This window comes from Drosophila persimilis, unplaced genomic scaffold, assembly GCF_003286085.1.
Source record: "Drosophila persimilis strain 14011-0111.01,24,50 unplaced genomic scaffold, DperRS2 tig00000868-arrow-arrow-pilon, whole genome shotgun sequence".
Lineage (NCBI taxonomy): Eukaryota > Metazoa > Arthropoda > Insecta > Diptera > Drosophilidae > Drosophila > Drosophila persimilis.
This window is the reverse complement of record NW_020825365.1, coordinates 584729-651555: the sequence shown is the minus strand read 5'-3', so window position 1 is coordinate 651555 and position 66827 is coordinate 584729. Positions and strand designations below refer to the sequence as shown.

At 45.6% G+C, this 66827-nt stretch overlaps 10 protein-coding genes across 15 annotated transcripts in view; 6 read left to right on the top strand and 4 right to left on the bottom strand.

Annotated features, from left to right (window-relative positions):
- The window catches only part of LOC6602992 (adenylate cyclase type 8), a 16701-nt gene extending 9039 nt beyond the window's left edge, over nucleotides 1–7662 (top strand). Inside the window, exons 6-23 of the mRNA XM_026993668.1 lie at nucleotides 132–313; nucleotides 448–649; nucleotides 932–1065; nucleotides 1151–1240; nucleotides 1357–1518; nucleotides 2283–2419; nucleotides 3428–3568; nucleotides 3675–4245; nucleotides 4317–4412; nucleotides 4476–4615; nucleotides 4787–4941; nucleotides 4995–5800; nucleotides 5870–5965; nucleotides 6031–6211; nucleotides 6316–6719; nucleotides 6788–7016; nucleotides 7083–7228; nucleotides 7296–7662. Of these exons, the coding sequence (XP_026849469.1) occupies nucleotides 132–313; nucleotides 448–649; nucleotides 932–1065; nucleotides 1151–1240; nucleotides 1357–1518; nucleotides 2283–2419; nucleotides 3428–3568; nucleotides 3675–4245; nucleotides 4317–4412; nucleotides 4476–4615; nucleotides 4787–4941; nucleotides 4995–5800; nucleotides 5870–5965; nucleotides 6031–6211; nucleotides 6316–6719; nucleotides 6788–7016; nucleotides 7083–7228; nucleotides 7296–7409 (3986 nt within the window). The 3' untranslated portion in view covers nucleotides 7410–7662. The remainder of the gene's footprint in view (nucleotides 1–131; nucleotides 314–447; nucleotides 650–931; nucleotides 1066–1150; nucleotides 1241–1356; nucleotides 1519–2282; nucleotides 2420–3427; nucleotides 3569–3674; nucleotides 4246–4316; nucleotides 4413–4475; nucleotides 4616–4786; nucleotides 4942–4994; nucleotides 5801–5869; nucleotides 5966–6030; nucleotides 6212–6315; nucleotides 6720–6787; nucleotides 7017–7082; nucleotides 7229–7295) is intronic.
- A 3782-nt stretch (nucleotides 7663–11444) lies between these two features.
- Nucleotides 11445–28309, top strand: LOC6602993 (GTPase-activating protein). 2 transcript variants are annotated; one of them, XM_026993702.1, is made up of 6 exons: nucleotides 11445–12219; nucleotides 22332–24268; nucleotides 24331–24593; nucleotides 25024–25029; nucleotides 25229–25430; nucleotides 26363–28309. In XM_026993702.1, the coding sequence occupies exons 1-6, from the start codon at nucleotides 12078–12080 to the stop codon at nucleotides 27368–27370; spliced, it is 3558 nt and encodes a 1185-aa protein (XP_026849503.1). In that variant the 5' UTR covers nucleotides 11445–12077; the 3' UTR covers nucleotides 27371–28309. The 2 variants fall into 2 exon arrangements, with proteins under 2 accessions (XP_026849503.1, XP_002028020.1); XM_002027984.2 differs by lacking the exon at nucleotides 25024–25029.
- Nucleotides 28310–30626: 2317 nt separating this feature from the next.
- LOC6602994 (myotubularin-related protein 9) lies at nucleotides 30627–35944 on the top strand. Of its 2 annotated transcripts, none has more exons than XM_026993639.1 (7): nucleotides 30627–31164; nucleotides 31278–31528; nucleotides 31618–31993; nucleotides 32047–32522; nucleotides 32576–32988; nucleotides 33056–33153; nucleotides 35548–35944. In XM_026993639.1, the coding sequence occupies exons 1-7, from the start codon at nucleotides 31003–31005 to the stop codon at nucleotides 35776–35778; spliced, it is 2007 nt and encodes a 668-aa protein (XP_026849440.1). In that variant the 5' UTR covers nucleotides 30627–31002; the 3' UTR covers nucleotides 35779–35944. The 2 variants fall into 2 exon arrangements, with proteins under 2 accessions (XP_026849440.1, XP_026849441.1); XM_026993640.1 differs by lacking the exon at nucleotides 35548–35944 and adding an exon at nucleotides 33887–34682 and having other exon boundaries at nucleotides 30628–31164.
- Nucleotides 35945–36013: 69 nt separating this feature from the next.
- On the bottom strand, nucleotides 36014–38660 carry LOC6602996 (ATP-binding cassette sub-family E member 1). Its single transcript, XM_026993641.1, has 5 exons — nucleotides 38591–38660; nucleotides 38093–38306; nucleotides 37427–38037; nucleotides 36655–37371; nucleotides 36014–36587 (listed from the first exon to the last, which is right to left on the bottom strand). Exons 2-5 carry the CDS (start codon nucleotides 38303–38305, stop codon nucleotides 36296–36298), a joined length of 1833 nt encoding a protein of 610 aa, XP_026849442.1. The 5' UTR covers nucleotide 38306; nucleotides 38591–38660; the 3' UTR covers nucleotides 36014–36295.
- A 286-nt stretch (nucleotides 38661–38946) lies between these two features.
- Nucleotides 38947–41251, top strand: LOC6602997 (signal recognition particle subunit SRP68). Its single transcript, XM_026993669.1, has 4 exons — nucleotides 38947–39071; nucleotides 39190–39539; nucleotides 39595–40257; nucleotides 40321–41251. Exons 1-4 carry the CDS (start codon nucleotides 38972–38974, stop codon nucleotides 41020–41022), a joined length of 1815 nt encoding a protein of 604 aa, XP_026849470.1. The 5' UTR covers nucleotides 38947–38971; the 3' UTR covers nucleotides 41023–41251.
- Nucleotides 41252–43453, bottom strand: LOC6602998. Of its 2 annotated transcripts, none has more exons than XM_002027989.2 (3): nucleotides 42862–43453; nucleotides 42194–42477; nucleotides 41252–42145 (listed from the first exon to the last, which is right to left on the bottom strand). In XM_002027989.2, the coding sequence occupies exons 1-3, from the start codon at nucleotides 43268–43270 to the stop codon at nucleotides 41336–41338; spliced, it is 1503 nt and encodes a 500-aa protein (XP_002028025.2). In that variant the 5' UTR covers nucleotides 43271–43453; the 3' UTR covers nucleotides 41252–41335. The 2 variants fall into 2 exon arrangements, with proteins under 2 accessions (XP_002028025.2, XP_026849471.1); XM_026993670.1 differs by having other exon boundaries at nucleotides 43215–43453.
- Nucleotides 43454–45198: 1745 nt separating this feature from the next.
- LOC6602999 lies at nucleotides 45199–46428 on the top strand. The gene is made up of 2 exons (XM_002027990.2): nucleotides 45199–45290; nucleotides 46013–46428. The coding sequence occupies exon 2, from the start codon at nucleotides 46018–46020 to the stop codon at nucleotides 46396–46398; it is 381 nt and encodes a 126-aa protein (XP_002028026.1). The 5' UTR covers nucleotides 45199–45290; nucleotides 46013–46017; the 3' UTR covers nucleotides 46399–46428.
- A 56-nt stretch (nucleotides 46429–46484) lies between these two features.
- LOC6603000 (N-acetylgalactosamine kinase) lies at nucleotides 46485–48902 on the bottom strand. Of its 2 annotated transcripts, none has more exons than XM_002027991.2 (6): nucleotides 48773–48902; nucleotides 48125–48305; nucleotides 47894–48070; nucleotides 47092–47828; nucleotides 46824–47028; nucleotides 46485–46754 (listed from the first exon to the last, which is right to left on the bottom strand). In XM_002027991.2, exons 2-6 carry the CDS (start codon nucleotides 48295–48297, stop codon nucleotides 46568–46570), a joined length of 1479 nt encoding a protein of 492 aa, XP_002028027.1. In that variant the 5' UTR covers nucleotides 48298–48305; nucleotides 48773–48902; the 3' UTR covers nucleotides 46485–46567. The 2 variants fall into 2 exon arrangements, with proteins under 2 accessions (XP_002028027.1, XP_026849497.1); XM_026993696.1 differs by lacking the exon at nucleotides 48773–48902 and adding an exon at nucleotides 48534–48615.
- Nucleotides 48903–50910: 2008 nt separating this feature from the next.
- Nucleotides 50911–52013, top strand: LOC6603002 (vesicle transport protein USE1). Of its 2 annotated transcripts, none has more exons than XM_002027993.2 (3): nucleotides 50911–51272; nucleotides 51344–51712; nucleotides 51786–52013. In XM_002027993.2, exons 1-3 carry the CDS (start codon nucleotides 50942–50944, stop codon nucleotides 51827–51829), a joined length of 744 nt encoding a protein of 247 aa, XP_002028029.1. In that variant the 5' UTR covers nucleotides 50911–50941; the 3' UTR covers nucleotides 51830–52013. The 2 variants fall into 2 exon arrangements, with proteins under 2 accessions (XP_002028029.1, XP_026849443.1); XM_026993642.1 differs by having other exon boundaries at nucleotides 51341–51712.
- Nucleotides 51995–53208, bottom strand: LOC6603003 (dihydropteridine reductase). Its single transcript, XM_002027994.2, has 2 exons — nucleotides 52831–53208; nucleotides 51995–52732 (listed from the first exon to the last, which is right to left on the bottom strand). Exons 1-2 carry the CDS (start codon nucleotides 52912–52914, stop codon nucleotides 52109–52111), a joined length of 708 nt encoding a protein of 235 aa, XP_002028030.1. The 5' UTR covers nucleotides 52915–53208; the 3' UTR covers nucleotides 51995–52108.
- Between the last annotated feature and the right edge of the window lie 13619 nt (nucleotides 53209–66827).

Genomic DNA, 66827 nt, shown 5'->3' with positions numbered 1-66827 from the left:
TCATGCGTCACCTGCACAGGCCGTCAAAATCCTAATCGCCTAATCCTTTTTCGGGCCTCAAACGGCGGGAGTCATAAATGTTATGTTTTACAACCATCTACCATCTACCTTTTCTGTCGCCGCTTTTCCAGGATTCGTTGGCCAGGGCGTGGGCTTTGCCGATCGCGAGTACCTGGTCTGGTACATTCTGTTCGTCATCTTTGTGCCGTATGCCATGCTGCCGTTGCCCCTGAAATGGTGCGTGGTGGGCGGCACCATCACGGCCAGCTGCCATCTGGCCGTAATCACCATCATCAAGCTGCAGCACGGCGAGGTAAATGCGAAAAATGTCAACCGAAAACGGTTTTGCGGGCCTCCTAGTCTCATGTCCTCTCTATTTTTGTATATTTTCGTGTGTGTGTGTGTGTGTGTGTGTGTGTGTGTGTGTGGGTGCGTGTGTTTCCGCAGGCCAGCATCAATGCGGACTGCGTTCTGTTTCAGATCTTTGCCAATTTCATTCTGTATACGGCCATCAATGTGGCCGGGATGTACACCAAGTATCTGACGGATCGCGGACAGCGTTTGGCCTTCATCGAGACTCACAAGGCAATGGAGCACAAGAAGGAGTCCGAGAAGGAGTTGCAGCGCACCCAGAAGCTCTTGGACTCAAGTGAGTATTGAATCTTAAATCATTCGGAGGCTCAAAACACAAAACACACGCTTAACATTCCATTTTGTCGGTCAGTTATATTTAGCGACCTCTTAAGAACCATACCTACATATACATACATATGTATAAAGCACAGCCCAGTATAGATATCAAAGCCTACGCTATTGGGTTGGGTAACAACTCTAGGGACTGTAGAGGGCTTTTTGAGTGTTTGGGCCGTTGAGTTTATGATACGTTTTGGCCCTGTTTTCAAAACCCATTAATCCCTATCCTCTTTTGAAGTCCTGCCGAACATCGTGAACAACCAAATACGCAGCGAAATGTACAAGGGCACGGATCCCACGGTGGAGACGCAGTTCAACAAATTGTATGTCTATCCCATGGATAATGTGAGCATACTCTTTGCCGACATCAAGGTAAGTAAACGCCATGCAAGGAGTCAACTCAAAAGTTTATTACCAAAATTTGCATTTGCATTTGTTTTGTGCGAAAAAAAAACAGGGTTTCACCGAATTGGCCAGCAAGACATCGGCCCAGCAGTTGGTGAAGATATTAAACGACCTTTTTGCCAGATTCGATCGTATAGCGGAGGTATGTTCTGGTCGCCGTTTGGTGTGGGGGGGGGGCTGTGTGCTGTGTGCTGTCTGCATGTCCTGCATGTCCTGCATTCAATGACTGCTTTATTGAACAATTTCCTAACTCCCCAGGACAATCACTGCCTGCGTGTGAAGCTTCTGGGCGATTGTTACTACTGCGTGTCGCAGTTCGAGAGCGACAACTGGAAGACGCGACCGGATCACGCTGTGTGCAGTGTGGAAACTGGTCTGCACATGATAAAGGCCATTAAGGATGTGCGCTTGCACACTCACGTAAGTGTGGCCCAGAAAGGACCGACCCAGAAAACCCAATGGAGTGTCCATGGGCGGTCTTTAAGCCATTTATTTACATTTTCTTGGGGAAGGAAACGAGGAACTGTTTGAAAATGTCAACAGATATCTTTTAAGCACGTTTTTTTGACAAATTGAATACACATTTTTCGTCAGTTTTTTCAGCAATTTTTTTTTGCTTTCGGAGGGTTGCAGCGTTGGTGTTTATTTGTATTTTTGTTGCACAATCCTGTGCCCTGTCTTCGACCCTGGCCAGCAGAGGAGCAGCACGAGTAACAGCAGAGCGAGCTCTGAACGTGTTGACAATTCATTTGTATGCAAATCTCAACAGAGCAAAAGGCAACGGAATGGCAAAACTGGCGGCCAAAATGCGACAACGAGAGTTAAAATTTCATACGACAAAGTGCCACACAGAGGAATTTAATTGATTTTTGTTGGCCTTGGTTGGCCACAGAAAACGTTGGGGAATCCCCCCGCATATGCCATACACCATACACATACATACATACATATGTATGTACTCTACATTCGTAGTACGCTTCTCGGGAATTTACTATGCAGCCTGCAGTCGCATAATTGGTCGGCCCGACTTAATTGCTGCGCCATTCCTCCGTTTGACTGACCAACTGACTAAATGATTGACAAACTGAACGACTGACTGACAGAAGAGAATAAAGTGCATGGCCCACTGTCTGGTGTGGTCTTGCATATTTTAAGAACACCCAACGTCTGATTTGCAATTGCAGGTGGACCTAAACATGCGCATCGGCATCCACAGCGGTTCGGTTATGTGCGGCGTCCTCGGCAACAAGAAATGGCATTTTGACGTCTGGTCTAATGATGTTATCATTGCAAATCACATGGAATCCGGCGGCATACCCGGGTAAGTACAACCAGTCACGTCCTGCCGTTCTGCCGTTCTGCCATTCTGCCATTCTGCCGTGGGTGGCAACAGCAACGTGAACGGAGGCGGCGACCGTAAGCCAAGCATCTGCGTGAGCTGCCATCGAAATTGGGAGTGGAGGGAATGGAAACACATATCATCTGTCTAATAGGCATGGATATGTACATATACATACATACATACACGTCCTTCATAAAGGGAATTCATTAGCATGGGACCCAGTGCAGTTTCTTTATCAAAATTATTGTTACCAAACTTCCCCAACTTGAACTTATTGATTCGGGGATTGCTGTTGGCTCCCTCAAGCTAAGCCAAACGATTTTCATCCAACAAAACTACACCCCAAGCTGAAAAACTTACTCTCTTGGCCAAATCTTAGGCTGGCTGCAGTTTTAATTGGCCAATTTGCGGGTCCTCTCTCACTGGGCTTCTCTCTGGGCTCCTCTGAACAATTGGTAGGCAATTTTGCAAGCATGGCGTGTTTAGACACAAGAAACCAAATAATAGAATGGAAACACACAGGAAAACCAGAGACCCAGAGCCAGAGCAGTAACCAGAGGGAAATTCGAGCAACCGCAAGCCAAAAACACAGAAAATGAAAAGCCTCCGAAAAGAAAAGCTCAATTTAATGCAAAATGCTTTGATGTAATTATAGGCTGGGCCGCAGTAACCAGTAACCAGTAACCAGAAGCAGAAGCAGAAGCTGAAGCAGGAGCAGAACTAAAGAACCAAAGCAAACCAAACCTAAACCAGTCCTAAGACCAGACCCAATTATGAGGGGCACACACACACAGTCCATTGGAGGAGGCACACGCCCACACAGAAAACACAAAGGAACAATTTTATAGAAAGAAAATTGGGGATGGAAGGGAGGGGGAAATCACCACGCACATTCATAGAAAGCGTATGCAAATATTTGAATTTAATTTTGGCCAAACTACATTTGGAAATCGCTCCTCTCCTCTCCTCCTCTGCTCTACTCTTCAGGCGCGTTCACATCTCGGAGGCGACGCTCAAGTGCCTCAATGACTCTTACGAGGTGGAGCCGGGCAATGGCGGCAGTCGGGACAATCATCTGAAAATGCTGAACGTCAAGACCTTTCTCATCAAGCGCACAGAACCTCTGCGGTAAGTTCGACCAGACCCCCCTCCCCTGCCCGACAATTGTTAACCCTTAACGCATTAACACTCTTCCTTCCTTCCTTCTTTCCGCTCCTTCCACTCCTTCACACAGTCCCAAGCGTCGCTTTGGCACGCGCAGCAGCGCCCACCTGGCGGGGAGTGTGGCTGCTGCCTCCACATCGGGAGCATGTGCCTGCTCCTCCACCCCGACGCCCACGCCCATTCCGACACCCGCCTTGCCCAAGTCCATATCAGCCAGCGGCAGTGGCAGCATTGGGGGGGGCACCGCAACGATGGGCGGTGATGGGGCGAGCATCGATGGACGCAGCCTGGAGTATGCGGCCACCATTGCGGTGCCCGCCCAGCAGCCCTCGCAGCTCCTGCAGCAGCAGCAGAAGAAGAACATATCCCTGAACTCGCTTCCCAACGTGGTTGAGGGCGTGGCCATGGACAGTCGCCGTCTAAGGAATGGCGGTGCAGGAGCCGGCACGGGAGCCAACACCGGGCCACCGTCTGGAATGTCCACGGTATCCTCCCCCACGGCGATGATGTCCGCACCGCTGGAGCTGCGGCCCAGGAATGGAGCCAGTATCCAGAATCTGGCGGAAGCAATCGAGGGCAAAGGGCTGATTATCGAGGACGAGTCCACCACGGATTGGATACCCGAGATTCCGTTCAAGAATGTGAGTAGCTTCTCATCTCCCGGCATCTCTATGGGAATTAAATCTTTTACCATATCCCTTCCTTTCCACAGTTAAACAGTCCCGAAGAGGGCCTCAACCGTGCCGATTCCATACTCGTGGATGCCAAGCAGGAGCATCGTGTATCCGTCACAGTACTGGATGAGGAGGTGCGTGATATCCCCACCAAAAGCCCTTATATCTTTGGTTACCCTCTCAATCCCTGCTTATAGATCGACGAGTTCATAGAGCAGAATATACAAATCAATTCGAATAAGGAAATCCGTAGGGAGTACTTGAATCCCTGGACATTGAAGTTCAAGGACAAATGCCAGGAGCAGAAGTTCTGCCAGCTGCGCGAGGATATGTTCCGGTGCGTATGGGTATACACGGATACGGGTGTTCCAGGCTAATGGAAAGCAAACAATAGGCCCCCCCCCCCCCCCCTTGCAGGGCTCACTTAATTAATGAACTGTTGCTAATTGATTTTTGCTTTTTGCCCTTGCTTTTGCTTTTGCTCCTGTAATTCTGTCCTCCTGTCTAGCTCCAACATGCTCTGTGTGTTTGTCATTTGGATATTTATGGTACTGTGCCAGGTCATCATCATTCCGCGATGCATCCGTCTTATTATTTGCCTGTCGGTGGGCACAGTGATCCTCACCTTCTGCTGCGTCCTAGTCATGGCCGAAGAGTTTCCAGGTGAGATATACCCCATTTTCCCTACTAAATCATCTATGACTCACCATTTGCAGGTCTCCCACGTTGCCTGAAGGCAAACTCTGCCAAACTGGTGCATCAGCGGCAGCGTCGCACGTTGTTCATCTGTGGGGTAATCATCTCCATGTGTATGCTCAGTGCCATTGGGCTAGTCCTGTGTCCCTCTTCCACATACATTGGCACTGCAGATGAGCACTCGCGACTGCTGCGGCGAGCTCTCTACTCCTCGAATGCCTCAGTGGCGGAGAAGGAGTACAAGCTGAATGTGTATCTATCGGCGACCATTCATCACAACATCACCATCAGTACACCAGCAGCCAGCAGTGGCGGAGCGGCCACCTCGGCAGCCTCCCTTGTGGATGCTCTAATGAATGAGAACATCACGAATGCCCCCACAGAAGAGCTGATGCGGAGCACCCTAGCCAATGCCCTGAACCTCACACCGCCGCTGGAACAATTCGAACAGTCGCATCGCCCCTACACACTGACCAGCAACGGACACAGTGTATCGCTCAACAACTTCAGCTACGTGGATCTCTATGGTATTCCCAGATCCAACGACATCGAGGGGGAGTGTGCACACCCCGAGTATCTGGTATTCACCTGGGTCCTCTGTCTCGTGTCGCTGGCGACTGCTCTGAAGCTCTATTATCTGGTGAAGGCGCTGATGGCACTGGGAATGGTTGGTTTCTACACCACCCTGATTGTGCTTAAGTTCAGCACGGGGGACGTCTTCAATCTGGGGGATCTGTCCAAGCTAGGCATGCCGCTGGGCGTACAGATGCTGATACTGCTCATCTCGTTCCTCATAATGGTCTGCTACCATGCTCGATTGGTGGAGGTAAGCATCAGCTGAGGATTCCCACTGTTTCCAATGCTTACACCTCTCATTCGCGGTCGCATTCCTAAGGTCACCTCACGTCTGGACTTTATATGGAAGGAACAAGCGGAGCGTGAACTGACCAACATGAAATCTAATCGTGCGCTTAATGACACATTAATTAAGGTAACATGCCTCCCCATTGCTATCTGTGCCGTCTGTGGCTCATTAATTTAACTGCCGGCTTTCAGAACATTTTGCCGGACCATGTGGCTGCCTATTACCTGTCCGACGAGCATACGGACGAGCTTTATTCGAAGATGCACAATCTATGTGGGGTTATGTTCGCCTCCATACCGAACTTCCAGGACTTTTACTCCGAGGACATTGACAATGGCAAGGCCTGCATACGCATCCTCAACGAGATTATCTGTGAGTTGATTGATTAAATGCGTTGCCCGCTTCCATCTGTCTAATGGAATCTGGGATCCCCCCACCAACACCCCCACCCCCACCCATTCTCCATTCTCTCGTAGGCGACTTTGATGAATTGCTGGAGGAGCCACGCTTCGCTTCTGTGGAGAAAATCAAGACAGTGGGTGCCACATACATGGCTGCCGCCGGTCTCAATCACGAGAGTCTGCGTGCGCGGGGAGAAACCTCCGAGGATAGCGTGTGTGACCTGGTGGAGTTCGCCTTTGCCATGAAACAGAAGCTGGAGGAGATCAATGGGGATGCCTTCAACAACTTCCAGCTGCGCGTGGGCATCTGCAGTGGTCCGCTGGTCAGCGGTGTGATTGGTGCCCGGAAGCCCGTCTACGATATCTGGGGGAATACAGTGAATGTGGCCTCGCGCATGGACTCCACGGGCGAGAATTGGCGTGTCCAGGTGTCAGCCAACACAGCGGAACTACTCTGCTCTAGGGGTTATACTTGTGTGGTACGTACGACACTCTTACTTATTTTTTGCTCATTTCTGAAAGGAGTATCTTTTCTCCTTCCCTTTAGAAACGCGGCGAAATCAATGTAAAGGGCAAGGGGATGATGACCACCTTTTATGTACATCCCAAAGGCATCACGGAGAGCCAACTGATTTCCCCAGTCCGCCTGCCAGCGGGCATACCCCTAGCCCCAACACCGAATCTTCAGCGCCAGACCTCGCATCATGGCTCCTTCAGTGCCGTGGTCTTTGGCATGCTTCAGGCCAGCAAGCGGAGCACAGCCATAGCCGGAACACGTATGTTTCATCGAAAGTACTTCACATACCCCATATATAATCCATTCCTAACTTTTAATCTTTCAGCGACGGGTACACCATCGCCACAGATTCGTCGCGGACATCGGGGCAGCACTTTCAGTTCGGTTCGTCTCTCCCAGAAGTCCACTCATGTGAACCCAGTGCGGCGCAATACCACGCGCGTTCGAGGAAGATCCTATCGCCAGAAGAAGGTAGCTGTAAAGGAACTATCAAGATCTCATCAGAGTTCTCACATATAGTACATTTAATATCTTTCAGAGCTCCTCGAACAATTCGATTGTGACCCAGGCCAGTTCCAGCTATATGCCATCATTTCGACGGATCGATCAGATTGAAACGACCATATCGAAGAGTCACAACGATGCGTTATAGCCAACGACGCGCACTAATTGGGTCTAAGTCGATCTCAAAAACGAAGAAACTGTCTGACGAATTTATTTTTGGAACGATTTTTATGCTGGAAAGTACAGTTGTGCTCGCAGATGTCTGGAATATGGGTTTGGGTGTGTGCGTGTGTGTGTGTGCGATCGTACATTAATGGAAATTGGCACTGGAAGCTACTTAGTAGAATTTGTAAAACACAATCCTTGAAGTCGTAGATCAAATAAATGTATTTCTTCCAATATATCTCAGCACTGTTCTAGTCGTTAAACTTAAGATGGTGTTTTTTTTTTGTGTGTGTGTCTAAGAAATGTAGATCCCCAACCGAAATGCCAACGATCCTACTAACCCTGTTCAATTCTATCAAAATATATAACATAATACCCCTTAGGCTAATTTTTGTAGCATTAGTAGACCATTTAAAAACCCATAAATCCCATAGAGAAATTAAATATTCAAATTGTTGTACAAATCTCTTCACAGTTTTTTTTTCTCTCTCTTTTAGCCGAGAAATTTATACGAGTATTTATGTATGTAAATAGAATAAGGGAAAACCCACGTGAACTATAATATTTTATGTGTATTTATGTGTAAACTTCGTTTTAAAGGGCCTTAGATAAGTGAGACCCAAAAATTGAATACATATTAAATTGTAGAGTTATGATCAGCCCACGGTAGTACGGAGTATAGTATAGCCAGACAAAATGTATGCACCCATATTGTAATTAAATAAAAGTTAATAATAATAAATGTGATAAATTAAAGCGATCAAATCTCGAGGGACTATGTTTTCCATTCAAAGTTTGGTCCGGTCCATAACGGAAGCCAGACAAATGGCCAACAGAAAGTCATGATGTAGAGGGGGACAGAAACAAGAGAGGCGGCGAGTGAAGCTACATATAGTGAAGTCCCCAGAAGATCAAGTTATTTCCATGGTGACTGTGAGATGTAGTCATCATACATATGTACATATGTATGTATATAGAACCATCTTTTTCTTAGAAAGACTTGCTTCGCGATTTATGATTCCAGTGGCAGCTATATGATATATGTAGAAGCTAGATACATTGTACATATGTACAATCCTTTTGAAGCACTATAGGGAGTCTATGGTAGGTAGCTCCGAAATATGTATATACAATTCCATGTGTTTCCACTTCCTTCCTTCTTTGTGTTACGAACATCTGCTCAAAATCATAATACCTTATCCAAAAGGTATAGAAAACCCGAAACCGAAACCGTAAATTCATTTAAATGAATGCGACCGCCTAAAAATACTATTTTTATCACAGATGCGTCTGTGTGCCCTATGACCAGGGGAGGGTGGAAGCCGAGCGGAACGGGGCAAGTGGACAGCTGGAGCCGAAAGCCAATTCCACTTGTCTGCGCGGCCTGGCCAGACGTCGCCGTCACCGCTGGCGCTGCTCATCCCCTCTTCCTTCCCACGCTGCAACGCGTTGGTTACGTTTCGTTGAGCGAAATGATGAGCATATTCAAATTGTCATTTGAATGCACGCACAGACACAGTGGTAGTAAGGAAGATAGACAGCATAGAGAAGAAAGGGGATGTGATGCACACAACATCAAGAAGGAGAGGTAGAAAGAGAACTATTACAAATGTTGACCCAAACCACTTCCACTTATTGGCGGCAGTTGTGATAAGATGTGCTCCCTTCCTCTCTCTTTCTCTTTCTCTCTCTCTCCCTCGCTATTGTGATGCGTGTGGTTTTCAAGAAGTAGAAGAAGCATACGCAGCAAACAAAACATTGAATACATGAATGAATGAATGCGAGTCAATTTTACATTTCACTGCCTTGTTGGTGCATTTTTAAAGTAGTTTTGCCGCTTCCTCTGTCTGCCAGCCAAAACGCCCACCTAACATGCGCTACAACAGAAACGTTAGGGCGTATGTGGGAGAATAGTTAGCAGCATAGATAATGTATATAATTTAAAGAAATAGTGAGTTATAATTTAATTTAATTTCATTAATATTCGTAAAAGGTCAATGCTTACAGTGTATATGTATTTAGCATCATTCCAATCCACGAAGAATCATTCAGATTGAACCGAAAGTAGCGCACATGCTGAACAACATATACCCGAAACTTTTTCCTGTCTGCACTTCTGCTTCCGCTGCCGGCGCCGGCACTTGGCGCAACATGTGTTTGTTTGCTGTCTGTCTGTCTGTATGTAGGTGCGTGCATTTATGTAAGTAAACGAGTATGCGTGCGTCTGTGTTCATTCATAAATTTGAAAGTCGAAAAATATGGTCAACGGTCATGAATAAGCAGGGGAAGAGCAGACGCATATGCCGTTTGCATTCAAATTCCGTTTCCATCTCGACGACGACACTTGTAAGAAGATCCGGCCAGCGTTTCAATGGAAAAAAGATTTAACAACAAGTAGCCGGACTACATGTAGTGTGTAACGAAAATGTATCCGCGCCTTTCCTAATTAATTATTTAAATCCTTTATGAACAAATTAATAATATCAAATCAAAGTGCCAACTATCGATATAAGAATCCTGGATAAAGAGGTGAACTATTATCGGAACTAAAGTTTTATAACACCCAGCTTTAATGCAAAAGTTCGGTACAAAAGTACCAAGCATTTTGGTTTAATTGCCAGTTATTGAGAAGGAGTTTGGAAAACAGAATAGGAATTTCCTTTTTAAAGGTTTATTAAAGCATAGGGCAAATAATTTATACGCGCTATTCTATCCAGTCGATGGTATCGATTGCTGCTTGTTAAGATTTGTTCTCTTCGAGGATTTTATGCTTGACCATTTTAGCTGAAACCTTATTTTAGACACAATCAAATTAAAAGGAGTCTCTCAGAATAGCATATCTTGTAGAAAATTGATCTATCGATTGGATAAAAATATGTCTTCAGGGCTGAGAGCTAGCTAGCAGTATTAACCATATTATAAAAAAGGAGGAGTATGATTTCCAATCGTAGAAAAGGCACATTAACCCCTTGTTGACCAATATGATTTAAAATACTCTTCACATAAAAGATGAATCTCGATAATATTTTCTATGGCAAATTTAGGGAATATTTTCAAAATAAGACAGTATAGTTCGGTATATTTCCGACGATCAGTGCCATCTCTGACGCCATATCTAGCTCACACACCTTGCAAAAATTCATAGTATTTTCTAGTATTTTCTTAGACGCGTTATGGACTCACCCTCTTATCCAATGCACCAATGTAGAAACCGTGTAGATATGTCACTTAGGGCCATGTCCCAGGCCGCATCGAATGCTAATTGGTGATCCGTATCGAATTCCGGATCATTTGGTATAAAAATATCAACGCTTCCATGGTTCTTATATGAAAAAAAGAGGACACAAAATTTGTGAAATGTCAGGTATCGCATTTGATAATTACATAAAAATGTAGTTAATATGTAACAAATGTCTAGTTAGAGTGTAGTTACCATGTAAGGATATGAATGATGTGGTAATTGTTAATTTACATGTTTTGTTTAAACCTTGTTTTAGACACAATCCAACAACCAGTATACCCTAAAATAAGTATATCTTGTAGAAAATTTAATTATCAATTGGGTAAAGTTATGTGTTGAGGTATAGAAGTCCTAGCTAGCCAGTAATATCAAATCGAATATCAAAATCGAGGAATATGATTTCCCATCAAGGGAAGAGAACGGTTAACCCATTGTAGAACGAGGGGGCATTTTAATATTCCTCCGAAGAAATTGAAAATATAATAATTTTAGCGCAGTTCAGGTGAAAGATATTGTGTTTTGTTAAGTTCAGAGAAAAGATGGCATGGATCTACAAGAAGAACTTACAATTAGTAACATTTTCCGCCATTTATATTAAGTCGTCGAACTGTTTAAATAGAGGGGGCTTGAGTGGGTTAAGTTGATAATGGTTAAATAAATGCACGCCAGGCTGTGTTGACAATTTTCAAAATATTTTTGAACCGAGCGGGTGCGTTGTGGTGCTGCGCGTCGTTGCCGAAAATAAAAAATAAAAAATTAAATGTAGAGTATACAGAGAGCAGCTCTTAACCTTTTTTTTTCATCCGGCCGTTCGCTTGGGCGTTTTTGGCCGCTATAAAAAAGAACAAAAATATATGCCATGTTCCGTGCGTTTGTGCCAGTGTGTGTGAAACAACAAGACAGTGCCGAATCTTTTTTTTAACTATGAAAAGTCCCCCTCGAATATAAAAAGAAAAATATAAATATCATGAAAGAGCGGAAACCGCCCGCATAGGCTTCATCGAAATTTTAAATAAATATCACAGGTGTCGTGTCGCGGAAAGTAAAATACAAGAAACAATAAGTGAAACTTAGCGTGCTCGTTAAAGATTAAGTCGAGCTTTGCAAGGCAAACATTTTATTTTCGTGTGATTTTCTATATCTGGCAAAGTGCATTTTGCCAGCGGCTGCCAGCTGCCACAAAACAACACAATTCGACTCAAAAATTCGTCTTTGCGCGAGTGGTACAAGTGCAACACTGCGGCCTGTGGAAATAGTCAAGGCAAAAGTTAATTAAACAATATTCTGCGTATTTCCAACGCGAAATTGGCGCGAGAAGCATAACTGCAAGCAATATTATTTGCACGCTGCGTGTTGCAAGTACACCTGGACACCCGGAAAAGAGCTGCCTGATATGAAAGCGAGCACAAAATGCTGTTGAAAAAGAAACGCTATATGTACGAAGAGCGGGACGGCGCTATTGACGCGCTCGTCGTCGAGCCAAGCAGCAACAACAACAAAATGGCCGATACACGCGAAGTGCGCATTGAAGAGCAATTAAAAGTGAAAATTGGTATGTAAATTAGTGCGAAATCAATGAAAAACCCATCGTAAGCATAAGGGAACGGACAGTGCGTTGGCGGGCAGTGAAGTTTGTCCACCAGCAAAGATTTCTCCGTGTGCAAAGTGTGAAGGAATGTGGAGAGCGTCGCCCCGCAGTGTGTAGGCAGCGCTGAAGTAGAAAATATTAACAAAACACCAGCAAAAGTCTTGAAAATATGAAAAGAGTGCAAAATAGAGTGGCAATATTAACTGACTTTCAATTAAATGCGATAAAAACAAAGCTGAAGTGCAGTAAACATACATTTTTGTACAGAAAATGCATTTTGTGTGCGAGAGCAGCAACGTGCTATCCCGCTTGCTCTTTCTTGTCATTCGACGGTCGATGTATGTGTGTGTTTTTCTCTTGTTTTTTTCTGTGTAGTGTGGTGTTTTTTCGTGCAGCAAGCAACAAACCAGCATTAAAATTACATTTTTTGTTGCTGGTTGCTACTGCTTCTGTTGTTGGTGGTGCTGGCAACACGATTGCTTCTACTTGCCACCCGACAGCGGCTTGGCTGAATGTTACGGCATTCAGCTCGCCCCCGCCTGCCCACCGTTTGCATGCGCCCCTTTTTTGTGAATGAATTTCATTCGGGTGTCTCTCTGTGTTTGTGTGTGTGTGTGTGCGTGTGTTCGTTGTGTATGTATGTTCTTGCGCGCAGCTACACCGACACGAGATCCAGCGCAACAGTGTGTGGGTTTTTTCATGAATGGAATTTTCGAATTCGGTGTACTTTTCTCTTGGGTCGCTCGCTCGCTGGCGACGACCGCCTACGAACACATTGGCGAAAATGTCGGGTTTTTATGAATGATTATCATTGAGAGTCAGAGCCAGACCAGCGCGACATTAATGGCTCTCTTTCTCGCGTGTATCGGTAAAAGGTCAAACTCATGAATGACAATCCCCGCACACACTCTTACTCATCATCATTTCTCTGACGCTCCTTCTCTATCACCACGCACGCTTATCTCGCGAGAGAGAGAAAAAGACCTAGCGAGTGAGTGAGCGAGCAAAGCACCGTTTGGGGCCTTTTGGTTGCGGTTGTTTTTTCGATGGTTTTACATTTCCTGTATTGCCTTTTTTTGTCGCTTTCTGTAAAAACAGAATTATGAAAAACCACAACGAAAAAAGGGTTGCTGCTGCTGCTGGTGGTGGTGCTGCCGTTGGTTGTTCTCCCTCCTCCTCCCCCCCCACTTCATCTCCTCCATCCACTCTGATTTCAATTTCACACCTGCATGATACACAGGGTCGCCACATCCCTCCACTCGAATGATACACATTTATTTTTACCTCTTTTTCAGCATATTAATGCCATGGCATGCCATGCGGCGTTCTCTCTCTTCCTCTCTCGCACTCGCTTACTTTGAATTTCATTTTCCACCTAAACAATTTCAATCTTCTCTCGATTCATAAGCAGCTTTTGCTACGCTTCGGCTTTTGCTTGTGCTTGTGTTTGTGCTTGTGCTTCTCCCCTTTACCCTGGCTCCGGCACATAAATTATATGCAAAGCTGCAACAACATTGTAGCTGCTTTTGATTTCCGTTTCCCATCGTCAGAGTTTCCTTTCTTTTGGTGTCCCCCCTCCCTTTCATTCTTTCGCGTGCTGCGGTTTGGTGTGTGTTACTTCTTGGGCCATAAAACTCTTGCTTTTGCTTCTGTCTTTGGCTCCTCTTGAAAGAAAAAAAAAGAGTCTTCTCAGCTGCTTTTGCTGCTGTTGTTGTTGCCACTTTTTGCACGCTTCAATGGTTTTCGCATGCGCATGTGTCTTCTTTTCTCTGCCTCCCTATCCCCCATCCCTTTGTCGGGGTTCCAGGCGGCTGTCCTCCAGGTCAGGTCCGTCATTTGTCCGTTTCCTTTGTAGACCGCATGGGTGTCTTCTGTCTTGGCAACATCTTCCAGCAGCTTTGGAGGCAGCAGCGCTTCTTTTGTGGTTGGCTGGCTTGGCTTGTACTTTAACCCTTAATTTTTGTTGTGTGCACCACAAATATTGCAAAATTGTACGTTGTTCGATGGAAACTTCACTGAAACTGGAGACGGAATTGAGCGGAAATACGGTTTACATATGTACATAGGTTTAAATTCTGGAAAAATCCTCGGAATGAGCAAAAATATCAAGTATCTGTAAGAAGTTGCAATGTTTATACGATAGATTTCTTTGAATTTTCTTTGACGAAAGTTTCTAGACGAGGAATTTGATCTTCAGGTGGGATTGTTCATTTCATTCTCTCTCTCTTTCTCTCTGTTATTCATAATCGCTTGAAGAATGAAAGTTTTATTCATTTCCTATAATCATCTTTGATTATCGCATCATTATGGCACATTAGCTGTGTCACCTCACCTTTTTACGATCTCCAACCGGCCGTCTTTCCTCTATAAATATACATACATATATGTACATGTCTTTTTTCTTCCTCCTAAAGAGGGGTGGGGGGTTGGGGGTACCCCCTTCTCTGTGCCGCATACTTCTCTGAAGTTTCATATTTCCACATCATTATACTTTGCATGCTTAATAATAATACTTCCCTCCCCATACACATTGTGCGCCCTCGGTTTCAATTACACAAACAACAAAGTTTCGCTTTTGTTGCTGTTGCTGCTGCTGCTGCTGCTACTGGAAGCTTTCCATTTTGTTGCTGCTGGCGATTGCGATTTCTATAGGAAAGCAACCTCCTCCTCCGGGGTGTTTTGGTGACCGAAATTGGCGTAATACTTTTCCACTTAATTAAAATGTTTGGCGCATAACCTGAATTGAATTGAATTTCGTTTTCTATGATGTGTAGCTGCTGCTGCCTGAAAGAGAGAGGGTGACTCATGATCGATTACTCATGGACTACTGACCGCAGCGCTGCTCTCTCACTCCCTCTCCCTCTCTTTCTGAATAGATGCTGGAATATCAATGACATTTACATGACAAATGGCCAGAGAACTGGCTGACAACTTCTGTTCGGTTCGGCTCGGCTCGGTTCGAGACGAGACGAGACCACACACGCAATTGGGATTTCGTTGAACTTGAAACCAGTACAACACAACACACGAGTGGCAATGGCAGTGCCTGTGCCTGTGCCTGTGCCTGTGCCTGTGGCGGTGGCGGTGGCAGAGCAGAGCTCTAGTTAGTTGCCTCGGCTGTTGTTGTGGCTGTAACATATAGAGAAGTAGAAGTAGAGGTAGAAGTATGTTCTCTTGAAGTCTCGCACAATGACAACAACAATAAATAGTTTAGCTAAAAAAGGTAATTAATTAAAATCCGGTTGTGTCTTGTTCTCGTTGCCTCGAACACAACGAAACAACCAGAAGACGAGAAAGAGAAGCTAAATGGAAGGAGGTCGAAGCTGTAAGATACCCTTGAAGATTGCTTATATGGAAGGTACATGTATGACATAGTGATTAAACTATACATTACCAGTATCTGGATATTGAAATATACATATATCTTCTTTAAAGACCCCAAAAGTGCTCTATTCTGTTTTTCTGAACGATTTAGTATCCCCCGTCTTTCGGCTGAGTACCCTAGAATAGATTCTCTTCGAATCGGATCGGATCGGATCTCTGTTGTTCGTTCTGTTTGGTTTTGTTGCTGTTTCTGTTTTCTGTTCTCTGCTGTTGACAATTAGTGGTGGGTCTTCCCCTTAGTCCTTTGTGGGGTTCAAATCATTTTTCTAATACATATCTTTATTCCAAATGGAATATTTTCACTTGAAATTTGTCCTAAGCGAGAGAGAATGTTAATTATACTTAAACGCTTGGCCAAGAGGCTAGCTATTTGTGGATTCTCTTGCCCCACTGTGCCACACCGCACAAAACTCTGTTTGCTGGTTTTGCCCATTGCTGCCTCTGCACTCAGCTGCCAAGCACTTCCAAAGAACGAACAATTTTATGTAATTAGCGCATTACTAAAATACTTTTTATTCAGGTCGCCTCCGAACAGAGCAGCCATCACAGTGGAGAGGAGAGGAGAGGGAGAGGGAGAGCCTGCCTCTCCACAGATGGAAACGAACCGAACCGAACCGAACAGTGGCCCCGAGACGTCGAGCATTACAATCACAATGACAACGATGGCGTTGATGAGGCTGCTGCTGCATGCCCCATCCATTCGATGATTAACATTTGTCTCCCTCTCTTCCTCTCGCTTTGCGCTTTCCACAGGCAGCATGTTATACATTTTTCCTGGCTCCGTTTTTGCCCCCTCTTTGACGTTTTTTTGTTTCTTTCTTTTTTTATGACTTAACGCTTGACCTCTTCGCATTTACTTTGATGTTGTTGACTTCGGCTGGGGTCAGAGGCACATCTAAAACCCCATATGGGTAGCCCTGCCCCCATCCAAGGCCCTGCTGGACTCACGCTGTGGCTGTGGCTGTGGCTGTGTCTCTTTGGGGGCTTAGCTCTTGTGCGGCTCATGTAATTTGTAATTAAAAGTAATTCCCATTTTATTTCACTCGTTTTTGAGGCTGTTATTAATTCTGAATCCATTCTGTGGTTGCGCTTCGCTGGCCAGCGCTGACCCTGTACCTGAGCCTGTGCCCCTTGTTCCTACCTCAAGTGTCGTTTCTTTTTAAAGAGCGGAAATGTCACGGGGGCACTCCAAAGAATATGTTTTAATGTTGGAGACACGTTTTTAATGGGTCGGTCTCTCTCTCTCTCTCTCTCTGTGTTTCTGTTATAAAACGAGGAATCATTCATTTGTGGTTGGGTGTTTAGATGCGTCTCAAGATGTGGTTAAGCAGCGACCTTCCCTTCTCAACCATTCGATATTGTTTCTGTTTACCCAAGAGAAATACGATGAAAATTTTAGTCACAACCTCAAGCGTTTCTTATCTCGTATTTGGGTCGCTAATCCGATGATAGATGATATATTTCTCATGTTAGCAGGAAACCGAAACCTCTCTCGGGACTCGGAAATCTATGGCTCTCTTCTTCGTCCGTCAAAGTCTCTTCACAGTGACGCCATGCGCCTGTTCCAGCGGCTGCGCGAATACCTCTACAAAAATTCTGTGGGCGTCTTTACAAAAGTTTATTTATTGTTATTTAATTTTTATTGTACAGAGTCAGGAAAGTTTTGCTGTTGTTTTATTTTTTGTGGCGTGACTGGTCTCTAATGAGCAGCGCTTGTCGTAGCTGTTGTAGCTATTGCCACAGTTCATAGGCGGTTCGCCTCGATTTGGTCATATCAAAATGGAAGTCGTGTGTTGTATGGTTGTGTTTATCGAGGTGTTCGAGTGGTGTGTGCCTAGAATTGGGAAATCGAAGGTTAGTAGTGCCAAAAAATACAGGCGAAAGCCATCGGTCCCTGTGCTACCTTCCCATAAGCGAACGGACATAAGAAACAGTGCCGTGCCTGTCCTCTCCAAAGAGCTATCACTGTCCATGAATATTGTATACAGATATATACACAATTAAGTCTTAAAGAAAGCATAGTTTAGCCTGGCAACAGTTTTTTCAAACAGCAGAATGACACAGCGCACCCAGCACTCGGCACTCGGCACTCGGCACTAAGCCGCAGAGAGGAGGAGGAAAAGGAAAAGAGTTATTACTCATCCTGGACATTGATACGGACAATATATAGAGATACTATATGTATAAATGTATACAATATACACTTGTATACAGCGAAAATTGTTAATACACAAAGTACGGATCGGGTCGGATCTGACCGGATCGATGACGTTGATGAAAAAGGCAATAAACATGCCTGCCCTCCCAGTCCCAGTCCCCCAATCCGCAGAGTAGAAGCCAAGCAAAGTCGGCCACAAGTCCAGAGATGGACGAGAGGAGGAAGAGGAGGAGGATGAACATGAGAAACGTAATCAGACCGGAAATCGATCGGCACGTACAGATGGAGAAAAGGTAACACAGCCACAGATAGATAGATGCAGATGCAGATGCAGATGCAGATATATATTAAAGAGGAATGGGAAAACCGACCAAAGGAGAGAAGCCAAACGAGTTTCTGGATCTACAGCTCCTCCACAAATAAATAAAATGAAGCAAATTATTAACACAACAAAAATAGAAGGAAAGGCGTCTGTCTGGCTAGAAATGGGGGATTGTCTTAACCTGTTTTCCAGTTTCCAACTTGGCTAACTGCAACAGAATTTTGTAGACCCTTATTCCGAACAGAACGAGACGAAAGGAAGCTAAAACGGAAAAGGAAGTTCCACTTACGGGTATAATAAAAGTTATGGAAAGGAAACGCGGCACAAAGTAGGAGTGGACCTACCATTTGGTTCCAAGGGTTTTTCCCACCTCTTCATCTCCTTCTCTCGCTCTCTCTCTCTCTCTCTCTCTCTCTCTATCTCGTGTGTGTGTGTGTGTGTGTGTTTTCTACCAAGTGCAAACAATCATTTTTAGCTACAGGAAGCTGACGTTTAAACAAACAGCTCACAGATACTTCTCGGTATAGCGATAGAGATACGAGAGACTGAGAGAAAGAGAGAGAGAGTGAGAGGGAGATCCCAGAAGCGAGAACTGGATCCGGCCCTGCCTGTCTCTGTGTAAATCTCTCATCCGCTGACGGAGCAGCAAAAACAAAAAAATATACAAGAATTTATCTCTATTTCCGTTCCTTTGCATAAATGCCTGTTGCCTGTGCCTGTGCCTGGTTTTTGTTTCATTTGTTTTTTAGAATTTATTACACACGCACACAGAAAACACCCGCCCTCGGATTTCCTCTGCCTCGGACGGCCCAGAGTGCTTCCTTCTTTGCTCTCTTGGATACCCTTCCGCGAGTGGAGTGCAGTGGAGTGGACTGAAGTGGAGGGTATAATGTGTCGTGCACTGCAAATTGCAGTGCATTCTTACAAGTATTTTGGAAAGGGTATTCACCCAGTCGGTGATAGCCTTTCCATTGCGTTTAGAGCAATCGCCTCATTAATTCGCGCGCCGCCTTTCATGCTGCACTGGAATCAATTTGCATATTGTGCAGAAAAGCAGAAAAGCAAAAGCAAGCGAGACGAGACGAGACGAGAGAAAGGAAGAACGAAAGGGAGTGGGAAGGGAAGGCAAGGCGAACCGAAAAAAAACGAAATCTACTTACAGGGTCTTTAAATTTAATTTTGTGTCTGCCGAGAAGGAAATCATGAAAATAATGAGAGTCCCCCCCTACTAGAGTCGTGTGGTAATTTTCACTCCAAACCTGACATTGAGGTCTCTCCCCCCACTCCCACTGGCAAATGTCAATGTTTTGGGGGGAAGGGAGGGGCAGAATCCAATTTGTTGGCGGCGCTCCCTTTGGAAGTTTTCGTGGTGGCATGTGGCATGTGTGGCATGAAGGATAATGGTTCTATTTCGGTGATCTCTCTATGAAAATGCTGAAATGTGTTGCCCGCCGCGTTGTTTGTTCGTTGATATATGTATGCAGATATCATAGATCATGCATAGATCTGGTTAATTGCTGGATCTCCTCTCCCAACCCGACCATATATGCATTAGCTGGTAATGGATCTTCCTCGTCTTGTTATTGTTGCTGGAAGCAAAGTAAACATTCCGAAGATTTCATCATTTTGATGGCAAATGAAGAGATTCCAAAATGCTTGAATTTCCGCTTGGTGTTACGAGTACGGGTACGGGTACGGGCACGATTACCGGGTAGCGTATCGCTTGCATAATACCAATCTCGATCTTTCTGTGTGTGTGTGTGTGTCTGGAATATGTAAGAAGATATCGCATGCTTTGTTTCACAATTCATTTGAAGGTCGTACAAGCTGGAAGTGAGTTTTCCACAGAATCTTCTTCATTCAATGTGCAGAAGTTTCGCCAGTCCTCTGGTGGGTTGGTTCTCCGCTGGACGGCTCCCCCTTTTCCCCCTTGGGCCCATTCGCAATTCATTCGCTTATCTCGAAACAGTGCTATCTCACCCTCCTCGACGGCTCCTTCATTCCGTGCTCTGTGCCGTGAGTAAGCGGAAACTGCTACGTATGAATGGGAAAATCTAGAGAAATTCCATGATTATATCATTAAATTTAGAAAACTTTGATGCTGCCTGATTTGCATGGTATTTGCCTAATCCGAAACCAAAACCAAAACCAACACCAAATGACGAAAAGGAATGACGAAAACTAAAACTAAATATAGTATTCCATTGCGGCAGAGAGCGGCGGTGGTGGCCCCGGCCAATGACAAGACAAACCATAAAAAAAACCACATAAATAAATTATAAGCGTCACAGAAACGTACGAAAAAATTCAACACTGGGATTCCCCGACCCCCCCCAACCCCCTCCTGCTGTGAAAGCATCACTGCCGCGCGGCGCTACTACACAAAGTCAACGCCGGCGCCGGCAATGACTGCGACGTTGATTTTATGAATGAAATATACTGTTGCTTTTTCACAGTCCGCACCATGCCGCATAGTCAAAGAGGAAAAGAGACAGCCAAAAAGTTTGGAGAGTTGTTGGGAGAGGACGAAGAAGCGGCCGCAGAGGGAGCACAAATTGGGTGGCTGAGAAAGGAGAGTAGGCGGCGAGAAAGAGAGAGAGAGAGAGAAAGAGAAAGACAAAGACAAAGAGACTTGAGAAAAGACACTTTTGATTTTTGTCATTCGTCCATCACCGTCCCTGCGCCTGCCGTTCCCTCACTGTTTGTGTGTGTGTGTGTTTTTGCATATAAAATGTGATTTTAATTCCCCTCTTCTCCCTCCATCTGCTCTTTGCTTCCTCTTGTTGTGTTTGTACGCTTTTTCATTTCATTCATAAACGAATGAGAAGAAGAAGTACAAAGCGACGACGACGACGACGACGACGACAAATGAATGTCTTCATTATTAAGCTAAAGTTGTTGCTGTCTGTCGCGCAGAGTGAGAGTGTGTGAGAGAGAGAGAGAGAGAGTGGCGGTGGCGGCTGCTGCTGTCTGCTATTGTAAAAAGTGCCGTTGTTTTGCTAAACACAAATACACACCAACAGCAAATACATATAACCCCATTGATAGGCCTGGCTGATAGCACCGAGGCGGCTGCTCACCTAGCTAGCCCCCCATCCCCCTTTCCCTACCATTCCACGGCCCACAGCACCACAGCTGTGTCAATAGCTTTTAGGAGCGGAAGGCAGGGTAATGGAGGCCATCCATCCCGCAATGTTTTCTCAATGAAAAAACGAAAAATAAAACGAAATCAGAAATCCGCGCATTGCCTGCCTTGTCTAGCACGCACGCGTACACACACACACTTCACACACCCAGCCCCACACAACAGTTAGACACTTGAAAGCAGACGCGTAAACGCAGTAGAGGTCAAACGAATGGGAGCTTATCTATGTAGATCTCTTTTGCTTTTGATAATTCTACTTATCTTAGCCATTATTTGATCTCTCTTAATTATTAATGAAATTGTGTTGAAGTGCTCGCGTATTACCTTTAAAACAACTAGTATCTTGACCGCTGCTGTGCGTACTCGTGTGTACTTAATATATTTCCGCTTGACTGCCGCTAATTTCTTTCATTGAGCAACCGTTTGCTTGTCTTGTGGTTCGGTTTGGTTCGGTTCGGTTCAGCTGCTCTGGTCTGGTGCCTTTTTCCCCCCTCCGACACAGCTCTCTCGCTTCTCTTTACCCCTTTTTGGCGAGTGCTTATCAAGGCTGTTATTATTAAAGTTTATAACTCTCCCTCTCTCTCTCTCTGTCGCTCTGTCGCTCTTTGCGAGCCTATGTATTCCACTGTCTGCTGTTCGCTCCATGTCTGCACTCTCTCTGTCTATCTGGTGGGTCTAGTGCCAAGCGCCAGGTTTCTGTGTCCTTGGTGTTGCTGTTGTTTCTGTGGGCAGGCAAGGCATCCAAAGCCAAAGCATACAAAGCTCCACACCCATATTGATTGAAAGCTTTCGATGCAGGCACACGCACACGCACACGCGCAGGAAGTCACGTTAGCCGCTGCACTACGTTTTAGGAAATGCATGAAATGAATAATACGTACAATTTACTGAGAAATGAGCAGAGGAGGGCACCAAGTATTTGCTATTCTTGCGCTGCTGCCTTGGGGAAGGGGACGGGATGGGGTGAGATGTCAAGGCCAATTAATAAGAAATAAAGTATAGTAGAAATCATTCAAAAGTTATCTTGTATTAACCTTTGATTTGTGTGTTATTCTTCCATTTTGCAGGCGAGGCAAAGAATCTGAGCAGTCGCAATGCGGCAAACACAAGCTGCAGCACACAGGGCACACGGGATGTCTATTGCACAATTGCCCTTGATCAGGAGGAGATATGCCGCACACCCACCATCGAGCGAACACTGGCCCCCTTCTACGGGGAGGAGCATCAGTTTAAGATTCCGCGCCGCTTCCGTCACCTGTCCATCTACGTGTGGGATCGGGACATGAAGCAGGACAAGCCGATCGGCAAGATTGCGATAAAGCGCGAGGAGTTGCACATGTACAATCACAAGGACCATTGGTTCACGCTGCGGCCCGTCGACGCGGACTCGGAGGTCCAGGGCATGGCGAATATCGAGGTGGCCTTCGAGGAGCATCCGCAGCTGCTGCTGACAGAGAGCATATCTGAGGTGGCACAGAACACACACGCCTCCAACCACAACCACAACCACCAGAACCACCACACACACAGTCGCCAGCAGCAGCGCGCCCACCAGAACGACTACAAGGAGAACAACGAATTAAGCAACATCCAGAGAGCAACAGCTGTCGGATCGGGAGGCGGAACTGGCGGACACTCTGCCGGCATGACACTCAAGAGTCGTGCAGCGGGCCTTTTCGGACACGTGCACCATCCCCAGCAACATCAGCAGCCACAGCAACAGGCACAGCCCCAGCAGGTATCTAGCACCAACTCCTCTACAGACCAGTTGGCCAACTGGAAGAATGCGCATGCGAGAAACGTCCGCGTGGCCATCCGTGTGCCCGCCTGCGTGGACTTGGCCAAGAAGCAGGGCACCTGCGACCCCTTCGTCATCTGCACCGCCCACTACAGCAACAAGCAGCAGATCACGCGGCGGACAAAGCAGCGCAAGAAAACCGTCGATCCAGAATTCGACGAGGTAATGTACTTTGATCTCTACATCGATGCAGAGGGCGGAGGCAACACGGCCACCACGGGCAGCAACAAATCCTCCGGCTCCCTGGAGTCATCGGCGAACAAGGCATATGCCATTTATCCCTTGGGGGGAGCCGATCTCGTGGAGATTGTCGTCAGTCTGTGGCACGACGCACACGGGGCTATGGCCGACAAGGTCTTCCTCGGCGAAGTTCGACTCCCCATGCTCAACAAGCAGCAGCAGGCTGCGGTGCAAGCGGCAGCCTGGTACTACCTGCAGCCCCGCTCCCTGTCCAACAGCAGTCGTTCGTTGAACACAACCCCGCGTTCCTGTGCCACGCCGCCTGGCACGAGGCTGAGTGTGGACTCCACCATTGGGTCGTTGCGTCTGAATCTGAACTACACCGCCGATCATGTATTCCCGCTAGCCACCTACGACGATTTGCTGAACCTGCTGCTCGAGTCGGTGGACCAGCGGCCGATCACCGTCTCCGCTGTGTCCATTCTGGGCGAGCTGGTATCCGGGAAGACGGAGGTGGCCCAGCCCCTGGTCCGCCTCTTCACGCACACCGAACGCATTGCGCCGATCATCAAGGCCTTAGCCGATCACGAAATATCGAATCTGACCGATCCCACCACTATCTTCCGTGGCAACACACTCGTCTCCAAGATGATGGACGAGGCCATGCGGCTGTCGGGTCTGCACTATCTGCATCAGACGCTGCGACCCGTCCTCTCCCAAATTGTGGCAGAGAAGAAGCCGTGCGAGATTGATCCCAGCAAGGTGAAGGATCGCTCGGCCGTCGACACTAATCTGCACAATCTGAAAGACTATGTGGAGCGGGTGTTCCAGGCGATCACCAAGAGTGCCGACCGCTGTCCGAAAGTGTTGTGCCAGATCTTTCACGACCTGCGCGAGTGTGCGGGCAAGCACTTTCCCAGTAATCGCGAGGTGCGCTACTCCGTGGTTTCCGGCTTCATATTCCTTCGGTTCTTTGCTCCGGCCATACTGGGACCCAAACTCTTTGATCTGACCACCGAGCGGCTGGTAAGTGGACGCCTCTAAAGCCCAAAAGAATCTCTTGTTGATCCTCGGACTGCTCTTTCCAGGATGCCCAAACGAATCGCACGCTGACGCTCATCTCCAAGACGATACAATCGCTGGGGAATCTCGTCAGTTCGCGATCATCGCAGCAGCCCTGCAAGGAGGAGTACACCGGGGAGCTGTACAAGAAGTTCTGCACGGAAAAGCATGTGGATGCCGTCAAGCACTTCCTGGAGGTGATCTCAACGCCCAGCCAGGCGGCCAACAGCAGCGGTATCCATCCGGCAGCTTCGGCAGCGCCACTCGAACCAGTATTACTAAAAGAGGGGTAGGTCTTCCATTGATGGTAAAATGATTAGTTAAATGTAATGTAATTGATGGAATGATGCCCCCACCCCCACCTAATATGCAATACCCTCTACCCGTTCTCTATATACCCTCCTCTATGTATACTTTGTTGGCATATATGTATCCCACCCACCCCAAAGAACATTTGGTTACGCTTCGTTTTATTCTAATACCAAAACTTTCTTTGTCTTTCTCTTCTTTTCCGCGCGCTGCTTTTACCACAAACAAAAACCAAAAAATATATATACTTACGTATAAAATAATAATAAATCAAATTTTAAAAAACAAAAAAAAACCACAACCATCACGCCCACAACTACCAAAAATATTCCCATCACCATCACACACTACACACACTACACACACTCACACACACACATATTACACGTATTACATATACTAACGTCTAGCGAGGGGTAAGAGAAATTGTGCTTTTCATTTGTTAATTTATATTATTAGATTTCATTTTTCTATATTCTTGGATATTTTGTTGGTGCTTTTGGAAGAATTACATCGACAGAAAGCGCGAAGAATTAGCGACACTTACTAAGATTTGGTTCTCTCTTTTCTCTTTTGTGTGTGTTTTTTTTTTGTTTTTCTTGCTATGGCCGACAGCATGATGACCAAATATCCAACCAGCAGCAAACGCTGGTCGGTGGGACGGCAGTCCACGCAGCGCTACTTTCGCCTGACCACGCACACGCTCAGCTATGCGAAGTCGAAGGGCAAACAACCCATCTGTGATATACCGCTCCAGGAGATCGGCAGCGTTGAGCAACTGAAAGACAAAAGCTTCAAAATGCAAAACTGCTTTAAGGTGAGTGCCAATCATTCCCTCCATATCCCATCCCTCCGAAGCAAGGAAGCTAGGCCCGTCCGGTCCCCGCGTGGCCTCCCTCACATTTCATTTTATATGCTTTGGACAGACGATAGAGACAGACCTTCAATATTTGCATGCTGCAGCAGTAATGCATACATATTCTCCTTTACCGGAAACTGGCGATCGGGCGGCCACGCCATACTTTATAAATAGGCAACGGCGCAGCAGCAGAGCTGCCCACACTCACACATACACCTCCGCGCTCTTCCGTTGCAGCAGATAGAGTTTGAGAGAGAGCGTGAGTGCATGTGTGCGAGTGAGAGAAGTAGATGTGCTGTGGGATGTTTGGGCGGCTGCAGTTGCTCTTGTCATTTCCATTGCACATTTGTCATCGATGAACAAAAAGCATTCGATAGCAACAGCAAATTCAGGCAGAAAAAAAAATGTAAATAGAAAACCTCAGAGCAAAAAAAAAAGAAAGAAGATTCAAGATTGAAGAGAAACTTTCACTAATCACTCAAATAGTCCGCAGGCAGAGATTTTAGACAGGCAAGAAAATGACAAGTTGCGGCAATTAAAAATAATTAGCATTATTATGCAGATGAGTCGGCAGTTGGCTTTCGTATCTCCCTTTGTTATTGTTATTGTTAGTTACTCTTATTGTTTTTTCGCGATAGTAAAACAAAAAGGGAAATTTCAAAACTTAGAAATCCGCGCAAGACGAAGCAGCAGCAGAGAACCCATCCGATCCGTGGGTAAGGTACAAGTACCTACACTCGTACTTTTGTCTCTGCCGTGTGAATTGTGTGTGTGAGTCTCAGCGGGAGATTTCCGACGAATGCGATTGTCTGTCTTGCAACAGAATTTATGTTAATTGTTAATTACAGCGTGCCTAAAGTTTTACTTTCCTCTACTTTAATCCCACACAGATCGTGCACAAAGATCGCTCGCTTATCGTACAAACAACAAACTGCGTGGAGGAGCGTGAGTGGTTTGACCTGCTGCACAAGATCTGTCTGATGAACTCCATCCGAATGCAGTATTTCCATCCGTCGGCCTTCGTAAGCGGCTTCTACAGTTGCTGCGGACGCTCGGACGAGAACACGCCCGGCTGCAAGAACGTATCCGATAAGGAGATGGACTACTTTCAGATGGATCTGGTCACCGCATTGGATCCGCCCCTAGACCTGCAGCGCATTCACACGCTCATCATGTCCAACATGAGCATGCTGGACTCGCTGCTGGATCCGTTGACCTATCACCAGCACCTGCCGCAACAGCAGCTCCCGCAGCACAATCCTCTGGTGCCGCTGGCCACCACCCTGCAGCAGCAGTCGCCACAAGCCTTTGCCGAATTCAAACGCACAATCGAAAAGCTGCGCGAGAAGGCTTACGCCATCGACAGGGACCACCGCGACTACAAACAGGGTATCACGCGGCAGCTAAAGTATGGAAGCAGGCAGGCACCTATCGGCGACGACAACTACTGGCACATGATGCGAGCCGCCGGCCAGCTGAATCAGCAACACCACCAGCAGCAGCAGCAGCAACAACATCAGCAGCAGCAGTTCCAGCCCGTGCTCCCACAGATGCAGAATGTACGGGCCTATCCCTACCAGCCATCGACAACCAGCAGCAGCAACATGAACGCCTACTATCTGCACAACCTCCAGCACCAGCAGCAGCGACTGCAGTTCCACCACCAGCAGCAGCAACAGCAACAACAGCTCCAGCAGCAGCAACAGCAACAGCCACAGTTCCAGCCTCTGCGCAGCCACCAGCTGCAGCGCCACAACAATAATAATAACAACAACAACTGCGGCAATGCGTCATCCTCAAGTCCCTCATCGACGGCATCGAGTGTGGTGGCCGCGCCCAGCACCTCGTCGGCCCAGGCGGCGAATGTGCTACATAAGCCGGCCCCAACGATCTATTAGCGTTCAAGACCGTGCGTATTCGCCCTGCCCCGAGCGATCATCCTGACCCGATGAGGAATACGCATTGTCGCAGACGGAGATGCTAGCGTGCTGCTGTACAAACAAAAAAAGAAACAGTTTTATGCGCTAAGAGATTTTTTTTTTTTTTTTTTACGAGTTTAATATGTAAAAGTCTAGACTTAAGTTTTTTTAATTAACAGATTTTTATACACAAGATTTTTACGGAACCCCCCTCCAGCATACACCAGCAGAAAGCCAACCCCAAACAGAAAGCGAAATCTAAATATATTTAAGCTTATTTATTTTTTGTATGTGCTAACATTATTTATACACAAACAAAAGTACGCAGAAATGTGGAAGGAGGATAGGATCCACAGTAAAGGAAGAGAACAACTGAAAACTGATAACTATTTAAGTTTAAGCTACAAAAAATCCGGAACCCGAAAATTGCTAAGAATTTTGAAACCCTTAGCCCTAAGCTGAATACGAAATACAAAATATATAGATGTAAATAGTTATGTACGGCATAGAGATGCACCCATACAAAAAATAACACAAGTAGCGAAATGAAATGTTGTATATAGCCCAGTCCATACATATATCTCTCTATGTGTACGATATAGGGATAATATTAACTACTGTAACTGCAGTTGTGTGTTAGGCGTAGCGAAAATTTCTAAAAAAAAAAAAATAATTTAATAATTACAAGTAAGAGGATTGCGAAAAGCAAAATAATTCTAAAAATATGTGAACGCTATATACAAAAAGAAAAGAAAGAAGAAACACATACATCTACATGTATATTACTTTATATAACTGTCATACAGCTAATGTTATACACGATATATGTATGTATTCAAACAATTCTAGAATACAAACGAAAAGCATTGTTAAGAACAAATTTACTTCCATTTTACATACACAAAAGAAACACACACATACACACACACATACAAATATATATATATATATATATATATATTGATATATTTATTAAATGCATTTAATTTCATGTTAAATTTAAAGAAAAAAACGAAAAGAAAAAGTAAATTGGGTTAGCTTCGACTTACTTCCACCGATATGTTTCCAAAGCTCTTCCAATATATAAAATTACACACATTTTATAGTTTATGTTTAAATAATCATTTTATCATACTTTTTTTTGCCATATTTAGTTGATTGCATTACAAAGTGTCTTCCTCTGCCGCCTCCGCCGCCGCGTTTATTCTATTGCCTTTTGTTGATGCATTCCAATGATTTGTGCATTTTCTAATTAATTATTTCTAATCTAATACTATCTGAATGATGTACATACGAGATGAGAGACGAAACTATGAATACTATTATATTTCTGTTGCTATGAATTTGATTTGTTTGCAGTTTGCAGTTTCCAGTTTCGATTCACTTGCTAATTTTGATTGCATTTTTAAGAGAGGAGCATTATTTTTATTATAATTTTACCATGTCTAGATCCTAAGTTGTTGGTACAAAGAATCGAGAATATACATACATATACACACACAGATCTAGAGATATGTTTTCTAGCGTACAAAATAAAGCGTATCGCCAATGGATTATTATTTCGTTTCATTTGAGTTCTTGTTTTTTTCAGTTTGTATTTCCTGCCACTTAGTACCTCAATTCTTGTGCTTTAGGTACTATATCTGTCGGATACTGTTGTGATATCTTATGGTATGTTTGATCATGCGTGGGTGTGTATGTGTGTTGGTTAATTGATTGGTTGATGCGTATTTGCAATATGTTTATTGTGCGTTAAAGCTGTTGAATATTTTTATTCGTATTGTGACAATTAACAGAGAAGCAATCTTTTCCAAAAAACAATTACTGAGTACACTTTGCAATTAGGTTTTTTGTTTCTCACGAATCCTTTTCGTATAAGCCTGAATTGAAGGACAAACGAGTGTTGTGGCCTGGTAAAACAGTGAGAATCAAAGGAAAATGCCCTATTTTTTTTACACAAACCTTTTGAAATCAACTTTTATGTGTGAATAAATATATAGTTGCATATTTTAAAATAGTTTTTCTACTTTAAATGGGAGGTAACGGGCATATAAGTAAAACGCATACCCTTACTCAATAATTCAAATATCGCGCCACTGGAAAATGCAAGACTGACACGACAGCCCTGCTCGCCTGCGCAATGACTGTCACATCCGCGGTTTAAAACAAGTTGTTCACTTAAGTGGGTTCACGGATCAAACGACCCATTATTAGTGTCATGAAGATTATTATGAAATTTTAGGAATCTTCATGGTACGTTCGGCCAAAGGATTGGTGCTTATCTTTCATGTGTTGCATATTGTGGATCGATTTGCGCACCGTCCATACCCCGGTACAAATTAATACGGACGATTTGGACGATCAGACGGTATATTTGATCTACAAGTATGCCATCACAGTGCCAGCTTAGACACCATGTCTAGCTTATTCACCTTGCGAAAGTTATAGTATTTTCTTAGACGTTTTATGGACTTGTCCAATGCACCAATATAGAAACCGTGTAGAAATGCCACTTATAGCCATGTCCCAGGCCTCATCGAATACTACTTTGTGATCAGCATCGAATTCCGGATCGTTTGGAATCAAAATATCAATTTTCCAAAAAATATCAGGAAAAAAGGCATGTTAACAAGTTGATAACGGAGGTTTTTCACACTGGCGCTTCCATGGAGCTTATATGAAAAAAAAGCGGACAAAAATTTGTAAAACCCCTTCAGGTGTCGCTTTTGATATTTACATACAAATGTAGTTAATAACGTGTAGTTACCATGCGAGGAAATTAATTTAGTGGAAATTGCTGTTGACCGTTTTTTCTTAAACCTTATTTTATACATCATTTAATTTAAATTTACCAGTCTTGTACGAATGTAATTCGTCAATCTAATCAAATTATGAGTTCAGAACTCAGTATCCTAGTTAGCTGGTAGTACTAAACCGAATATCAAAATCGAGGAAATAGGAGACTGATTGATGACTGATTAACCCATTGTCGACCAATGGGTAATTTATATACACACCACGAAAATGATTAAACTTAAAGAATTTTGCCGAAGTTCAGATCAAAAGGTATCGTGGCTATTTGATTTGTAAGTAAAGAGATAAGATGGATCTACAAGAATAATTTACATACAGTATTATTTTTCGCGGTTGAACTAAAATTGTCAACCTGTTTAAACAGAGGGGAGTTAAGTGGGTTAAGTTGATTTTTTTTTTATAAAACCGCGATAAATACGCCGTACGGACGGGGGGCGAGCAACTATTTTATTAACTACTCATTCGTGGGTACCGTGCCATATATTAGCAAAGCCCAATATCCGTAGGAGGAGCTCTATTGCCTGTGACGCCTCCACTGCTGTTTGGTTCAAACATTTGTGTGGGAGGCAGCGAGAATAGGGCGCGCGGCAGCGGAAGGGGCATAAAAGGAGGCGGAACCAGAAGCAATCAAGTGGCAACAAAAACAACAACAGCAGCATCATCAGCATCGTAAGTGAAATGCAAAAAGTTAATTAGTGTGAACGAAATCAAATTGGACGCCCCGAGGAGGTCGCTGCACAGCGGGTGGCTGTCGTGCCGGGTCCTGAACCCTCTTGGAAGGGGGTGGATTGGGCGCCATGGAATTTGCCGATCTGATAAAAACCCCCAAGCTTGACGGGGTCTTCCTGCACGACCCGCAGCCCCTGCAACATGCAAATGCAGCAACAGTTGGAACCCTCTGCATCACCGGCCACCATTTGCTGCTCAGTGCGCGTCAGGAGAACAGTCAGGAGCTATGGGTAAGGGTGCCAGAGTGTTTCGGCTCCAATGGAGCGTGAAGTTGCTCACTAATTGAATTGTGTTCTATCGTCTGACCTTTCCCTTGCCGCAACACAACCCTTTTTCCTTCCAGCTGCTGCACAAGGACATCGACTGTGTGGAAAAGAAGCCGAGCATGTCACAGAACGTTGTCGTTGGAGGCATCATCACGCTCAAGTGCAAGGATTTGAGGATTATATCGCTGGAGATTAAGTACGCCAAAGAGTTCTTCAACGTGTCTTCCTCTCTGGAGGCGCTCAGTGCAATCCAGAATGCGGAGCTGCTGTACCCGTTCTTCTATCGGCCCATGTACAGCATCCTGGAGGATGGCTACACGATGTTTAGGTGAGTGCACAATCAAATTACACCTTTCCCCAGCTGCAGCTGCAAATCAGTGATAATTGGATAATGAAATTGAATTTTATTTTGCGCAGGCCGGAGCTGGAGTTCGCCAAGCTCATCAGTGGCGTGGGTATGGGTGGGGTGTCTTCGCCCAACGTGGCCAACATAACAATTTGCATGCCATCAACATCAACGTCAACGTCGAGTGTAGGCAGCATACCCCATCCCCTGCAGAATGGCTATGCGCTGGACGCAGCCGCCGCCCTAGTGGGGGGCATCGGCAGTGGTGCCACAGTACTCGCCTGCGAATGGCGAGTCACCAACATCAATAAAGACTTCAGCGTCTGTGCCACATATGGCGCCACGCTAATTGTACCTAAAGCAATTACGGACGAGCAGATTGTGCTCTCCGCGTCGTTTCGGGATGGCGGCCGCTTTCCCGTGCTCAGCTACAGGCACGACAATGGCGTAAGTTAATGGACGCAAATTCAATTCGTGTAATGCAATTTATCCCCCGTCAGGCCACGCTGATGCGCAGCTCCCAGCCTCTGTCCATCCAGGGCATCAAGCGATGTCGCGCGGACGAAGCGATACTGAACCTCGTGCTGGGACGCAGCAAAAAAGGCTTCATCGTGGACACTTGGGGCAAGGGCAAGTCGAACACGGAAACGGATCTTCATTACTCGCAGTGGAAGAAGGTGAATCGATCGATTGGCAACGTCAGCTCGCCCGCCTCTATACTGGACAGTTTCGCGAAACTAATCGAAGCCTGCAATGAAACTGGCTGCAGCACTGACAAATGGCTATCGCGGCTCGAGGGCAGTGGCTGGCTAAGTCTGGTACTGAACTCCTTGAACGCCTCCTGTGTGGTGGCCCAGTGCCTGGACCAAGAAGGCAGTCCTGTTCTGGTGCATGGCGCCAAAGGTTTGGACTCGACACTGATTGTCACCTCGTTGGTGCAGATAATTCTGAATCCCGATTGCCGCACTGTCAGAGGGTGAGTGGGCCACGACAAACCCTAGATATAGTTTAAATTATTCCCCTTGTTAGTCTGCAGGCTTTGATCGAACGGGAGTGGATCCAGGCAGGACATCCGTTCGCCTCTCGCCATCGCTATTCCTGCTACACGCCGCACCAGACGCGCAACAAGACTTCGGGCGCCACTTTTGTGCTGTTCTTGGATTGCATCTACCAGCTGTTTACCCAGTTCCCCTGCAGCTTTGAGTTCAGTACGCAGCTCTTAATATTGCTGTTTGAGCATAGCTACTTTTCGCAATACGGCACCTTCCTGTGCGACTCAGAGCGGGAGCGGCACGAACTGAATGTTCATACGCGAACGACCAGCCTGTGGTCGTACTTAAATCGGCCAGATGTCCTGCAGACCCTGCTAAATCCCTTGTATGAGCCGAACGCTAATGTTATATGGCCATCTGTGGCACCCATAAGCTTGGAACTGTGGAGCGGTGAGTAATGAGAGCTCAAATATTAATAGAATTTATAATTCTTCATACCCCTTTGATTGAACTGCAGAACTCTATTTGCGATGGGTGATAGATCAGCGCAGCGTGACAACAGTCATGTCGCAGGTACAGGAGCTCGTAACACGCGAGAAAGAACTCAGAACTCAGGTATGTTATGGTCTATACTTTTGCCCGATACTCAATGAGTATAGATTTATTAGATTTGTGGGGAAACTAGATGTGTGTAACACCCAAAAGGAAGGGTTTCCGGCCTCATAAGGTATATACATATATTCTTGTTGGTAGTCCGTCTGTCTTGTTTGACGCCAAGTCCTCAGAGACTATAAACGCTAGAGCAACCAAATTTTGTGTGTACACTCCTGTGACATCACACTGAATTAAGTTTGTATCACCACACCATAGCTAAAATCGATGGCATCCATAATTGTTATGATACAAGAAAATTAAAAACCAAGAATCATATGTCATGCCCATATCTACCAGATTGTGGAATCTGGTTTAGATCAGATTACTATTATAGCCAGAGGGAAGCCACGCGCTTACTAATTCTCTCTCTCTCTGCCTCTTTCTCACTCGCACTCTTCCTCGTACACTTATCCTTCCGGCCTTCTGGCGAAGGGGAGCGAGATATAATAAACATGTAGTAGCTAAAATGGACAAAAATGGAAAGAAATACAAATTTCTAAAATTCGAATCAATAGGTCATTAATGTTGCGATCAGCGACAGACCACAAGACAGAAAGAGAGAGAGAGAGAGCTTGCGGCAGTTATTGGGTCCGATAATTACGTATAAATCATACTAACTAAGTATCGGGTATAAAAATGTACACAACGTTCCCGCTCTGTTCTGTTTATTTGCTTATCTTGTTCCTCTTTGAAGGCCCTCAAACTGCGAAAACAGGCCTTGGAGCTCGGCCAGGAGGTCTCCGCACTCATGAACAATGCAGACACTGCATAGTTTTGGCTACCTCAGCAGCTCTACTCTCTATCTCTTGCATAATACACTTATTTTTGATACGTTCTGTTGCCAGATTTAAACAATTATTTAATAGCAACAACACTAATATTAAGTCTCACTACAAGTTCCATTTACAACAAATTGTGCTGAAAAAAGAACCGAATTGATGGATTGGTCATAGGATCTGCTTTTGGATCGAAAAAATAACTCAATTTATGGACTTACATACGTAGAAAGTATGTCCAATAGTATACCAATCCAATTATACTTCTACACACCGTAACATATACATATAAAGCGATAAAGTGAAAAATAGTCCTGGGGCTGTAATTTGAAAAACCCTCTCCTTTTAATGCTGCTCTCTACTCAGAATCTGTAAACTGGAAGCTAAAACTGCACATGGCAAAACTATCAAATCTAGCAGATAAAATAACACTTCTTTGAGTCAATTTTTGACGCATTTACTTTTATGAAATTGTTAGCAAATAAGTTTTTCAACATTTAATTACATATTATAGTACTTATTATCAGTGTTTAATAATGAATAATGGTCTTTAGGCCGCCGTTCCGATTAACAAAAGAAAATTTGGCCTTTTTCGAAACATTTGTATGTACATTTGATTAAATCGCATAAATTTAAAGCTTCAAAAGCGTTTACAGATTACAAATTATGCTGTGCATGCTCCTCATATAAACATATGTATTCGTAATTGTTATCTTTATCCATTGTGTGTCTATTTCGGATTGTGATCGTAACTGAAATCGGAGAAATTCGTATCAAATTTGTATCTATATTTATATTTCTATTGTGCGTATTTTGTGTAATTAATGTAAAGTGCAATAAATACGTGTTAATTTGCAAACATCCCCTTTTCTATCCTGTGGGCTATTTATAATTTACCTTTCTTGGCGCCCAACCGAATGCAGCCCTGTCTCCAAAGTGCCATTCACAACTTATAAAATCCAAATTTAGCTTAAAACACGCCGGCCCGCTCTAGGTCATCTGCTATTCTTACTTATTTCTGATTTTGCAAACAAAACATTAAAAATTAAAAAGAAAACTGAATCTACGATGAAGCAGCCGGTAGTATATCGCACCTGCGATTCGACAGATGCTGATAAGTTGACTTCGGACCCATCTTGAGCGAGCTCACCAGAAGCTTCCACAGTGTATGTGCAGCAAATGCATCCAGAAATTAATGGGAACCTATTGGTATGTGAGGCAGGCTGGCTGCCAATGAACTATTGCTTGCTATAGAACTATTTGCCGAGCAGCATGTGATGGTGAAACTAGAAACGGAGGATGAGGAAGGAGGGAAAACTGAAACAGACATACATTGTTCTGGGTTATCTGGAATGATGTCTAGACGAAAAAGATTTCGACAACAAGAAATCTGTTGATCCCCTAATAATGATCGATTCTGTCAAGCAGGAAACTGTCCAGGCCAGGCTAGAAAAGCATGTAGATGTAGACGAAGCCGAAGCCGTGTCGGACTTTAAGGACGAACAGTATGTGGGCGAAACTGTCCATCTGATGGACTTCCTTCCGAAAAGCTAATATTCCGGATTTCTATATTTTGCAGCTCGCTGGACAACTTGCCACTGGGACAGCGCATACAGAAATGGAAGACAGGAAATGGCTATGCCCTGCGAAGCTTAAACCTGTCGATGTACAACACAAGTGCAATGAATGCCCAAAAAGCTTAAAACGAGCCGATCGTCTAAATTTTTGCAAACCCCATGGTTATAAGCTCATCGAATGCATGATGTGTCAGAGTCAGTACAACACTCAGTGGACCTGTGACGCCATTTAGAGGAGCATTCAGAAATTATTACCTTGGGAGTGCGCCCGACTGTGGAACCCAATGAGTTGGCCGAGCTGTTCTACCCCGATAGATCCGATGCCAAGGATATTGCTGAGGATCAATTAATTGACTTGAATCACAAAGATTTGGCTGTGAAATAAATCTGATATTGAGCTGGATGTTGAGTCCGAAGATCAACAGAAGAAGCGAAAAACTAAAAAGGCGCACTACATGTGTTTTGCCGTTTTCTATAGAGTAAATTGATTTATTTTTCACTACGCTCCCTTGGGACAACCGTCCTTTCACATTGTTTCGGACTTATTATTTATTTCCGCTGCTATTACGTATACAAAAACTCACTTTAATCAAGTATAAGTAAAAAAAAAACCTCAAGTTTGTCAACAACAAGAAAACATGTTGAAAGCAAATGTTTTTTTAGATTAAATAATGCAAAGAGAACATAGGAGAAAAATAGGTTGTCCAATGGAAGCTGTCGGCGCTGCGCTGGTGAACGCTCATGTGTGTCTTACTGAGCCTCATCCTCCAGGAAGAAGAACTGGCCAGAGCGCTTTTGTTCCGTATCCTTGACCGAAGCGTTCTTGTTGATGCGGGGCCTGAAGTTGTTGGGATCACGCCGGAACGTAATGCCCAGAAGTTCGAGGAAGCGGTTCATGCCATTCAGAAGCGATTGGGGGGAGAAAGCAGTAGTCTTCACCGAGGGCTGGCCCTCGATAACAATGACACGGTCCGCGAGATATGTGGCCATGATGAAATCGTGCTCTACCACAAATCCGGTTTTCTTGGCGTGCAAAATGTAGCTGCAAAATGAGCATATCATTAGTATCAGTTTGGTTACAAGTTTATGTTTTACACAGGTCAACGTACCGCTTGATAACCTTGGCAGCCACCAGACGCTGCTCCGAATCCAAGTAGGCGGAGGGTTCATCAATGAGGTAGACATCCGCCGGCTTTCCCAGGCACAGAACCAATGCTACGCGCTGCAATTCACCACCGGAGAGGTTCTGCACTTCCTGGTCCATGATTTCCTCGATTTTCATGGGCTTCATCACATCTGCAATGAACTGGGGATGCACATAGGCATCGCGAATCTTATCGTGCAGCAAATGACGGACATGATTCTGGAATTTTGGGGAAATCTTCTGCGGCTTGTAGGAAATGTTGAGCATGGGAAGATCCACCTCTCCATCGGGTTGCAGATTACCGGCCAGCAGCCTAATGAACGTTGTCTTGCCAGTACCGTTCTCGCCGAGCAGCACCAGGATCTCAGAGTCGCTGAAATGACCCTTCTCGACAGTCAGCTCGAACTTGCCAAGGGTTTTCACCATTGAGGGGTAAACATAGTGGTTCATCCGCTTTATTTCCTCTTCCGTAGCCGATTCCGATACCTTGAACGTGAGAGACTCCGTGCGGAAACGCATGTTCTCGGTGGGTACAAAGCCGTCCAGGAAAATGTTGATGCCTTCGCGCACCGAGAAGGGCATAGTAACGACGCCGTAACAACCGGGCACACCGTACAGGCAGCAAATGAAGTCAGACAAGTAATCCAGCACAGACAAATCGTGCTCTACGACGATGATGAACCTGGACAGAGAAAATGTTGATTATCAAGCGGAGTTCTTTCCCAGATCTTACTTACTTTGTGGGATGCAGCAGCGAACGGATTGTCAAAGCAGCATTCAGGCGCTGCTTAACATCCAGATACGAGGACGGCTCGTCGAACATGAAAATATCCGCATTTTGTATGCACACCATGGCAATGGCAAAGCGCTGGAGCTCTCCACCAGACAACTGCGAAATCTCACGATCCCGGATGTGTGACAAGTCCAACATATTGCATATTGATGTCTGCAGTTCGCGCTCATCCTTTTTATCCAGCAAGTCGCCAACAGTGCCCCGCACTGCCTTGGGGATCTGGTCGACGTATTGCGGCTTGACCAGGGCCTTCAGATTGTCTTCCAAAATCTTGGTGAAGTAGTTCTGCAGCTCAGAGCCACGGAAGTAGCTTAGGATGTCCGTCCAGTCAGGTGGATTGGCATACTTGCCTAAATTGGGCTTCTGCTTGCCCGCCAGTATCTTCAGAGCCGTTGATTTGCCAATACCGTTCTGTCCAACCAAACCGAGCACCTCGCCGGGTCGCGGTATGGGCAGGCGATGGAGTTTGAACGAGTTTTTGCTATACCGATGCGTCGTATGCTTCTCCAGGTTACTGGGCAGGTTGATGATTGTGATGGCCTCGAAGGGACATTTCTGGGGGGCAAAGGATCATTGAGTGCTCGTAGAGGGCAAGAGGTAAATGACCCACCTTGACACAGATACCGCAACCGATGCACAGCTCCTCAGACAAAGAAGCAATCTTCGACGTGGGTGACACCTCGATGCAGAGCTTGCCCATGCGCACCACCGGACAGGTCTTCTTGCACTCCTGCCGACAGCGTTTCGGCTTGCACTTGTCATCGCTGACAATGGCAATACGCGTCTGCTTGTCGACCTCCTCGTTGTCTTTCCTGCGCGACATGCTGCAAGGTATTGAAGTTTTTAGTCCGAGTAGTCCACTTTTTTTTAGTCCACTGTCAACGTTGCAAATAGCCAGACGTCACAACAAAGCGGGTGCACCGCACGCCCTTGTTGACGGGGCAGGGTAGGGTGCCAGCTGCGGGGCTGTTTCGCCTATTAGCAAAAGTATAACCTCAAAGCGTGGCAAAACAAATGATTTCCACTGCCCACTTTCTTAAACTATCACAAAGTGACCACCGTCTTGTGTGAGAATGGCTGACAGTGCACTGATTTCCTATTAATTTACCTGCGAACTAGGCTGAAATTGTTGTAAAACAGACACACGCGTCAGCCAACAAGTTTCGAAAGGAGGCTAGATAGTATCGATACTCAGTACTCAATAGTGGCGAAATCGAAATCGTATGCCGTTTTCAGCCTATCGATAGCGGGATTTTCTTGTTAAAATTGGATTTAAAATGTCAACTTTTATATTGTACAGCCACAATTATTTTTGAATTTATTTATAAATGACTTAAATGTCTGTGAAATATATACAATTTCGAGGATTACCATGTAACTCAAGAGAGATCTTAATCTAGTGTCACTTATCGATACCTGCCACCAGCGCACACATCGGGTTGACACCTCTAGTTTTTACACGTCGTTGATTTGGTCGGAGGTCTGGAAAATGGTCGTCCAAGAGGAGAATCCCAGTTCTGGGGAAAATGTGGAGAAAACTGAGACTGGGACAGGTGTTGCAGAGCCAGCAAAGATCTTTAAGGTTGAGAGTAAGTACGAAGCCCATTACAAACCCGGCCTGGATCTGTCCACAGCTATTGTGTACAATATGTTTAACCTAAAAAGATTGTATGCTAATGTACACTGAACTTTCACCTTAACTTGCAGTTTTGCACATGATCAAGGATGCACAGCAGCAGCATGGTCTCCGTCATGGCGACTTCCAACGGTATCGTGGCTACTGCACCCGTCGCATTCGTCGTCTCCGCAAGGCATTGAAATACCCGCAGGGCGACAAGCGACACTTCAAGCGACGCGATGTGACCATTACTCAGTTGACAGGCAAGAAGGCGGATGAACGCTACATTCATATCCCACTGATCAGTGCCGAACGGGCCTGGGCCTATGCCATGCAGCTGAAACAGGAGTCCAACACGGAACCGCGCAAACGTTTCCATTTGATCAGCAAGCTTCGAAGGGCGTGCTTCTATGCCTTGCAATTGCAGGAGTTGTGCAAAGTAATTAATAGTCTAAAATATGAAATTTTAATGGTAATCAATGTCTTTCTCTCAGACGGATGCCTTTGATGCCCGCACGAAGCTGGAGTGTGAGGCTTATGTAGCCTGGATGCACGGCAGCCTGCACTTCGAGTTGCAGCTGTGGCAGACAGCCGGTGAGCATTTAAAGCGTGCACAGGTCGTGTATGAGAACCTGGCCGCGGCCCTGCCAGACGATGAGCAAGAACTGTATCGGGCCAAGGTGAACGAGTTTACACCGAATCTGCGCTATTGCGCCTATAACATCAGCGGAGGAGCTAGTGGCGGCGATCTCGATGAGATACTAGAGCTGCGTGCCCAAGGCGTACTCGAGAACTTGGATGTGCTGGTCAGCCAGACGAAAACTGAGAGCAGCGAGGGACTGCAGACGATTGATTGGCGTGGCCGTAAAGTCACTGTGCGTCCGGAGAAGGTGCGTCTGTTCTTGCTCAGTGCCCAGGAGCTGGACAAGTCGTTGGCCAAGGCAAGCAAAATAGATGCCAAGATAGAGCTGATCGAGCGCATCCTAATGGACTGCAAGGACGCCATCCAGGCGGTGCGGGATGAGATCAAGCAGGATCCCAAGCTGCGTTCATTGACAACCGGGCAGACAGTCTCTGGCGTGCAGTATTTGCTGGCCTACTTGAGCTACATTCGTCATAGCCGGACACTGCAGCGTAATCTGTGCCTCGTGGAGCAGGTATGATTAAAAAACCGTCCAAAACACCATTTGTACGCCATTAACGAAAATTTGTCTCTTCAGGCCAAGCTCAATTTTGTCGATCCCAACCAGAAGTCGGAAGTTGTGGGCGATGGCAAACGCGTGCGATCACAGGATCTTGCCCGCCTCTACGAAATCATCTTGCAGAATGTCACCGAGATGCAGCAAATCAACGGCATGGAGGAGGATGCCAAGTATCAAAGTGAGGTAGAGAACCTGGCCATTACTTTCAAGGCCTTCCGCTGCTACTACATTGCTCTCACGCTGATCGATATGAAGAAGTGGAAGGAGGCAGTGGCGCTGTACGAGCGCGCCTCCAACTACGCCAACGAGGCGCTGAAGGGCAAAGCCTGTCCAGAGTTCCAGCAGCAGTTGGAACTTACAACGCTCGTGTCCATTATCGACGGCTGCAAGTTCTCTGCCCACGCGTATAGTGTGCTCGAGGACGACAATAGCGAGGCCGGTACTACCACAAAGGCGCAGAAAACAACGAAACCGCTCTATGAGCGTCTGTCACAATACAAGGAAGACCAATCGCTCCACACCAAGACCCCCAATGTGTTCAAGCTCACACCCGACATGGAGCCCATTCCGTGCAAGCCGCTCTTCTTCGATCTGGCTATGAATTACGTAGAGTTGCCCTCGCTGGAGGACAAACTGGAGCAAGAAGGCAAGAAGGGCGCCTCCATTACTGGCTTCGTCAAGGGATTCCTGGGCTGGGGCGGCGGCGGCGGCAACAAGTGAGGTAGCACCCAATGGCCCATTCTTCTGGAATTCCACTCATCAATGTTACACTTATAAAGAGTTCAGATACATGTCCAGGCGTACATTGATCCGCTGTTCTTTATAGGTTCTTTGTTTTGGCTTTTACCCACGCCCGGCTTTTGTATAGACGAAATATTAATTTTCAAGGAACCATTTTTTAAGTTAAAAATTGAAAAATTATTTGGTAATAAAGGAACCTACAACACAATCAGAAGTGGCCATTGGCGGCTCTTTATTGCGAACGCTAAACGCTATAATATATTATCCTAAGACTACATCACTATGAACACTCTTACATTGGTGGCCTCTGAGTCTGTAGATAGCCACGCTCGTAGAACTCCATCACCAGCTCCCTGATCCGCAAGTGGTACTCCGAGGTAAGCGTTTGGGTGCACTTAATCTCCTTGCCGGTTAGGTTCTGTTCGCTCATCACATCCAGATTGGGCAGGTTGTTCGGATCGAAGGTTACCGCTGGGAGTATCCACATTCCGATGGCCAAGCCATAGTGCACCTGACGCACGTACTCTGTGGTGAGTCGCTGCAACGAGAAGGTATCGCTTAGCTGGTCCAGCTGCTTCGCCGCCGGCGTGTGCTTGAGCTGTTGGTTCAGTTCCTTGGCCACGGCCTCCGCATACGCAGCTAACAGAGTGTCCGTGTGGTCATCCCTCAGACGTCTTCGCGTACTCGTATAGATAAAGTGGAGTATATCGAAGACGGGCGAAGTGCGGCGCATGGCCTGCAGGTCGAAGAAGATGACTTCATCGGGCTCTGAGCGGAACATGATGTTGTTCACCCACAGATCCCCGTGGCAGACCACACTGAATGGCGACTCTGCGGCCGCGTTTATATTCCGCTGCAGTTGCTCGAAGAGTTTCGGTCGTAGTCCTTCAATCAGGGATATGGGTGTGGTCAGACTTCCATCTGCATTGGAGGAACTGAGACTGTCCAAGGCCTGCTGCACAGAGGTGTCCAGTATGGTGGAATAGAACTCGGCCGCATCCTCGCAGTAAACAATTTCACTCATGTGCTCAACCTGAGCGGCGAATAATGCAGACTCCAGCTGCTGGGCAGCCAGGGAGGCGGCATGCATTTGTGCCAGTTTCTGAAAGGAGGCTCTTTAATTATTCGGCAGTCGAATGTAAGCTCTCACCTTCATCACCAGCAGGCAATGCTCTAGCTCTAGCCCATCCAATCGATCCTTCATTCGGTAGCCCAGTGCCTTAAGATCCTGCAGCACAATAATGGGCTCCCCGGTCTCGCTCTGGTCGTGGCTCTCGGCGATGTGGCACAGCGGAAACAGCGGCTGCTGGCTGTAGCGACGGAGCAGCGGCACCAGGTGCCGGTAGGCGTTTATCTCATTGCTGAAGGCCTCCTCGCAGCGGTATAGCTGCCGGCGTGACAGACTCGGTATCTGACGCTTCACAATAACCGTAACTAAAGAGCGGAGGAGGAGAAAACAAAGAGCAGAAAACGGCGTGAGAGAGCGAAACGGAACGGAACAGCTGACTTTTGTTTACACCGCATAGTAGAATTTATGAATGAAATGCCTCGCATACAAACACACACGCACACACACACACACACACTCCCTCTTCCTCTCTCTGGCACACCACTGAGAGAGAGAGCGTGTGCGTGCTGACCTTTAGCGAATCTATATTACGTATACGTATGGGTGCAAGTGCAATGCATTTAGAATGCGTGGAGCAAGGTCACTTCAATCGACGCCCAGCAAAGCAAACAAAAATAACTATGGAATGGACTATTTGATGCCCTCTGCAGCACACTTCTGTCCTTTTGAGTGAGAGGCATTTGGTTTACCCGCTTCACTGGTTATTGGCTGTTCCTGATCCTGGCTTATGGTCACCCGTTTTACCACGGACATGTAGTTGTCGCCACTGCTGCTGCCCGCACTGCACGCGATGTGGTCAATTCTAAAGGACACCAAATGGTTCTGGCTGAACAACTGCCGCAAATGCTCGACATTCTCCTCGTATTGATTGATGACGCTTATGTCCATGCCCATGCCCATGGTGACGGCCATTGCCATGCCGCCGCCATTCGAAGGTCCTGCTGCTGGTGGCACTGCAACTGCCATTGTGTCCATTTCGCTTGACTGATTGATTGGTAATGGCTGCTTTCTGTGGCTTTCAAGCTGCTGCCGAAATAAGTACCCGAATTCAGTTTCAGCCGCTGCAGCATTTTCTTGGGACCTGCTTAGACATGACATACATGCGAATTGAGGGCAGGTAACTTTTTTATTATTATTTTATAAAAAAGGTCAGCTGCCATCAATTTGATGCTGGTCTTCTTTTCAATAGTTTTGTTTTGGGTTACGGTTACGGGTACGGTTCTGCTCTGTAAGCACTTTTGTGCGAATTGCGTGCGAAAAGCAGCGACAGACACACCACCGCGCGTCGGACTGCACGGCGAACAACTGAATCAATCGGTGCTTTGCTTTGGTTTGGTTTATCCAACTGCAGTTCTCCGCACTGCAGTTTCTCACATTCTGACCGAGTGCATGGCGTCACCTGGCGGACGGCGGCCGCATATGAGCAGGCTCTGCTCTCTCCTTCTCTCCTTCTCTCTCTCTCGATTCTGTCAGTTCTCAATTGGAAATAGAAATTGCATTTAAAAGCCGGTAGACAGTATGTGGGAGGTGTGGTGGTGGCAAACCTGACTGGTGTGTGTTTACCCCTGTCGCGTTCAAGGTCACATCCGAGCAGCACTTTCACTTGGCGGAGTGGCGGGGTGGCGTGGTGGCGTGGTGGCGTGTACGTAATGTGCTGCCTGCTCAAAGCGGATGTTGCTCATACGCCGCATTGCCCGCCCCGATAGTCGTTTGCATTGGGACCCCCCGACCCGGCCACAAATGCGTGCACTTGAAATTACATTGGCCGTCCTTGACGAACACTGCGTGTGGGTCGAGGCAGTGTACGGATACTATGATGCACATATGAATAAATTCAAGGCATATTTTACTCATGGATAGGGTTTCTCATAAATGCTACATGCCCATCTCGATTCTGGTTAATCTTCAGTCACGTAGCCACAGACAAAGCCTAAAATAAAGTTCAAAGACCAAGCTCATTAACAGCAGACAATGCACGGCTGGGCTGGGTCGAGCAATTTGTTTATTTAATATGCAACTACAAAGAGGCTAAATGGCCATTAATTAAATATCAAATTTGCCACGGCCAATAAATAAGAAACCACACCACACCCTGAGATCCAAACGAAGCCCAGACAATGTAAATACCAAACCCCAAGTCAAGCCAAGATACGCACCTGAGATCGGGAAAGTTCAAGGCTGTCTCCACGATATATCCAGCCAAGCAATCAGTGCGCGCAGGCCAAAAACTCCGGGCTAATGCTTATGCTTCCGCCTTAACCGATCGGTTTAATAACCCCAAAAGCGTATAACCACAACACCCATAGAAAATTAGGGTCAAACATGTGCAGCCACCAGATTCCCATTCAGATTCGGATTTAGATTCAGAGTCAGACGCGGCATTAATTTCAGGGTCAATCACACTTTCAAAATCGCACATGCATAGTTTCGTTTTGGATTCTAAGTAAGCAAACCTGTCAATCACCCAAGTGAACATTGTAATCTTTGTACTCGAGTATCTCGTACTCGTACTCGTACTCGTACCTGTATACATATGTATCTCCTATGGCTGTGCGACTTTTTCCATGCGTAACCGCTGCCGGCAGGCAACGCAACGCGACCTTTTTTGGGGGGCATTTTATGGAGCATGAGAAACGGAGACAGACACCGATATCATTGCTTTTAATTGCTCGAGCACATTGCCTATCTACCTAGGCCTAGGTCACTAGCAATTGCACTCGATTCGAGAGCAATAGAGCTCTGCTCTCCCCCATTCCCATCCCCATCCCCATCCCCATCCGCCATAATCGGACCATAATTAATTTAATAAAATTTAAAGCAGCCCGCTGACAAACAAACAAAAACTTGACTCATTCTGGTGGCTCAGACATGACTTTGAGCGTGTTTTGGGCGCTCCGACTCGGAGCCGAACTTGAGTTCAACTCGTTTTTGTGGCATTCAACGGCAAGCGAATAAAAGTTCGCTGCCTCGTTATTCTATGATCAGTTTACAGTCTCCACTTCACCCAGACCCAGGTGTTCCAGTTTCAGTTTCCAGTTCAAGTGTTTCTCCCAGCCTAATCCTCAGCCAAATCCTCAATCAAATCCGAAACCGAATCCAAATCCAAATCCGAATCAATGTGAGTGCAGTGCGCGTGGGTGATGCGACCTGCGCAACCAAACGAATCGGTACAAAGAACCAAAAATGATACGATTACGATGGTAGTCCGTGGGATCTTAGCCTTGACTTTGGCTTGGACTCTAACTCTGAATATGTAAATGCATTTTTAAGATACAGTGGCTGCTCCGAAGGTGTACCCTATTACCTGTGTTGATTATTCATCAAGAATGTGGAACCATTTACCACGCTCGAGCATCTCAAGGATTATCTCTGTCTGTGCTGCCCAAAAACAAAGTATCTATTACGATTCCACTGCCCAATCCCTGAGCGCCCATCTCGAGATTTGATTGCTTTGTTCAATTTAAATTGGAACACACCGCGCTCGCTGACAATTAAAGCTCGCCATTCAGTTGGCTGCCAGTCTAATTCTTATCAATAAAAAAAGCCAGTTCCAGTTGCAAAAAGTTCATGGATTAGCAGCAACTGGAACGTTACGTTACAAGCCAAGATCTCTGGCTCTGAGCCGGAGCAGCAGCAGCAGCAACCCATTCCACCGGCCCCGCATATGCGATAATTGATTTTCCCGTACATAATTTATGACGCACGAAACTGACAGCCGACTTTTAGATTAAAAACTGCCACTGACCAGCGGCAATAAATCTATCCGTATTACTTTATTAGAACGTTAACAATAATGCCAACTCCTTCTGCTTCTCCTCCCCCTCATTCACATCCTTGTAGTCATCATGTTTACTGCCTGCCAAGTTGCGTTCTTCGCTGGATGCCTCGCTTTGGCTTTGAGCTGCGTACAGGCTCAGTTTTTCTACCATCAGGCATTGGGTCTGCCTTCGACACACTCGTTTGAGCCGGCAAATCCGTATCAGGGATATGCCACGGCCGATGCCCATCCCTCAGTGGTGCGCAACGCTCAATGGGAGTCGGAGCTTCCTGCCGAGCTGTCGAAGAGTGCGCGATTCTACAATGATCCTGTTGTAGCCGCCAATCTGGCCAAGGCGTCGCTCCTCACCACAAAGGAAATGGCTGTAGTGCATCGCGAGGCGGAGAAAATTCCACGGGATCAGGTCTATAAACTATTCAAAAACGCCGGCTGGCTGAGTCGCAGATAGAAATTAGAAGCAAAATCTGTTGAGAAGAATGGACTTCCATTTCCCACGTACCTTGTTGTATTTTTTTTTTTTGTGTAATTTGTATATTAGTTTGTAAATTGTTAATATATTGTACATGCATACATGCAGATTAAACATTCTTGTAATAAGATAGACAGTGGTCATTGAATCACGGCACAAAAAGCTCGGCTCCATTGCCCGGGAAGGTGGCAAACACAACCTCGTTGAAATCATTTGGCTGATGGCGCTCCAAGAGATGGGGCGGCAATTGAGCATAGTAGTCCCGCTTTAAAGCGTTTATATACTTTGCAGCATCTTCCTGGGAATCGCACATGGCCACAATGCAGCCACCCCAACTGAAAGAAAGGCAGGCCGGATTTGGTTAGGCTTTGAGGGATAGGAAAGGGCATGATGCTTTTACTCACCCGGCTCCTGTAACGCGAGCGCTGACATTCTGCTTTTCGGATATGGCAATCAGACGCTCGACATCTGGATGCGAGCATTCATAGAGCTCGCGCAGGCTCTCGTGAGATTGTCGCATGAGCAACCCCAACTGCTTGATATCTTCCTCGCTGGCATGTAGCGCCAACTGCTCACAAATCTTACGGAATTTAACCACGCGTCCAGATTCTGTGCGAATGCAACAAAATATACAATAATGAAAATGTTATATCTAGGTCCAGGTCCACTCACCCTGAATAACATGCAAGGCACGCTGGCGCAGTTTAAACTGCTGCATGTGCTGCGTGTTGGCCGTGAGGTACTTGGACTCCAGCTCCTGCTCTGTAATTCCCCATTCCTGGCAGATATCGGCTCGCGTATAAACCCATTTAGTCAGCTTCTCTTTAATAAAGCTCTCAAACGTCTCATTGTTCATGCCACAGGCCTCCTCCAGGTCAATGAATCGGATGATTTCCTGCCAATTGCTTAGATTTTTGTGCCTGGCCAGCCAACGCGTTGCAAGGCGGCACTCCACCACCCGCTCATTGTAGTCCGACGAGGCAGCCTTGTTCTTCTGCGCCAAACTGTTGGCCACCACAAAACACTTGCCTGCCGGCAGGATCACCGGGGTTCCATTGAGCTGTGGGTGAAATTCGATGTGATGGGCACAGCCTTCCCGGCCCAAGTAGGCAATGGCCTGGTCCATGCCCCCGCTATGGGTGCCAATGTACTGCTCACACTTAGCTGAAATGGACGCCAGCTCCTTGCGATCCAGCTTCATGCCCTGGACATGCGCTGTGGCCAGAACAGCAGAGCTGACCATGGCACTGGAACTTGATAGACCAGCAGCCAGAGGAACGTTTCCGTCGACTGCAATGCGCATTCCGATGGGACTAAATTTCTTCCTGCCAAGATGTTCTTCAATTCCTCTGACGCCACACATGAAGTATTTATACCATGCCGGGCCGCCAGGTAGTGGAAGTTCAACGCTAGAACGTAATCAGTCAGTCAGTAAGTCAGCTATTACTTTTGGGGAAAGGAAACAATTACCAACCTGAGGCTTTTCAAGTCACACTGAAAGTTCTGGAAATTGGCCTGGTCCAGATTGCGCAGCTGCAATTGATGCAGCTCTGTGGGATTACTTCCCACTGCCAGCACAATGCTTTGGGTAACGGCCATGGGAAGCACGGAGTAGCCGCAATAGTCCACATGCTCGCCTATGATGTTGACCCTGCGAAAGATACTGTCAGCTATAGGTACTGTTTAAATAAACGGAAGGACTCACCGTCCTGGCACACGAACAAAGAAATCCGGCTCTGCTCCAAACTGTTCCTTGAAAAAGGCGCCCAGTCTTTGCATGCGGCCATACATTTTTGCATCTGGCTGAAGCTTCTGTTGGGCAACGATCTCGATCCCGGGACCCAGAATGTCACCAGTTCCATTCCCATTGGCAGTCATGTTTACCTCTAACCGTAAACAGAAACAAACGTTTAATTATAACATTTTTTTTTTTTGTGTTGTTTTTCAGCTGTTTTGGTGCGTCGAACCGTAAACGTGTCGCAACCAACAGTCATAACTCGTTAAGCTGAAAACATAGTACAGCTATTTAAATGCTGATTAGAAACAATAAAACACAAAACCATCCACATTTACGTCAGGTTGGGGCAAAAAAAATACTAATCCGCCAATCTCACCTTATCAGAATGTCAAAACAGCCATTAACACACACACCGATTGCCTAACATACCGCTTATCAGTCGGGGAAGTGTTGTATCACTGTAAATGCATTTTATTGATGCAAATTGAACTTCTTAATTGAGAAAAACAAGCGGAAAGCCGGCATTTAAAAATGTAGAGAAATTGGGAGAGAGAGAAAGAGCGCGATAGATAGCAGCTGATATGCAATGGTTGCCAGGGTTTCATACTTACTTACCCAATATATTCTTATCGTTCTTTTTATAGGTCACAAACGCTCTTGAAGAAGCCTCTGGGCGTTATCAGGGGAGGAGTTTTAGTTTTTGGTGCGAACGCTACGGATTCCAACCAGTAACTGAGTGATTCCGGCCTGCACCGTTTCCGTTTTGTTTAGCCCGGGAATGGAATGTGTACGTGTGTGTAAGAGTCTGTATACTGAAATCAGCAACACAACTTGTTGAGAGTATTGTTTACATATTGTTAGCCGCTAACTAGGTTACGGCACTCTCCTGATATGTATACTTTTCTAGTTCTTTCAAACTTGTTATGCTATCAACCATGAACGATGCTAAACGTTTGTTTTTGAGTGTTCCTTCAGCTGATAAGATGATCATTCAAAATGAGAAATCGTTAAAGTTTTGGCACTGCAGATATTATTGTGCTATCAAGGAAGTGCCACCACCAGAGATCAGCTGTCGCGATTTATCGAAGCACTGCCATCTCAATTGCGGAACAAAACACAGTAATCTATTAGATATCTGGGGGAGATTTTCCCGTGGACATCCGTTTTGAAGACCGGCGGCGCCCTTTGCTGCAGTTGTGGCTCATTACTCCTCCCTGCCTGAGCTCAGAGGTGCTCTACACGGACTGTTCATCAACAAGTAAGTGGCACAAGAGCAAATCGCTGAAACTGGTCTGGAAACTGGGACCCGCACTGGCTACCGGCAACACCATTGTCCTAAAGCCAGCCGAGCAGTCAATGTAATGCCTGGTTTCGGTGGAGCTGGCGCTGCCCTGGCTAATCACGCAGATGTCGCCAAGTATGTACGTGCCCTGCATCCCCCCCAGCTACGACAGACTGCCCGAATGTGCCGCCGCCGGTGTCCGGCAAGAATATCCGTGCCCAGCTGAAGCTCTCTCTCCTATTCTAAAACGTTGCCTCTTTTAGCTTCCTGGGCGAACTCGCAGAAGCTTCGCAACATTGCCGTGTATGCCATGAAGGTGTCGGCTCTTCTGGACAGATGTCGACAGCCATCAGGCCATCGTTCGGGCCCGAATCGAAGGCAATGAGCGTGCTGGAAGGAGTCACGGTGCTGGACCTGGAAAAACAGTCCGATATGATCTACTATTCCCATGGCAAGCGATTCGATGGAAAGAACAAGTAAGCAATGACTATGGGCTGTAATGGCTATGAGGCTATGACCTGATCCTGTAATCCCCTGCTCCCTCTCCACAGGATAGCCCTTTTTTCATGCACATATCGCAGGTGAACAACATTGCCGCCTAGGGGGGATTTGTGTACTGGCTGGACGACAAGACCGGACTGGAGCGGATCACTGTCAACGGAGAGCGTCGTTGCGCGGAGCTGCAGCGTCTGTCGCAGTTCACCGACATCAGTGCCGTGTGGACACCGGATGTGAAAGTGCTGCGCATCACACGTGTCTAAACAGTCGCAGTGATGTCACTGATTTGTTTGGCTCAAAGAGTATCTTCATATTAAATTAACGAAATATACAAAGGCCTATACACGCATCATTTCTTCAAAAACCAGCAACACTGCGACTGTTTTTTTGTTGAACTATTTTGTTTAAGCCTTGTTTTAGTCAAAATACAATAAAAGCTAGAACTAAAAACTAACCAATCTTGAAAAAACTTTATTCATCAACGGCCTAAAATTATGTGGGCAGAACTAAGGATTTTAGTTAGCCAGAACTCTTCAACGGAATCTAGAATAAGCCAGTTAAGTAAAAAATTGATTCCTAAATCGTATAAAATTATGTGGGCATGGCAAAATGTTTCATCTAGCTAATAATATCCGACGGAATATCAAAGTTTAACAATAGGAACGACTATCCTCGTTTTTTTTGTTTGCCCATTTTCGCTAAAACCTCTTTTTACGCAAAATGCTATAAAAGTAAGTGTCTAAAATAAACCAGTTTAATAGAAAATAGGTTCATTAATTGGACAAAATTACGTAGGCAGGGCGGAAGATGCTATCTATCTAGTAATAAACGCCGGAATATCAAGAACCAGGAATATGTATAATAGACGGTATATTTTTTAAATAAGAAGGTATATTTTGGTATATTTCTGAGGGTCGGACGGTATATTTTAACGATAAATCCGCGGTCACACTGAGCTCTAGTCCATTGACGGCTTTGTTATTGTTTATGTTTTTGGCTGAAAAATGGCCACGAAGCTAAATGTGAACATCCGCGTAATGCTGAACAACTGCGAGGAGCTAGCCAAGAACGAGGCTAACTTCTGGCGCCTGCAAAAGTTCATCAAAGCGCTGGACATAATGGTCGCCGAGCTGCAAGACATGGACGACTCACGGAGTGCGCGCAGGATCTCCGGGTACAAAGAGCGCCTCCAGGCCCTCAAGCTGACCACCGGCTACACGGAAAGTACGAAAATCCAAACGAACGAGGTCGAGGCTGCGGAAGTATCCCTGAAGGAGATGCGGCAGATCGAGAGCACGAAGAACTACAACCACATGCGAAAGGATCTACTGGAGGGTGAGACGATTGCCAAACCAGCCACCAGACCACAGCCATCACTAGCTTAATTCCCCCGTTTTTAATAGTAGATGGCGACGCCCTACGGCGACGACGTGGCGTTGCCGAGGACGCCGGCGGCAGTGGCAGTCCCAGCGGCAGCTCCAATAGTCCGGCCACCGAAGGCGACAACTTGAACGAGGCTGTCAAGTATTACAATCAGAAGCAGGAGAAAATTACAGAGCACATGCTCTCGCTGACGCGCAACCTCAAGGAGCAGACGATGACGGCCAATCGCATTATAAAACGTGACACCGAATTGGTGACCAAATCCTCTGGCATGGCAGATCGCAACATCAATTCGCTCGGCAAGGAGGTCGAGACCCTAGAGCAGCACTCGCGCAGTGCCTACAAATGCTGGGCCTGGATGCTGTTTGTCTTTGTGTTCTGTACATTTGTAGGTGGGTCATTGATTAATGGAAAGTGCAAGCTTGGATCCATCACTAATCTGCCGGTTTATACCTCTCATTCCAGGCATGGTGTTTTTCATGAAAATCATGAAGAAAAAGAAAACGTAGACTACGGTCTCCAAATAAACCTAAAGTCTCAAGAAGCTTCATGTCTTTCTATATATCAATCCGAAAAAAGCTTTAGTTCATTCTGTTCCCCGAGCTCTTCAAGAGTTCAAAAGGTTATCAAAAGCTCAGCAAATGTTACCCCCAAATGGTTTAAACAGACAAACATTAAACGATCGAAAGCCGCCAAGCGATGTATTTATAGTTTATGTACAAGCGAAAGCATTGAGATTACGGTTTGAGCATTCATTTCATCAGCATGGGGATCCGTGGTTTTCCTTACTACTCTGCGGCTATCAGCTCGGTAATGTCGCACTTGGTTATTAGCTGCAGCAGGGAGCCCGTCTTGGGGCGCTCCTGGGCTTGGGTCCAGTTTAAGAACAGACCAGCCACCTCCTTGAGGGGTGTCCAAGTGCTAAAGTCTGCGTCTGGCATCCATTTGCGGTTCATGGGCGTGTCTAAGGTCACAGGGAGAATGGAGACGACCAGGGAGCCGCTTGGCAGACCAGAATTCGAGCCAGCAAGCGAACGTGTCAGCTGATGGACAGCCGCCTTGGCCATGCCGTAGCCAATCATTCCAGGAGTGCCCTCCAATGCAGGCTTGGCCCCGGTAAGGGCCAAGAGCCCGCCCTCCTTCAAATGCTGAGCGGCAACGGCCGCCGAGATGCTCGATGTCCACACGCTCTGCTTCCACATGAGATCGGCGTTCTTGGCCAGATCCTTCTTGGCATTGCCGCCAGCCCAGCCACCGGCCACGCAGATCACGGCATCCAGCTTCTCCCCAGCGATTGCTTCTCCCACTTTACCCACCACAGTGGCCTCCTGCTCCGACCAGCTGCCATCGCGTGGCACCACAATGCTCACGTCGGCCTTGTCGTTTTCGCTCAAGTCAATGCTGCCGACCCACTGGGAGTCACATGCCGAAGGTTGTCCGAGAAACAATGAAACAATTAAAACTCGTCGATTGCAGGTGAAAGGTTTGCCTTTGGGCAGCGGATACTCACGTAGTTGTTGGCTTTGAAGTGTTCAACACATGCGGAGCCCAGTGCCCCCTTGCCACCATAGATGACGACTCGGCCTGCGGACATGATGCGTGCTGCCAGTTTTACGGTTCAAATGAACTGATCGGGGATAAAAATCAAAACCGAACTTGGGCTCAGGCTCGGCTGGGGTCTTATCTATGACTCAAAGCAGCTGGGGTTTTTGAACGCGCGCAAGGTGGAGACCAGTTCTACCGGTAGTGGGAATTTATTGGAGTCGACAACACACACACACACTTGGACAGAAGCGTACGCATACACAGGGGGGCGACGCAGGCGTAGCGGCTCTTTCAGTTCCAATCTCAATGTAGTACAATTTAATGCTAGGGCAATTTATTTAATTTTTGCCTAATTCGCCAATCGGTTTGATTAAAAAAAAACGCTGAAAAATGTGTCTGCGCCAGTCTGAGAAAATACGTCACAAACTTCAAAATATACCGTAAATATACTGACGAATTATTTGTATTCAAGTTCCATCATATTCCATCGTTTCTGATATTCGGTTGAATATCACCAGCTAGTTAAGACCCTCAGCTCTGAGCTCATTATTTTATCCGATTATTACATTAATTTCCTAAAAGATTGGTCAACTTTCAGCTCTCATCTTTACTGGATTGTTTATAAAACAAGGTTTCAGCAAAACCGGTCAACAAAAATTTCTACTAAATTAATTTCCCTACATGTAACTACGCGCTAACTACACATTTGCTACATATGAACTACATTTACAAGTAATTACCAAAGGCGACACCTGAAGGGGAAATGTGTACGTTTCAAAATTTTTTGCCCGTTTCCTTTTCATATAAGCCCCATGGAAGCGCCAGTGTGAAAAACCTCTGAATCCCGACCCGGGATTCGATGCTGATCGCGAATTAGTATTCGATGCGTCCTGGGACTTGGCTCTTAGTGGTGTTTATGCACGGTTTCTACATTGGTGCATTGCTCAAGAGGGTAAGTTCATTACGTGTCTTAAAATATACTGGAAAATACAAGGAAATATTAAGACAAATTTAAAAATTGCGAGGTGTGTGAGCTAGACGTGGTGGCAAGAAAATAAGAAAATCCGATAAAGTAAACGGTCTGACCCTCAGAAATATACCGAAATATACCGTCCCATTTTAAAAATATACCGTAAATATACTGTCGAATTGAAGTTCTCTTAGACATATTCTCCGTTTTTGATATTCCAGGGAATATTACTAGCTAGATAGAATCCTCAGCCGTGCCCACGTAATTTTATCCGATTAATGAATCAATTTTTTACTTTTAAATACTTCCTTTTATGGACTTTGCCTAAGAAAAGGTCAAACAAAAAACGTAAAACGTTCCTATTGCTCAATTTAGATATTCCGTAGTATAATTCTGGCTAACTAAAATCTTCGACCCTGCCCACATAGTTTTATCCCATTGATGTATATATTTTCTACAAGATTAAATACTTTTAAGTACTCCCATTTACGGTATTTTGACTAAAACAAGGTTTAAACAAAAAGTTCAACAAGAAAACAGTGGCAACGTAAGTTGAATGTCATTTCTTACTTGTTGCTTGTCAACCGGAGTATGGACCTTTGTATACCCTGTCTCGTTAATTTTATATAATGATACTATTTTTCAAACTTTTTTAAAACGTAATTAATAAATACATTTTCTTAAATTGATATGTTTTAGATTATAGAGCCTGGGACGAAAGCAAAAATCGCGTCGTTTCCGTTTGCTGTATTTAGATCCAACCAAATGAAAAAATAAGTTTATATGGATATATGATATGTTATATACAGTCAAATACATATTAAAACTAACTTATCAATACCAATTTTAATACTAGTCCTGGGCTCCGTTGAACTGACCACATGGCAAGTACCCAATCATCAGCATATGTCGATTCAAATATAGTAATTAAAGCACCTAATTTAAAAATATGGAATTAGTCTTGTTGCCTATCGATTCAAAGAGAGCCTTAACCGATTCGAAGAGAGCGAGAGCCAAAAACTCTAAATCAGGACCTCATTGAGCGCGCCAATAGAACATTTTTGGAATTGCATATATCGCTTAATATGCCATGTTTTGCCACACAAATCAGCCTTTTTTCTTTAAAAAAATTGGCCTTTTGAAAAGGTAACTTCTCTTCACTTTCAGAGTATACAAATATAAAGGTAAGCAAATTTAATTGAAGGGACATAATTGTGACAGCATATATACCACATATGTGGTTTTCGGTCAGAGTGATGATTAATACTACCATCGGCCACACCTAATATAGTTATACCTTGCGTTCACATGCACACAATTGTCCCAAAGAGCGTGTGAGAGAGCGCGTGAGAGAGGGTGGAAAACATAATAGGCCCCCGCGCGATAGTCGTACCTTTTGAAAAATTCTACCATGCTTATAATATACTATACTAGACTTTCCACCGAATTTCCACCAGAATAATACCAATACAAAGTTCCACAGACAGAAGCTATATTGCAGAGCCGCTTTAGTACGAAGCCCCAGCTGTGTTACATCACTGCACTACAAAAACGTTAAGTTATTTGGGAGTAGAGAAGTTTTGCGCGGAAAATCGTAGCGTGTTGTGTTGTTTGAGGTCGATCGGTTTTTCTTTCCTATAGTTTGCTTGCCTGCGCCGCCGCCTGCCTTGCTCTGCCGCCGGACTGTCACAACACATGTTTGTGCCGTGCCACACACAATACACAATACAGAGAAAAACACAAACAGAGTAGTCGGCGCGTTAGTTTTTCCATTTCCACTTGGAGCGGGGGCCCGTCTCAGTCTCATTCTAGTTGTGATTTGTAGGAAGTAAGTTCTCTAGTGAAAAAGTAGTCAAATAAAATATATAATAATTCGAAACGAATATCGGGACAACACAAATAATACAACAATAAACGAAAACACCACCAGAGTAGTAGTGGAACAAACCCGCGAATCGTCCGTTAAATCAACGTACCGTCGCGATTGAGTAACCGTACGAGTAATTTAACGCAACATAATGTGTAATGTGTGTGAGCAACCACAACAATAAAAGTCAAAAATATATTCGGACGCGGGGAAGGACGCAGCGGCCACTAAATAACGGTAAGTGTGTGAAGAGGGGTAAACAGATGGGGTAAATGTCACTGCGTGGAAAACTCAGAAATTCCAGGCGAAAATTCTCAACTCGTTTTCCTTCCTTCCCTCTGTATCTCTCTTTCTCTCACACTCTCTCTCTCTCTTCGTGTGTGTGTTCATTTAAGCGGAAAACGTGTATTCTTAAGAAAACCAGAAAATCGAAGCCCGGAATTGGGTCACTATGTCAAACGCGCTCCAACTCTGTTTCTGGCTTAGAGTCTGGCTAACTCCCTGGTCTCTGGTCTGGCTAAAACGTGTTTCATGTTCAGTCAATTTGTTCTTTTTATCTAGTCGCAGCTGCGCCGCTGCCGCTGTGGCTGCCGTTGCCTTAAGTGCTGCTCTTTTGGCCGTCAACACTTGACGCTAGGCGGCCTAAACAGCATCGCCTACCAAATGCCTAAAAAAGCGGGTGTGAATGTGTGTGTTTGTGTGTGAACGAGAGAGAAGGAGAACCGTTTGTCTGATTGTCACCCGCGCGAATGGCTTAAGAGTACCCTGTAATTGAGTGGGATATACGTACATATATATATATGTGAAAGATAACTTATATTTAAAAAATTTTTGACAAGAAATGAAAGGGGGAAATATACACATGAAATATTTTTCGACTAACATCTTTGTTAAAGATCACTAATAAGTATCGGCAAGCCGTCACTGCCCAACGTTTTCTCAAATAGTCGTCCGCTCTCTCGCTGAACATTCGCTCTCCCTCTCTCTTGCATTTTCGGGCACTCACTCGCTTCACTTGATCTTGCACTCTGTCGACGGCGACGCGACTGCATTGGAAGCAGCAGCGACTGCGCTGTCACGCTTTTACCTTGAGCACGCCTGCACTTGTCGCAGCGCTCTCTGCTGTCCGCTGTCCGCTATCCGCTCGCCCCCCTACCACCTCTGCAGTTTGCTCGTTATTTGAATTTTGAAATTCTGAATAAAGCCGAAATTGGAGCCAACCGCCTTTCGAAACTGTTAGCCAGACGGAATGGTTGGTTAGCTTTTATTTTGGTTTTTCTTCTCTCCTTTTTGATGTTTGCCAATAAAATTATTACGACTTGGCCTGGCCGACTGCTAATGCGTTTTGAGGTCACACCAGTTCCGCTGCCTGCCCCTCGTCCCATCCATCCATCCACCGGGCGGACGAACGGGTGACCCAATAAAAAGATGTTTCGTGAGCGATGGATGCGATGGATGGGCGAACGTGTGTGCGCGCCTCCCGCTTACATTTCTCGGTCCATTTAACATGTGTCCGTTTTGGCTATTTCTGATTTGATTTATTTCAAAGTTATTTATTATACAACCAGGCCCAAAGCAAAACAAACAGCGTTAACAGAGAGCGACAGAGATAGAAGGAGAGAGAGAGAGAGGCAGCATGACAGCTGGTGCTCATGCTCCAACAGGATACGGTTACGGATACGGATACGGACCGGGGGATAGGGATAGGGATAACAACACGGGAGAGGAGAGGAGCCATTATAGGTTGCTGGTTTACTAGTTAACGAGGCCCCACGCACATGGCCCATACAACGGAGAGTGAGAGAGAGAGTGAGTGAGTCCGCGAGAGAGAGGGTATTTAGAGAGAGCGCTGTGCAGGCGGGGGGCAGAGCAGGCACTGACACTGACAGTGGAGCAGGCAGCGTACCTTCGTCACCTTCATCATGTGGTCTTCGTGCCTGTATAAGAGCAATAAATAATGCACACGACGAGCACCTAAGAGAGAGAGAGCGAGAGCGAGAGATAGGAAAGAGTGAAAGAGAAAGTCGGCCACAGTCGGAGGAAAAGAGCGAGACGATTGAGAGAGAGTCGTGCGGGTGGCCTCTTTGGGGGGTGTGTGTTTGATTTTTGCACTTAAGAGCGCAAAAAGTGGCTTTGATTTTCGGCTATGCCCTATTACCGGGGTTTGGGGTCGCACGCCTGTGGGAATTGATTAGATGGCCCCCAAAGGGAGGCCGTAATGAAGAGTCATTTAATTGTTAACTGTAGAATGAGTGGTTATGGGTTAGCAGATATACTCTCCCTCTTTTTTCCTCTATCACAAATAGAGTAAAAGTTATCCAAGGGGTGGAGGAGGATGGTTCTTTGGAAGGACGTTTCCCTTATTCGGACCTGTGGTAACCTTGGGCTTCCTTACACTTCAAGATGTGTGTAACTCATATTTGGAACAATTGCTATGGTTATTGACTACCTAAATACTAAAAATCATTCAAATCTAATAATAATTCCCAGAAATAAGCATATACATACATATGTATGTAGTTCTCTGACGACTATGCTTGTAGCATTCTGTCTCGTTAATCCTTAAGTTTATCATCTCCCTCTTGGACGGAGATCCCTTGATTATTTTCCTTTAAAAGAGTATTCCGCCATTTTCTACAAGTTTGTCCGATTTCTTTCTCTTACATTGTTGTTGGTGGGTGGAGGTTGGCTTCCGACTGCGTGGGAGTTCGCCCCCAATTTGCATTATCCCCTCTCTCAGTCTCTCTCCCGCTCTCCCGCAAAACTCTCTATCTCTCTAGTCTGCTCTTTCTCTCCCAGTCTGTCTCTCTTTGGATCCCTAGTACATATATAGCACGAATTCCAATTGAGGATAGGGATGCGAAGGCTAGCGTTAACCTATATAATTTTTTTGGTTCCGCTTCGAACCACCTCCTCTCCCTCCCACCCCCACTCGCCAGTGGAACCTACCCCTGCTTTCTGCTGATTTTTCTGCTTTTTGGCAGTTGAAGGTTCTTTTTTTTATACTTTAAAGAATTTTTTGTTGGTTTTTCTTATATTTTTGTTCTGTGTGTGTTTTCGTGTGTTTTTTTCTGAGGCGTCGACAAACCGGTGACGGCGAAGGGGACGGAGACAGAGACGCAGCAGTGATGCCGACTCTGTCGTTGACGTTGAAGTAGAAGCTGACAGCGACTGAGAGCCGAGGAAAATTTTGTGTCGACGAGAGATGATTTTGGATTTGATTTTGGATTTGATTTGCATTTTTGGATTTTCTTCATGGTTTTGGATTTGGACTGTGGTGATTGCATTCATGCAACCAATTGCTTTTAGATTTGCTTTTGCCCACGTTTGTCTACTGCTTTTGGCATTGCTTGCCTTTTGATTTTTACTTTTGTTGTTGTCTTTTGCCTTTTGCTTTTGGGTTTGGTTTTAATGTTAAGTATACGCCTCAGTGAACCCAATTTAATTATCATGATTGTTTCTCTCTATCGCTGTCGCTGATGATTCTGCTTCTGCTGCTGCTGCTGCTGCTTTTGATGGAATTTAAATTTTCCAACTCCACAAACAGAGAAAAGCACAAGCACACACACACACACACGAACGAGCACAGAGAGGGAGAGCGAGAGAGAGAAAGAGAGACCGATTTTCCAACGTGTTTTTCATCTTTTTTGTTGTTGTATTATTTTCTGATTATGTAAGTGGAAACGTAGAGCGCTGATAAAAGCGATGGCTGGCTGACGGACTGACGGGCCCGGCCCGAGTCTCTGGCTATAATTACGAGCTTTAGATTCGCCCTTCGCCCATTTTTTATCAGTGGCTGGCTTTATTTATGCGTCCTCCCACAATGAAAAAAGAGCGGGAGGTGTTGGTGGGTTAGGGGTGGGGGTGGGGGATTGGGGATTGGGGTTTGGGTGCTTGATAGACAACAATTGAGCATTTGAAGTGCAGCCTAGCGCAAAGCGAGAGCAGAGGAGCAGTGCAGAGGGCAGAGAGGAGAAAGAGAACAACTGTGAGGGGAAGGCTGTTATTGTTGTTGTTGTAGCCAAAAACCCAAAACGAAAAGCAATTAAATGGCCATGGATCATTGCACAATAAGTAAAGAATCAACGAAAATGAAAATGGGGAAAAAAAGAAAAACTTACTCGCTCTCACACACACACACGCAACAATAGGCATATGATGAAAGAGTGGGAGTGGGAGCGGGTGCGGGTGCGGGTACTGGAGTGAGAGTGGGAGCAGTGGCAGTCAAAACATAACTGTATTTGCTTGGCCAGGCATATAGCCATTGTTGTAGCCGCCTCTGTCGCCGTCAGCGTCGCTGCCGCTTGTCTCTTTGCACACACACCGCTTTCGGACACTTTCATATGAGAAAGAGAATGTGTGACAATAGAAGTTGCACGGCTTGCTGGTTGACGACGGAAGCTTCTTACGAAATCCGAAAACTTTATAGCCATACGAGAGCCACTTATAATACTAATTCTCGTAACTGTAATTGGTTGGCAGACAATAAGTACAGCTGTAGAACACACAGCTTATTGTTTCTCTATGAGCAAAACACAATTAACATTAGTTAGAGCCAGAGACTAGTGTTGAACGGGACTGCTTCTCAAAATAATGCACTGCTTCACCCTTGAACTGCTTGTTCAGTGGAACGAGTATGATAAGCCCTTGCGGATCGATCTTTCCTTGGCCCTTCTTCTTCCGTTGCTTCTTTTGCTTGTCTGCACTACAAAATCCAGTGGAAACTTTAGAAGCCCCGAGCTTCTGCCTCAGTGGTTCCTCAATCATGTACATACATACATAGGATACATATTTGATGTATGTATGTACGCATATGTATATGTATATAGGTGAAAGCTATACAATAGTTTTGTAATCTATGGAGGGGATTACATTTTGATAGATTTCTTTTTAAGGTATCAAAACACTGCAATTAACTGTCGATCTAATTATTTATTTTTCATTTATTTTCCCGTTTCATTTATTTATTTTTTGTTCTTATATAAAATACGAATGCGAATGCATAAAGAATCTCTCGAAATTGCAAGCAGATAATCATAGCCGTTTATCGTTTACCGTTTACCGTTCGGTATTGGAGCACACTCTACGTGCCAGCTGCGTCGCTGATGCGTCGTCGTCGTCGTCGACAACTCTAATCGCACCACCCACCCCCTCCCTCACACAGACACACCTCTATATCTCCCTTTTCCCCCTATTCCACCCACTTGTGGGAGAAGCAGTGCCTGTTTAATAAATAGGCCAAATATGTAATATTGCTAAAATGTGTTTATTGTAATCTCTTTCACACACACACGCACACACACAAACACGCACACGCACACGCACACGCACACCCACTAATATACACAAACGCACGTGCACTGATGTGCAGTGCATCCCTTGGCCGCGCTCAAAGAGCAAGCGCAACCGAAAGAGAGAGCGCAGCACATGTTTTGCTCTCTCTTTTCCTCAGCTGACGCTGACTACGCTGCTCTCTGCTCTGCTCGGGCTCTGCTGTGGCTCTGCTGTGGCTCTGCTTTACCTCTGTTGTGGCTCTGCTACTGCTCTCGGGTCTTTTTTGGGCCCCCAAGTGGGGCGACGCTCGCTGGCCGCCGCTGAGTCGTTGTTCTATCGTCGTTGTGATTGCAACACTTTTCGATTTCACTTTGGCATTCTCCGTGTTCTCCTCCATTCAACGTTCAACGTTCGCCGTGTGCTGCCCGTGCTTTCGGTTCTCCGTTCCGTTTGTCGTCGTCAACGTCGGGTGTTCTCTGCTCTGCCTGCTATTGCTACTCGGCCAAAAAAAGCGTCAGTCGCTGTCGCTTCGCGCGTTGAAAGATTTTCACGTTTTTTTTCTTGTGTTGAACAACAAATAAATTTAATACAAAAAAAAAAACAACAACAAAAAGTTCTACATTTTAGCGTGGAAGCCAGCGTCGCAGTCAGCAGCGTATCGTGTTTGTATGTGTATTTTTTTTTTATGTGTGCGTATGCGTATGCGTATGTGTGTGCCAGTTTTCATGCGTTCTGTCGCTACTGTTGCAACAGCAACAACAACTAAAACATTTAACAACAAACAGTTACCACATCACCTGCACGCCCGCCCCCTCCCTCATCTTGTATTTTTAAACTGCGTTTTTTTCGCCAAAAAGGCCATAAAAAAAACAATAAAAAAAAAAACAAAAACAAACAACAAATACAACACGAAAGATTTGTCAGTGTTGGCCGCGCGGACAAAAGTCAACCAACGGACAGAGCGAGAGACACATACGAGAGAAAGACAGAGGGACAGCGGGACAGCGGGAACTACTATTTCGGCCAAAAAGTTAATGTGTGTGAGCCATAATAAAAGATATATGCACATATGTACAAAGAAGCTATATATGTATATGGAGATGGGTCCGTTGTACTATATGGAAAATTCAGCCTGTGAGAACGTACTTGATTTTGGGGCTGACAGAATGCTTGGATTTTTTATTGTTTTCGCCAGAAAAACAATTTACAACATAGAGCAGAAAAGAGACAGAGAGAAAACAGAGGTGAATAGAGGACAGTGTGGACAGGGTAGAGAATATAGAGACAGAGAACTGAGAAACGGGACAGAACAGATCCCTTATACAGAGGGGAATTACAACAGGGAAGAGTTGAAGGGCACATGGAGAAGATGGAAGAGATTTGGCAGAGACAGGAGACAGAGAAATGGGACAGAGAGAGGGAAACAGGGTACTGAAATGGTGATAGACAAGAGACAGGAGGAATAATCCAAAGAAAAGATAGGGGAAAACAGGGAAATGTTATAGAGAATAGAGCGCTGGAGAAAGCGTGAAATGGAGAGAAACTGGGAAGAATATAAATATCAAACAGAGATATGGAGCTAAAGCTAGAGATTTACAGAGAAACGTACTAAAGGAATGTTCTCCCCACTCTCAGAAAGAGAGCTGGTCAGAGACAGTGAGAGAGAGAGGGAGAGAGTGAGTGAGAATTGACCAAAACAGAAGCAGCAAGCAGAGGGTGTGGAGAAGGAGAAGGAGCAGAATAACAACATTTTTTTTTTATATGCGTATGTGACACACAAAAGTTGAGCTTTTATGTTTGTTGTACCTCCTCCTCCTCGTCCTCGTCCTCGTCCTCATCCTTCTTCTTTTTTTTTGTGTTGTAACATTTTTTGTTTTTGTTTGTATGTATACCACGGGCGAAATCATCGTTTCCCCAAACCCCTCCCCTTCCCTCGTCACCACGTAATCTGCCCATCGCCATTTCCCGTACCGAATCGACCCATCAATTCCCAGACTCCTTCCTTCTGAAACATTTTTTCTCCCAAAAACAGAAAATAGTCGCACGCCATATCGAAATAGGACGCTCTCTCTCTCTCTGTCTCTCTCTCTTTCTCTATTACGCGCTCTCGTCGTTTTCTCTTTTACCCCTCGTACGCCTCTTGACAGTCGTCATTTGGCAGCGTCGTCGTCCTTCCTCCTCCTCCTCCTCCTCCTCCACTTCTTACCATTCTCTCTTACCCACTTCTTGCTATTCTCTTTCTCTTCCTCCCACAAACTCCTTCCCTTTCCGGTGTTTGTGTGTCCCTTGTGTTGCCTCTCGCACACGTTGCGTATACGTAATGCCTCCGATAAACAACAACGAACAACAACAACAAAAGCAATAGCAACCCTTCCCAACTATTACCCCACACACGCACACCTCCCCCCCTCTCTAACATGTAGCGTTTTCGAGGGGTTGTGGCTAGAAAAGCTAGAATATTTGATTATTCAAATTTTTGCCTGGTTTTCTGTTGGCCTTTTTTTTTTTGATGAGTGGATAAACGATGCTTCGGACAAACCGTCGACATTCACTCGCCTCACGCCTCCCCCTCTACTACTCCCAAATATGATATGATATAATATGATCATGATATGGTACGTGGAATGGATAAAACCAACTTTAACTTCTTTCAGTATTCATTTGATCGTGGCTCTAATTGGAAAACTTCTTCAAAGAAAAAATCAATCATCAATTCGTAACCCCCACACATATAAAAAGTGATAAAAGATACAAAATTGTATGCAAAAAAAAAGCAGCAACAACAACAAAAAGAGGTGCTAATATAAAGATAGAGTTGAAGCCGCTTACAGTAGAGACGAGACCTAACCAAAAATTAAGTTCAGTTCTCGATCAAAAAGTAAAACCGAGTTAGTGGAAAGTTTTGTTCAATTTGATTTTTTCTGGCAGTACTAGAAGCTGCAACAAAACAGAAAAACAGAGAAACAGAGAAAGAAAATAAGGTAAAATATATATAGTAAATGTTGTACGTACATACATATGTATGTGTGTGTGTGTGTGTGTGTGTGATATTTTTAGTTGCATTTCGTCGTTGATGAAATGCTTTTGAATATCAAAACGTCGCATAAAGAACTGCTGCTACTGCCGCTGCCGCTGTTCTGAAAAATGCCAACAGTTTCGAAATAACCCACGCGGTCTCTCTGCCTCTATAAAGACAGACAGAGAGAGAGAGAGAGAGAGAGAGAGAGAAAGAGAGGGAGAGAGAGCGAGAGAGAACCAATGGGGAATGTCGCCCCTGGGGATAGAGGAAAGATATAGAGGAGAAAAATAATACCGCGTGTATCGTTTGCCAAGACTTTTCCTTGTAGAGGGTGCTGCTGCTGCTGCTGCTGCTATTGGGTCCTCTTCCGATTGATTTCTAGAATGGAAGTTGTTTTCCCCGATACCCACGAATATTTACTTTTTGGGAAAACATTCCCTGTAGCGAGAGGTATAAACGGCTTTCCTGGGACTTTCCTGGCGGACATTTTCTTTAAGCTTTCAATTCCTTAAATCACTTTTGTTTTGCCTTTTTGACTTACATAAATGTATGCCCCCTCTTGGGGGCCTACATACAAATATCTGTGTCTTTAGCTGCCGCTTTAGCCAGCGGCAAAGAGACACCCTGTACATAAATCTAAAATTATAATGCCCCGGCCCCTTCCCCTTCCCCTTCTGCTTCTCCTCCTACTCCGCCGCTCTTTGCTCTTCAATATTCATCTAACTCCCCTTCCTCCCCTTCGGCTCTTTGGCGTTTTATTCCCGTTTGTCGCCTTGGCTACAAGTGAAATTTTCCTGACTTGAGAGATTTTTCTTTATAAGCAAACGGCTACGCTATGCGACTCATGAGATGCCGCAAGTACTTTGCTTATATGTTTTCATTTAATTTTCCTTTTCGCTAAAGATACAAAAATGGCGAATGCCGTCGCCAGGCAACCAGGCAGCCAGGCAGTCAAGCAGTCAAGCAGTCAAGCAGCCAAGACGCCAGCCAGCCATCATTGGCGACAGCTGTTCTATGGGGGAGGAGGAGGAGGAGGAGCTCTCTCTTTCCCTTCCTCTCAGCTGCCACTGGCAATAAAAAGATATAACACCCAGCGGCCCAGCAGTTCTCTTTTCAGTTATCGAAACGAATTCTCGTAAACCAAAAAGTCAAGACTTAAGCAGGGGCAGCAGCATCACAGGCAGCAGTGGCACCAGCGGACGGCTCAAAGTTCAAGGGGGGGCAGGAAAGACTGGGGGTTAGCGAGAGTTAAGGCCATAAAGAAAATCTGTGTCACATGGAAAACAAGGCGTGGAAATGTATTATGGGCTGTGGGCTGTGGGCTGTGGGCTTTGACTTTGTCTGAGAATCAAATGTAAGCCGGCGGCTACGACAAAACTGTATCTAAAAGATGCTCTGGTACCGTAGGACCAGCCCACATGCAAAACGGTCACCCAAATCAAACGGTAACCCGAACTTGCACTCTACCGTGGCAACCTCCCATTTGGACACACAACAGAGGAGATGTGGGGCCACAAACAGGCAGAGAGAGGGAGAGAGGGACAGAGGGACAGAGGGACACACCCACCTGAATAGACCATATGCAAAAGAGAGAAAAGAAGAGTGCAGGGGCTGCCGCCCCACCGTGTGGGTCAAATGCGTGCGGCTTTTATGGTCTCCATTTATTTTGTTGTATTTTAAAAAAGTGTGACCATAAATAGAACCCCCAGACGATGGAGATGGAGCCACCCCCCACCCCCGATACCCTGGGGACAGAGTGTGCTACCAGTGCTTGGTGCGGATCGTAGATCGTGATTCGGTTCGGGGTTCTGGCTGTTTGCGTTCATTTTGCATACGCGAAACGGAAACGAAGCCAAGAGATGAGCTGCTGCAGAGAGACGTATACTCAGTGCAGTGCAGCGCTGCATTGAAGCGGAATCGAGGTGCCCCCCATCCCTCCATCGTGTAGGCCTGGCTTAGACCAGCCATTCATTCATCCATCCATTCATTCATTCATTCATTCATTCATTCATTCATTCCTTCGTTCGTATAACGACTACACATATTGTATTCCGTTTCCACGCTTCATTCATGCTTTGGAACAGCGCACAAAAAGTTAATATTAGTTATCTGCATATTTTCACGGCCCACAAGCGGATGTAGCACACACACACTCACACACACGTGAGATACAGATACAAACTATAGATACAGATACAAATTACAGAAAACTACAGGCTTTGGCAATGGAGTTGCTTGCTCGGGGACCTCCGGGGGGGTTGCGGGTCTGAATGTGTGGGAATGTGAGAAGTTTTTCGCGAAACGAAGTTTTTGCAACGATTTTCCGACAATCAATTATCGCATTCAATCTGTCGACTATCCGAATTTTATGCGGAATGTAAAACAGAAATTCGAAAGATACAAATGTATCTGTATCTCAATAAGATGTGTGTGTGTGTGTGTGTTTACTCATGTCTTTCCACGCGCCTCAGAGATTTCCGGCTTTTCATTGAGTTTTTCTCAATTTGTTTGTAATTAGATTTGATTTGATTTTTATGAATAGGGGTCGGGGGTGGCAGCTGTTAATTGGGGATTCCCTAAATGTATCTTTCGACCTTCCCAAAGGATACACAGATACTTTAGATACCTACAAACAGCCGCAAAAGCCATGGCTGTAGATGGAGATGAAGCGCCGACAGATACATATGCAGGTTTCTCGAGATTTTTTTTATGTGAGAAATATTTCTTGTTTCTGTGTGTGTGTGTGCGTGGGCTAGTGGTATCTGTGAGATACATTTGCATTGCTTTAGAGCAAATTAGCTCTGCGCTCGCAACATTTTGGCCATAAACTGT

Excerpts from the sequence above, each read along its gene's own strand:
- LOC6602993 (XM_026993702.1), top strand. The coding sequence starts at position 12,078 with ATGCTGTTGAAAAAGAAACGCTATATGTACGAAGAGCGGGACGGCGCT. Across the intron at positions 12,220-22,331 it reads GCAATTAAAAGTGAAAATTG|GCGAGGCAAAGAATCTGAGC; the intron begins GTATGTAAATTA and ends TCCATTTTGCAG. Across the intron at positions 24,269-24,330 it reads ATCTGACCACCGAGCGGCTG|GATGCCCAAACGAATCGCAC; the intron begins GTAAGTGGACGC and ends TGCTCTTTCCAG.
- LOC6602994 (XM_026993639.1), top strand. The coding sequence starts at position 31,003 with ATGGAATTTGCCGATCTGATAAAAACCCCCAAGCTTGACGGGGTCTTC. Across the intron at positions 31,529-31,617 it reads GATGGCTACACGATGTTTAG|GCCGGAGCTGGAGTTCGCCA; the intron begins GTGAGTGCACAA and ends TATTTTGCGCAG. Across the intron at positions 32,523-32,575 it reads GATTGCCGCACTGTCAGAGG|TCTGCAGGCTTTGATCGAAC; the intron begins GTGAGTGGGCCA and ends TCCCCTTGTTAG.
- LOC6602996 (XM_026993641.1), bottom strand. The coding sequence starts at position 38,305 with ATGTCGCGCAGGAAAGACAACGAGGAGGTCGACAAGCAGACGCGTATT. Across the intron at positions 38,038-38,092 it reads GTTGCGGTATCTGTGTCAAG|AAATGTCCCTTCGAGGCCAT; the intron begins GTGGGTCATTTA and ends TTTGCCCCCCAG. Across the intron at positions 36,588-36,654 it reads GCTGCCAAGGTTATCAAGCG|CTACATTTTGCACGCCAAGA; the intron begins GTACGTTGACCT and ends CTCATTTTGCAG.
- LOC6602997 (XM_026993669.1), top strand. The coding sequence starts at position 38,972 with ATGGTCGTCCAAGAGGAGAATCCCAGTTCTGGGGAAAATGTGGAGAAA. Across the intron at positions 39,540-39,594 it reads AATTGCAGGAGTTGTGCAAA|ACGGATGCCTTTGATGCCCG; the intron begins GTAATTAATAGT and ends TCTTTCTCTCAG. Across the intron at positions 40,258-40,320 it reads ATCTGTGCCTCGTGGAGCAG|GCCAAGCTCAATTTTGTCGA; the intron begins GTATGATTAAAA and ends TTGTCTCTTCAG.
- LOC6602998 (XM_002027989.2), bottom strand. The coding sequence starts at position 43,270 with ATGTCATGTCTAAGCAGGTCCCAAGAAAATGCTGCAGCGGCTGAAACT. Across the intron at positions 42,478-42,861 it reads GCCAATAACCAGTGAAGCGG|TTACGGTTATTGTGAAGCGT; the intron begins GTAAACCAAATG and ends TCCGCTCTTTAG. Across the intron at positions 42,146-42,193 it reads ATTGCCTGCTGGTGATGAAG|AAACTGGCACAAATGCATGC; the intron begins GTGAGAGCTTAC and ends GCCTCCTTTCAG.
- LOC6602999 (XM_002027990.2), top strand. The coding sequence starts at position 46,018 with ATGTTTACTGCCTGCCAAGTTGCGTTCTTCGCTGGATGCCTCGCTTTG.
- LOC6603000 (XM_002027991.2), bottom strand. The coding sequence starts at position 48,297 with ATGACTGCCAATGGGAATGGAACTGGTGACATTCTGGGTCCCGGGATC. Across the intron at positions 48,071-48,124 it reads TTTGTTCGTGTGCCAGGACG|GGTCAACATCATAGGCGAGC; the intron begins GTGAGTCCTTCC and ends TATCTTTCGCAG. Across the intron at positions 47,029-47,091 it reads TGCCTTGCATGTTATTCAGG|AATCTGGACGCGTGGTTAAA; the intron begins GTGAGTGGACCT and ends GCATTCGCACAG.
- LOC6603002 (XM_026993642.1), top strand. The coding sequence starts at position 50,942 with ATGGCCACGAAGCTAAATGTGAACATCCGCGTAATGCTGAACAACTGC. Across the intron at positions 51,273-51,340 it reads GCGAAAGGATCTACTGGAGG|TAGATGGCGACGCCCTACGG; the intron begins GTGAGACGATTG and ends CGTTTTTAATAG. Across the intron at positions 51,713-51,785 it reads TGTGTTCTGTACATTTGTAG|GCATGGTGTTTTTCATGAAA; the intron begins GTGGGTCATTGA and ends CTCTCATTCCAG.
- LOC6603003 (XM_002027994.2), bottom strand. The coding sequence starts at position 52,914 with ATGTCCGCAGGCCGAGTCGTCATCTATGGTGGCAAGGGGGCACTGGGC. Across the intron at positions 52,733-52,830 it reads ACTTCAAAGCCAACAACTAC|TGGGTCGGCAGCATTGACTT; the intron begins GTGAGTATCCGC and ends TGTGACTCCCAG.